Genomic DNA, 70,751 nt, shown 5'->3' with positions numbered 1-70,751 from the left:
TGCAGAGACCAAACTGTGCTGAGGTGGCTGGAGGCAGTATTCACAACCTGTGTGTGCTTCTCAACTGTGCCTTCCTCCTGTTCCCAGCCTAAGGGTCCAGCCTCTGCTGGCCTGCTGGAGTTACAGTACAGCACTGGGGAGACCAGGAATGGCCCTCTAGAGTCCCTTTGTCTCTCTTGAGACCAATGACCACCCTGACCTTTCTGAGGACCCTGCCTGCCTCTCTCTGACTGTCTGCACAGCTGTAGAACTTAAGTGACACTCTGGCATCCAGTGGGTACAGCTCAGTGTCCCAGACTACGAAGAGTGTCAGTCCCTTGGAACAGTATCTGAACTGTCCTGGAGCCTCAGATCTCAACAGCCTTCTCTGGGAAGCCCAGGCCTGCCAGCTTTGAGGGCACAGAGCCCTGAGTCCTGCTTCCTTAAAGCTGGTCACTTATGTTCAAATTGACATCCTGGGAACTAAGAGAAGGTGCCTATGTCCTTTATGGCCAGGTTCTGGGGAAAAGGAAGTGGATGCTTCTGGTGGACTCCGCTGGGCATAAGTAGGTATGTGAAGCGGGATGTGGTGGCAGCCTAACTAAAGTACACTGCTTCCTGATTCTCCATATAGACTGGCTCACTGCCTTCACTCCTGGAGGGGACCTACAGGCCACTCTCTTCCTGCTGTGTCCTGAATTTCTCCAGAGATATCTGTTCACCTGATGGAAATTTGACAGTCACATCTGAGAGCCTAGCCACCAGCCTGTGGACCTCAGAGCTTCCTAGGATCAGATGTCACAGCTGTGGGTGCCTTGTCAGGACACCTGCCAATACTAGGTGCTTGTCAGTCTGACTCCTCTGAACCAGAGGTCTTTAGTATACCTGGGCAGCGGGCACTCATTTTTAGGGCTGCTGTTGGGTGTGGCCACAGTGAGATCTGAACTGGGAAATGACCAGCATGCTGAAAGCACTGTGCACCGTCTTTGAGGAGGCTCAGCCTCCTATTACAACTGAAGGGGTCTCAGGAACCCCTGCACCTGCTGGAGAGGGAGCTGGCGTCTGCACCCACACTCCATCCAAGTGAGCTTTGGTCCCGTGGCAGTGCAGACAGTCTTCTGCCCCCCCCCCACTTCCTTCTTTCTCCTTGCCAAGGAACAGCAGCAGTAGACCAGTCTGAGCTGGAGTCAGAGTGGCTGCCAGGCCCCCTCCACACCCACCTCTCCCTGCTTATAACTAGTGGGTTTGGAGCCAATTGGTTCTGCAGCTGGCTTCCCTGGCTAAACTTCAAGACATCCCCAGGAAAGGTCTTCCCTGAGTTTCTGAAAGTGGGGGAAGAGTCTGGAATCTGAAGGGACTTGGAGATCTATGGGGAAATGGCGGCCTTCGTGTTTCTGCCTCTCCCCTCTCTTAGCCCCTTTACCTTTCCTTTCACCTCCATCTTTTTCTAGCCCCTTTATTGAATCTGTCTCCCCTCCCTGCCTCCCCATGTCTGTCTGTCTGTCTCTCTCTCTCTCATTGTCTCTTTTGTCTTTCTCTCTCATTTTCATCTTCCCTAGGAAGCATCTGTATATTAGACCCCAGGCTTAGAGACTTCAGGCTGGGCCTGCAGCCCGACAGCAGAGCACTTGCTTAGCACGCACACTGCTCTAGTGTACCACAAAGAACATGCATTTTAAAAAACGTTTAAGACTCATTTATATCTTGTCAAAAGGAAAATGCAGGTTGTGACTCGATCCACTCCATCAGACGCGAGCCTTCTCGTGGACCCTCCCCCATCTTGGGTCCACAGGTTCCGCATGCCCCGTGATGGAGGGGGCCCAGGGTGTGAATCCTGGCCCTCGGTGTAAACCGGTCTCCCTTCCCCAGCTAGTCTCCTCCTCTGAGGGAGGAGCTGGATCAAATGTTAATACTCTCCACATGTAGAATATTCCAGATAGCCTCGAGCTCATAGCGCCTTTTGAACTTGTGAACAGAAATTGATTCAAGGTGACGAATTTGTAATCAGTTTATGATTGATGGGCCGAGTTTCCAGAAAGGCAGCTCGGTGTCCCTCCTCCCTCCGGGGAAGCAAATGTGTTTCACTTTATCTCCCCCCAGCACAGGACCCCGAGGACCAGGAGAAAGAAAATAAAGTCAACTGCAAGGTTTAACTTGTGTTCGAGCAGATGCTGCTCCGTCCGTTCAGCGGGAAGGAAGCACACGAAGTGGCTTGCCACCCCTGCCTGCCCCGCCGGCTCTGGCAGATCGGATGTTAAACTATTAGCCTATTAGCGTGATTGGGTGACTGATGACTTTGCAACTAATTTCGCAGGATTGGAAAGAGAGCAGGACAGGATGAAAATAGAAACATCTGTTTGGCTAGCCTAATTTCAAAGGATAATTGCCCAGTCCCTGCGCAGTTCGCCACCCTTGCTGCCTCGCTGCCTTTCTTCTTTCTCTTTCTTCTTTCTTTTCTTCTTCTTCTATTCCTCCTCCTCTTCCTCCTCTTCCTCCTCCTCCCCCTCCTCCTCCCCCCCCCTCCTCTTCTTCTTCTGTTCTTGCTCTTCTTCTATCAACCTTTAAGTGAGTTGAATCTGGCCCTATGTTCTTCAAGAGAGCTCCTAGGCCAGGAAGTTAAGAATCCCCATCTGACAAGGGCAAAAAGAGGCCCCGAGGGCTCTGGGCAGATTGGCGGTCCTGCTGCAGGGCCAGCTGACCCTGCAAAGCTCTAGGTCAGTCCCCAAGTCAAGTGGCCTCAGTGAGTCTAACAGAAAACCTAACCACCCCTCACTGGAAAAAGCAGACACCTCACAAGTGGCTTGGGGCAGGTTCCTCAGATCTAAAATGGCACCATCTCTGGTGTCCTTTCTGCAGTCATGGACATTTTTGGCCAGGTCTGGACAGCACTGAGTTGGCAAAGTCAGCACTGCAGCTAGGGGGTGTGGAGGAAAGAGGTCCAAAAAGGAGGAAGCCTGATTCAAGATATCGGCCACGACCTCTGCTGTAAAGACTTCCATGCCCAGATCCCCTGGCTCTGCTACATTGTAACAGCTCTGATGTCACAGGGAGATGGCACCCAGCTGGATTCTTTCAGGCAATTCTGAACTGTACCATGCAGTGCCCCTCCCCAACCTTCACTGTCAGGGCTTTCCTGCCCAGGGCCTCCCTCCGCTGCCTGAGAAATGGCCCCTGCTTCTTCAAGTCACTTCCCTGTTGCAAGACCTCTTTGAGACCTCTCAGTGGTCGCTCCTGGGCTAGAGCTGAATTTTATTCTGTTCATGGCAGGCTGAAGGGATGTCGCCCTGGGGTTGCCTCCTCCTGGCAGTGCCTCTGGTTGCCAAGGCCTCTGCATGGATCCTGCTCCCCTCTTTCTCCTTCATTCATTCTTTATTCATTCCACCATCTTTGAGCCCCTAATGCAGAACAATCTGTTGAGAACCAGGGACCGCCAGGTGTCAGGACACAGGCAGCCCTGGCCTTGTAAGACTCACTGTAAACAGAAATAATGCCAAAGAACTCACCTGGGGCAGCAGCTAGAGAGAAGCATGGTCTGGAAGGGAGGGGTGGCTCAGAATCCTCGGGAACAGGAACATCCCAGAGCCTGGACTAGAACCTGGGATATGAGAAATAAGGATCTTAGGGTGTCAGAGCCACAGGTGGGGGGATGGGTGGTGTGTCCAGGCAGGGCAGAGAGCAAAAATCCCAGGGGTGGGTTCAGGTCGTTCTGAAGCCAGGCCCAAAGGAGGGGTGGGCTACCAGATGAGAGCCAGGCCACGGGAACATCTCCTTGATGGTGTCTTGGGTAGGGCAGGGATGAATTTTGTCTCCAAGATGGCAGAGTTCATAGGGGCATTGTGGAGGTGGGGAGGGGGGATCACAGCCTGACATTCAAAATCAAAGTTTATTTGAAAAGGGGACCATGCATGCCTGGTTTAGAGTCCTGGAGATATAGGGACGAACCGGTGCCCTCTGCCCTGGAAATATAACTGCTGTCTTCAGGCCACTGGATACTGTGTCTCCTGCTCTCTGCTCCCTGGTCCCTGTCTAGAGACTGGTGGGTGCAGGACTCGCGCCTCACTGGGTGCAGTCTCTGCACAATACTCTTCTGCTATTACTGCTGCCCCTCCTCGTCTGGGGTCACACACTGTCATCTACCGTCTGAATATATATTAAATGGAAAGTTCCAGAAAGAAACAGTTATGTGGTTGTGCGCAATCTATCCTGAAGGATATGAAGAGGCAGTAAAGTCAGGGGCCCAGCTCTGCTCGCCAGTTACTAGGTCACACCCACGTCAAACCAGCACCTGCCAGGGAGCTGCCATCTTGGATTCAGGCAGCCCTGGTTTTTTTTGGACAGTGGTCCCACATAGAAGACTACTGAGGCTGAGTGTGATGTGGCACTCCTATAATTTCAGCATCCAGAGGACTGAGGCAGGGGGATCACCATGGATTTGAGGACAGCCTGAGCTGCATAGTGAGTCCCAGGCCAACTTCAGAGGCAAAGGTGTGGTGGGATTGTTTGTTCAAATATGCCAAACAGAAAGCAAATGTGTGTGTGTGTGTGTGTGTGTGTGTGTGTGTAGACATGCGTGCACACATGTCTACATGCATATGTATGCTTGTTTTCACAGATTGTGGACATATGTGTCAGAGTCCATGAGACAGAAACATGGAAGAATCTCTCATGAAAGGTCCCGGTCTATAGGACATAGAATCCAGTGAAGCTGGTGGACCCAGGAAAGGGCGAGATGTCCAGAAGCCCAGGATGTGTCCATGGCCTGGCCCTACCACTACAGTATATAGATGTGTGGCCCTGCATGTCACTTCTTTCTGGGGACCCACTAAGTGGTCGCAGGGTCACTACAGTCCTTCTGGCCATTGGATGGGGACACCGTAGAAATGTGTCCACTTAGGGAATGAATAGGCTTCCAGCCCTGCTCACTGGGCATGCGCCTCCTGGAGAAGGGAACAAGCACCCTTCGGCTGCTGGGTAAGATGGGAAGCATTTGGGAGAATGAGAGGGATGAGTGGCCCAGGGTTACTTCCAATGTGCTGCAAAGCTTTTGCTTTTAAAATAGAGGGACAAGTGTATCTAGTCTGATATGAGCAGGGCCCTAGGTATACACAGCCTCCCACAGAGAGGACGACTTGCACTGGTTCCTCCCACCGCTTCCTGCCTTCCCTGGCAAGTGAAGTCTCTATTACCTGCCCCCATGGCTTTGCCAAGAAGAAAACCAGGACCTGAGGAGAGCAGGTGACCCGGGTAGTCGTGGGGCACAGGTGAAAGGAGGCTGGAGCCACAGATGCTCGGCTGGACCCCACCCTGTCAATGTGCCCTTGGCCTCCGCTTCCCAACCCCAGGTGGGGGTCAGGCCAGCATCCCATGGGAGGGGCTCCTCAACCATCCTGCCTGCCCCATGCATTCCTGGGCTGGTCCTCCAAACCTAGCCCCTTTGAAGTTGGCTCTTGAAATCTGAGGCGTCTGACCCACCTCTCCTGCTGGCCTCAAGTCTCTGCCTTAGAGGAAAGGCCCACAGCAGCCCAGTATTGAGAGCAGAATCCTGGAATCCCAGAATCCCAGAGGCTGTCTGCATCCATCCCAGGGCTCTGTTCCTTCTGGGTACCTGGCTCCTGACAGGGCATGGCTACTGCTCCTGTTCCTCTCCCCAGGCCTGCCCACACCCTCACCACTCCCCTCTCAAATACCTTACCATCACCAGAGCCCCATTGCAGCCTAGCCTCTCACCAGGACACCTGCATATTTATACCATGTTGGAGGCCATATCTTGATCCCCAGTTTCTGGTTAGTTGTCAGTGTTTGGAATAAGGTGTGGAGACAGACAGACATTAAGGCCAGGAACAAGACCCCAAACATGCTTTCAATCACAGAAGGAAACATTAAGGTGTCTTAGAAGTGGGAGGTCTGGAAGGGAGTCCACTGTGGGGAGGACACCACCTCTGCCTGGAGGCCGTGGTCCTCAGTGCACCTTGCAGGTTTTCCACTTGCTTGGTCAGGTGGCTGTGGCCTGCTGGGGCGAGCACCTTCCAGGCATGAGAAAGGTCTGGGATTCTGAGGAAATACAGCCCAGTTGTTCTGGGGTGCTCTAGGTGTCAGGGCATTTGATAGTATCTAAGTATTGCACAGAAGCAAAGACTCTTGTGTTCGTTCGACAGTGCCAACTGTCCCTGACATGCAGCTGCATGTGTGTGGCCGTGGTTAGTGGAGCCTGAACAGTAGTCCCTGAGACTGCAGGAACCTGGGGAGTGACCATGGAAAACCAGTTCAGGATCACAGGGACAGGATGGAGGATGGAGGGGAGCTGGGGTTGGCCTGTGACAGGTATGTCTCAGAACACTTGTATGATTTAGATGCTTTTTTCACTGCTACGATCAAATACTTTTTGTAAAAGATTTATTTATTTATTTATTTATTTATTTATTTATTTACTTATTTATTTATTTATTTATATACACCAGAAGAGGGCATCAGATCCCACCACAGATGGTTGTGAGCCACCATGTGGTTGCTGGGAACTGAACTCAGGACCTCTTGAAGAGCAGTTAGTTAGTGCTCTCAACCACTGAGCCATCTCTCCAGTCAGATCAAACACTTGATAGAAAGCAAATCAAAAGAAGAAGGGTTTAGCTGTCACACAGTCTGAGGGTACAGTCCATCAGGTCACACACAGTATGGCAGCAAGATGATGGGGTAGCTTAATATGCATCAGCAACCAATAGCAGAGAGGACAGAAAGTGGTGTGGGGCTACGAAATATTAAGGCCTTTCCTCTCTTCCTCTCCCAAGGCTATACCCCTTCAAGTTTCCACAACCTTCCCTGAAGCAGCATCCCCAGCTGGGGACGGAGTGTCCGAACCCATGAACCTGTGGGGACATTTCACATTGAACCTGTGGGGACATTTCACATTCGAACCACTTTTGAATAAAAAGGCTGGCAGGAGGGGACTGGGTGGGATTTGAGCTGGAGGACTGACTGCCCACTCTACAGCAGTGCTGTAATTTGCTGAGTGCTCCCCACCGAAGACCCTTATTGTAGACTGCGGCACTATTAGTCGGTAAGGGGACCTCTGGGAAGGGGGTCTAGTCAGAGGTTTTTAGGTCATTAGTGGGGAGGGTGACAATCCAGTCTCTTGCCTTATGTTCCTGTCTTGTCACAGGCCCCATGCAGCAAAGGACCCGGTTCTCTATCTCTCCAGGGACTTTGTCTTGGTGGGACTCTTCAGTGACACTGGCAGCCCTCAGGTTTCAGCAGCCTCTTTTTCCTATCCCTCCCTTGAGCACACAAAAGCGGACTGAGGAGGGCTCACCCACAACGGCAATGCTGTCTGGGAAAGGCAGGCAGCTCAGAGTCTAAATACTCTGCAGTGATTCCGAGGACAGCTTCCGGTGGCTCTCAGTTAAGCACCAGCTTCTCCCACTTCTTAGTTTTCAAAGTGCCACTGAACCTGGGGCAGGGTGATTGGCATGTGGTATGAGAAGGGAAGGAGGAGGCCAGAGCCGTGGAGGGGCAGAGCACACGAGCTGCTGGCATCTGAGAGGGTGGCTGGTGAACAGAGGGGAGTAAGTGGGGGACAAGAAGGGACCGGGTGTGCAATCAGGGAGGTTGGGGAGCTAGGGAGGGGAACTAATGCTGATCTTAGAATCCCCAGGGTAAGGACAGTGACATAGGAATGGGTACAGCTAGGGGACACACCTGGGAATCTGAGGCCAAGGATGCTTCTAGAGGGAAATGTGGTATAGTGCTTTTCTGTTCAGAGAAAGAATCCTGGTTGGGGTCAACAAGGGAGGAAGGGCCCAAGGCAGGGGAGCAGTGACCTCTGCAGTGCCATGGAGAGAACATGTCCACGAAGCAAGCTTCCAGGTGAGGTAGGGATGTCTTTGCCCCACCACGAGCTGAGGTTGGACACTGACTTGCACAGGAGAGGGATGGGGCCTCATCTCTACCATGTTCCTCTGACATTATGATCAGTACACTACAGTCTACAGCACTCTAGGCTCCAGAACTGAAGAGAGGTGCCTCATCTTATAGATGGGGAAACTGAGGCTTAAGGAAGCTGGTCAGAGTGGAGTGAAGCCCTTGAGGGGACACCCGGGTCCCAGCCTGGTGGCCTCAGAGCCTAAATATCCTCCCCTTCTCCTCATGCCCATAGCTTTGCCTGGCTTCAGACTGTTGCTCTTTCTCCCTCCCTCAATGCTGGCTCTCATCTCCAGCCAGTCTCAGGCTTCCTTGTGTGGCTGAGAAGCCCTCTTGGTTCCCCAGGGGCTTCCTGTGCCACATAGACTGCCACCTGGATCCATCTTTGCCTTGCATGTCACTGTGAACTTGTTGGAGATGAACCTACTCATCACTTCCACCCAGTACTTAGTGGGTCCACAGCAAAGGTCTTTGATGAGCAAGTCTTTGTTGCTGCTGTTGTTTTTAGATGGGATTTTTAGTGCAGACTGGTCTCTAACATATGCCATAGCTGAAAATGACCTTGAACTTCTGATTCTCCTGCCTCAGTCTCCAAAGTACTGAGGTTACAGGAGATCAGCATTACACCTGGCTTGGACTTAGATTAGCTTTTAGATAAATGAAGGCTCCTCTCCTGACTTCTGTAAATTTGGGTACACTGAGTAGGCATGCAGTCACACACACCCTCTTCTAAGTGGTACCAGTGTTTCCTTTCTGATGGGACCAGAGGGTTTGAACTCATCACCCTTAGGTTTAACTGGGGATCTGTTACCTTAAATCTGAGGCTGCGACAAAGGCAGTCCTCTTCCATGGGGATCCCAGTGAGGGGGTGCCAGCCTCTGACCCACGTCTGGGTGGCTCAGACTAGGACAGGGACTTTCCCAGGGCCCAAGAGGGTTAGGAATGTGTGTCACTGTGCCCTAGACTTCTGCCAGCCCAGTGTCCTGCTGTAAACACCCTCTCATGTGCGGTAAAGATGGAGGCGAGTATTGGAACAGAAATGCACACCTGCACCTACATTAGGTGATTTCACATAGTTAATGATGTTTTATCAGAGAAATTATGGATTGTGCTGATGGAGGCCTGAAGAGTCCTTGCAGGGAAGGAAAGATCACTGGGGAGAAGTGTGCCCCATAGTGGTAGAGAAAAGCAGTGCAGCCCACAAATGTGGTCAGACCCTGGAGGGCTTGGGATTCATCGCCATGAAGAAGTCCTGTGTGCCCGAGGTGGCCTTGGGAACTCAGATGTGTGTAGAGCAACTGTCTCTTAACAGTTCTTCTTTTGCCCCCCCATGGGTTCCTCCTGTGTTTCGGCATGTCACAGAGACACATGGAAGCTGTCTATGAGCGGAGACTCACTGGGATGTGGGGTGTGATGGAGCTGAGGTGGCCTGTGTGGACCTTCCTCTTTTTCAGCCCAGAGAGCCATTCAGTTTGGTCCCCAGTATCCCTGGAAGAGAATTAACATTGGCTCTCTGAGCCCTTACTGAGGTGTCTACCTCAGTATAACAGGGGGCAAGTGAGCCTTCCTCAAGGGACAGAGGACAGCATACAGGGTACCTGAGGGTAAGGTTGGGAAGTTGACCAGGGAGTGTGGGGTGCTTATAGTTATCACACATTACTACCTTGAGGGGAAGTCCTTGAATGTCACAGAAGCGATTGTTCTGATTGCCTTCAAAATCTAGGCCCTATGCCCTTACTGTGAGGGTGTGGTCTTAATCCTCCTTCACATGTGGGAACTTGCACAGAACTAATTCATATACACTACTGTCACCCAAAGTGGACATTAGGAGCGAGAGGTGCCTGTGTCTGCCATGTCCCCCAACTTCTCAAAGCTCCGTGCTAAGCCCAGCATGAAGTCATAATGAAAGTATAAAAAGCTATGCTGACAACATGAGAAATACCCAGCTAGTGTACAGCATCTGGTTCCACACCTCAGTGCTTTCTCTGTAGACCTGAGCAGCAAGGCCTCCATATTGCAAAGCAGACCACCCCATGATGGTGATGCCCTTATCCTCATCTGCGTGTGGGACTGAAGACTCTCAGACCCAGGAGACTGTCTGTGCCTGTTTCCCAAGCTGTGAAAGGGAAATCACACTGCAACTTCAAAATCTTCAAAATGGTATGGGGCAGTGGGCTCAGTTGTAGAATGCTTGCCCGGTGTGCAGGCAGCTCTGGGTTCCCCTGGAGCCTGTGGATCTCCCCCACAGATGGTCAGGACCCTCTGTCATTAGCAAGTGTCCCCTGTGCTTTAATCCCAGCAGGAGGCACACAGCAAGCTCTACATGTCTTTTTGGCAAACCAAGGTTTTCAGCTCTCATGCATAGCTGTCCAGCCTCATCTAAGTTCTTGCTTTCGGCATTTCACTCACAGGGTGTCACCCATAGTCTGTATATATTAAATGGAAAGTTCCAGAAAGAAACATTTGTTAGATTTTTGAGAAGTCATGCACTGTTCTAAGCAGCAAGAGCTCTCTTGCTCTCTGGCTCTGCAATACCATCCTCCCAGGCTGTGCCCATAAGAATGAAGGTCTCCAGAGCAGGGTCTAAAGGTATCAGCTAGTTGTGTGACCCTGGCCACTGCTCCTGCCCTGGATTCTGTGGGGATTGCAGTTGGTCAGCCCCAAAAGGATCATCCACGGTTGCTTAAGACAGGGCTCAAAAAGCTGCATCTTGTGAGCCAAATTCTACTGTCCTCTTAGTTTGTAAATAAAGCTTTATCAAAACACAGTCATGTCCATTCATGAATCAGCTACATCTACATTCATGTTATAGCCTCATTATCGAGAATTTGCTTTCCAAAGATGATAATACTGTCAGAGGGAAGCTACCCCTTCTGGAACTAAGGCTGGGTCAATCTATCCTATCTGGAAGAACTTGTAACCCTGTTCAGGGCAGTGAGATGGTATTTATTGGGAGCTCTGGGGATTTCTTCTTTATTGGTCAGTGAAAGGCAGGGCCCCTTGACAACAGCAGCCATCAGCCCCTGTTTCCTGAATGGTCACTGGAGGTGATGAGAAGGGGGATGGGACAGGGATATCCATCCCATCACCTACCTGGCAGAGTGAAAGTCCTGTGACGTAAGAAGGCTTTTCTTTGGACACTGCTCAGCTTGGTGTGGGCTTGTTGAGGCTGTCTCCACATCACTGGGCGTCCTTGGTGACCATGCAGCTGCCACCAAGCCCAGTCCTTGGCACATCAACTTCTGATAGCCCTCTAGCAGAAGGAGGCTGAATCTACATCCCAGTGCTTTCCACTTTGTGTGCAGAGAGACACAGGCTCAGACTGACATAAGAAATCACAGTTGAAGACACCATTAACATCTATTTGTACAGTGGAGAGGGAAAGATGCCTGAAGCCAAGGTTGTGGTCTTTGGTTTGCATTTCCCCTGGCTTGCAGAAGCTGTCTTCTCATCATGGCCTAGCTTCAGCATCTCTTCACAAGGGAAGTCCCACCAGGAGGGCCTTAGCTCAAGACTACATAAAAATCCAGGTCTTCCCACAGGCAAGCTTCCAAAACATCCCAGAGGGCTTCATTCAGGCTTAAGCACATACATTTGGGGACAGCAGTCGTGAAGAAGGACCTGAGGAGACAGGATCCCTCACCCCTGAAGCTGGCATGCTACAAACTTAGGCTTCAACCTCAGAAGCAGCTCAGACAGGATACTACTTCCTTGCTCCTGGTTTTTTTGTGACATCATATTGTCACACTATATGACCCTCGGATTATGACCTTGTTTCTCTCTTATCATCAGCCTTGAGAAGGTGGGCCATCCATGATTTAAAGGCAAAGAATGGTAGATTTCATCCATCAGCAACACCCTCACCTATCCTTCTAACCACCATCTATCCAGCCACCTGTATACCTACCCATCTGTCCATCCATCCATCCATCCACCCAATTATCTATCCATTAACTCATAGCCTACACACGTATCATCCATCTGCTTGTCCATCCACCTATGTACTTACCTGTACAATTACCCGTTTCTTCATCCACCCATGAACCTGTTCATCCATGTGTCCATCCATCTATTAATCTCACCTACGCATCAGTTTTATTCACCTGTAATCCACTCATCCACCCACCAGTCTATCTATCCACCCATCCATCCATCTGTCCATCCACCCACCCGTGGATTCATTTAACACTTGAGCAACCACTAAGGTCAAATTCTTGCCTTCCTTTACCAAGTTGATTCCTATTCTCAGATCTCCCATTTGCTGCCCATTGATGGAACAGGAGACCTCAGAGTTTTGACACTGGGTTATGCATCAGAGAACAGTTTCCATGCAGAGGTACCTTGGGAACTCCCCAGTCTAGAGTACTACTGTCTCCATCCCACAAAGACCCCACAGCTTTCCAGGACCCCTGCTTGCTCCCGGAGGCTAGAGATCCACAGAGAAGAGCTGTTGCTTCCTGCCCACAGCTCTGTCTGCTGGGGCCTGAAAACCGATCTTCCATAAAGGAGGGCCCAGCCTAACTCAAAATGGAAAACAGACTCTCGGCAGCTAAAGAACGGCTGGCCCAGACAGCCTGGATCAAAGGCAGGCTGGGCTGTCCGGGGCCTCAGCACGGTGTCTGGTTATCAAATTTGCACTTGGCAGAGTCTCTGCTGCTCACTCTTCTGGAAGGAAGAGAGGTCCAGCCAAGTACAGGTAACCCAGTACAGCATGGCTGGGCCCTGACCCCACCTCACATGACACCTGCCATGTGTGCTTTCCCTGTAGCTCTGCAGAGAGTCCCTAGTCTCAAGTGCCTGACGACTGTCTGCCCCACACTTTATCTCCAGTCAGAGGTGTGTGCAGAGCAGCCTGGTCAGCAGGTACAGGTAACAGTGTACTTCACCATAAATATCCAGTGGACTAGCCTGAGAGCTGGCATGGGAAGAGCTGGGCATAGTCCTTGGAGGCTGGCATCCTATTGGGTACTTGGTGCTTTGTTGTAGCATCTGGTGCTCTGTGTTAGGAACAAGCTAGATTCAAGAGCAGATACTGGTATTATCTGGGAGCTCTGGGGATAAAAGGACCAACACTCAAGTAGGGTTTTTCCACCAGAGAGAAACCGGGAAGGCTCTAAAAACGGGTTGTCAGGCCATCGGAGAAAGGTCTGCAGCTGGCTCGGCATCAGAAAGCCTCTGCTGGCTGGGAGACCCTGCAGTACACAACAGCAATGGTTCACTGCTCACACCGTATCAGCCTGGGGCTCTGCTCGCCATGGCCGGCCTTTGTCGAGACAGCTGAGGGCATGGGCTCTGCCCTATGTGTCTGTGTGTCCTCCAGCCAGCCAGCCTGGGCGCATGCTCACAGGGAAAGCATAGCGGATGTGTAAAATCCACCCCACCCCCAAGCCTGACACTTTCAGAAGCAGCTGTGCCACGCCTGTCTGAGCTCTTGGGGAACAGTCATAGTACTTATGGAGAGGCAAGGAGGTGCTGCCAGGACCCTAAAAAGGCTGGGGACAGAAGAATGGGCATCAGCCTTTGATGATAAACCAAGAGAATTGCCCCATCTCCTGAGGCAGAGGCCTCTGCAAAGCTCCAGGCCTGCCGCTCGTAGCTTTCCACAGAGAGACATGCTCCAACCCCGCTGCCCACTCTCCTGCAGGGTCACCATGCCATCTGTCTCCCTGCACAGGTGTTCTGGCACAGTCCCTTGCTCCCACTGTGGCTGCCACCCTTCAGGGTAGGGTGGGCACTGGCCCTTCTAACTGCTGACGACTGGCCTTGCTGAGCAGAGGGTCTGACCCTGAGGCCCCGTGGCCCAGCCCCCATGGGCTAACCGAGGCTCGGTGAGTATCTGCCGATCCAACCCAGTGACAGCTTCAGCAGCAAGAGCGATGGTGGCGCCGGGGCTTTGCCCTCCCAGGGCCGGCCTCGTCCATTATCAGCCTCAGGTTCTTGTCATCACACGCCAGGCGCAAATCGGAATCAAATGTGGCGCCTGCATGGCAAAGCCCTCCTCTTCGCCCTTGCACAAAAGCTGGGGGCTGGGGGCAGAGTCCTGCCAGGTCAACTTGAAAGGGAAGGAGAGACAGCAAGGGAGGAGCCAGGCCTGACGATTCTAGAAACTTTGGTTTTCATTTTCCCTCCTGGCTCCTTGGGCTCCAGGAGCGGACAGGGCCGAATCCCACAAGAAAGCCCGCTCCGGTCAGGCCTAAGCGAAGCCACGTGTCTTTGTAGCCCTTCAGACATTTCAAATGCTTTTCAGGCATCAGTGGGCCCCCAAAACTCCTGAATGTGTCAGTGGAGCACTCCCCCACTGGGCCCAGTAGTGTCAGTCTACACCCCAGGAGCTTCTCCATGCGTCCGGTGGGGCCAGGCTCACGTGGGCATCGTAGGGTTTGTGTTGCCTAGCAACCACCCACTTCTTTCAGCTCCTTAAATACTCTTTGGTCACTAGGAGGGCAGGAGGCCACTGTTCTGCAGAGGTGACTAGGAGGCTTCACTCGGGTCCTCCGTGACCTGGGCCTCACACAAGACACTTGTATTCACTCCTGGCTTCTAGCCTGGTTTCCTCGTTCAGTAACCTCTCTAGTCCTACTTCAACCTTACCACAGGCTGCCTTTGGCTTGCAGGACTCCACTCCTGGCATGTAAAGATGGGCTGTCCTTCTTACCCACAGACCTAGGATCCCCAACCCCTCCAGAACTTGTGTGGTCCAGGACAGCTTGAATCTGCAAGTTCTCCCCCCATCCTTCCACTTAAAAACCTGAGTGGTCTGCATGGCTGGATGATGCCTGAGGCCTGCACCTTCCTTCCTGTCAGATCTGATCTGTAGAGAGCCCCAGTGGTGGTGGGAGAGAGGGAGGGAGGAGCTAAATCAGCATCCCCAGGGAGCGGGATGTTCTTTCCCTCATTTCTCCATCTCTCACTGGGTCAAGACCAGATGGATCAGGCATACTAACCACTGCCCCACACTGCTCCACCCTCTACCCGAATCCACTCTTTCCTCCTCTATCATCTTGACTGAGCATCTGACCCTATGGGTGGCTTAAGACACCCCTTGCTGGTAGCATCTTCCATGGGTCTTCAGAGGGTCAACAAGAGGGACCAATGACTCCAGCTCTCCTCTGGGACCTGGGTGAGGACATGCTGGGAGCAGTGGTAGCTGGCCCCTGAAAAAGAACAGCCAAAGAAGGGTCCAGGAGGCAAGGTCCCAGCATCATTAGCTAAAGCCCACTAGGCGGTGGAAAGAGGTTCATGTGAGGAACCAAGGCCAACGATTAACCCTACCTAGTGCACCAAGGGAGGGTCTGGGTAGGGACTGTGTCCCTGACTCACCAGATAAGTGAGGGTTGATCTTTGAATCTGGAATGTTCCCCAGAGTCTCACATACAAAAGGCATGGTCCTCACCCGATCACTAGAAAGTGGCGATTCTTTCCCCTTTTCTTTTTCATGTATTTATTTTTATTACATGTGTGAGTTTTGTCAGCATTATGTATGTACACTGTGTGTGCACAGCATCCTGAGCAGAAGGTGCAGAGGGGGCAGAGGGGGCAGGCACTGGAGCCAGTCCTTGAAAGGAACAGAACTAGACTGTTCCTTCCGATGATGCCCGGCATCTGGTGGGCGCCACTGGGTACTTAGCAATGTAGACATGGGGCATCATCTGACTTGAGTTATAGGAGAGGTCCCTTGCTGGTGGCTGTAGAGAGCAAGGACAAGGGCTAGAGGCACAGTGGGAGTATGTGGCCATGATCCCAGGATGATCTCCACCTGGAAGAAGAGACATAAGGCTCACAGAAACCAGGCAATGCCAAGTGTGGTTCCCCACAGAACCTCTGTTAGATGCACACTGTCCTCCTAGGGTCACCTCTAGGTTGTCTAGGGATGTGACTGGCTGGCAGTCATTGCTAAGACCAGATCTGAACTGCTGGAGAGGGGTAAGGACCCTTACAAGACAGCATGTGCGTTTGCTGTGATGTGTGGGGTGCTTCCCTCTGCTCCTTCCCTGTATAGATGGGGAAACAGTACAGGGTAGCCTCGCAGGATCGGCTGCAGTGGCGGAGAAAGGCCTGTGGCCTAAGAGGGGCCAAACCCTAGAGTCACACTTTACAACATAGCCATGGGACAAGGAAAAGCTCAGTGGTTAAAGTGCTTGCCTACAAACATAAGGACCAAGGGTTTGGAACCCCAAGACCCACGTAAAAACCAGGCAGAGGCGGTGGATGCCTGTAGTTCCAGTATGTGAAGATAGATAGAGAATCCTTGGGACAAGCTGGCTAGTGGACTAGCTGGGATTTATAAGTCTCAGGTCTGCAAGAGACTCCGTCTCAATAAACAGAGTAGAAAATAATTGAGGAAGACATTTGACATCAACCCCAGGTCTACAAAACACACACAAACACACACACACACACACACACACACACACCTGCGTGTACATGTACACCTACATACATTTAGACACTCATACACATCACACACACACACACACACACACACACACCTGCGTGTACATGTACACCTACATACATTTAGACACTCATACACATCACACACATACACACACACACACACACACACCACAACAGTAGAAGACATGGTGGTACAATCTCAGCACTTGGGAATCTGAGGCAGAAAAATACTGTGAGTTGAAGGTCAACCTACCCTCCTATACCCAACCTCAAACAAATCCAGATGTCAGACAGCAAAGTCACCTTGCTCTCTCCAGTGGCACAGTGGGAAAAGCCACCCAAGACACCATGGATACAAGGAAGAAGATGGAGAGCCTGAGCTCTGAGCTCTGCCCCAGCAGTTCCTAGAGACAGGAGTTCCTGGAAGATGGGACAAATCTCATTCATTCCTACTCTTCACACGCACCATGGGTCACAGCAGCGAGTGCCTTGTGGATGAACGAGGATGGCAGCCTCAGGGAAGGGTGGAGCTAGCAGAGACCCAGCAAGAACAGGGACCACAGAGGACACAGGCCCCGTGCTGGAGACGCAGGGCCGGCTCAGCACCCAGGACAGCTCCCGACCCTCAGCGGGAGCCCATGAAGCCTGAGCGAGGCAAGGCAGTGACTCTGTGAAGCAAAGAGCCTCCTGACACAGAGGTGGCTCAGATCAGGCCCAGCAGGGCCATTAGAGACCAGTCAGGGCTCCTTCTGCCAGAGATCTGACTCTAGGAAGTCACAGCACATCTCCATACAACCCTGGCTTCCTGCAGCTGTGACCCAGTCACTTTTCCGGCTTTCCTCCCCTGGCCAGCCACCTCCCGAAGCAGATGAGATGAGGATCAAGATGGGAGACAGTAGGTTCCGCCTCTCTGAGTCAGGTTTACACAGCCACAAAAGCAAGTCCAAGCACACCCAAGTCACCCTGTCCCCACAAGGAGGTTTCAAACTACTGTCTCCCCCTCAGTTCCTCACCTCTGCCTCTCGGTTGTTATCCCAGCAGATCCCAGCAGAAGGGCAACACCTGGCTCTGTCCTCCTTGCTTATCCTAGCATGGGCCTCAGCATTTGCCCCTAGGTCTGCCATGTGGGAGGGTTTAGACCTGAACGTGTGCCCTTCTCAACCCCTTGACTGCCATGTTGTTCTTTTCCCAGAAAAGCTTCTAGGTTTAAGCAACGCCTCTTCTCAGTGACAAGCCAGGGACTGCCAGTAAGAGACATTCAGTGCATTCAGTGAGGACTCAGGTAGGAGCCAAGTGTGGCCACTCCAGCCCTCACAGTCAATTGATCACTAGCAGGTTGTTCCTGGAATTGGGGGTTGGGGGGAAAGAGTTCTTTTAAGCTAGTTCTTTGTCCGTCCCTGCCCACAGCCCACTCAGCTGCCTCCTGTTGCACCCCCCTCACACACACACACACACACACACACACACACACACACACACACAAGAGACAGAGCCAAGTCTCCATTACAGCCCACCACCATCAGCAGAAAATTTGAAGTAGAAAGCTTGTTTCTGGCCTAGCCACTCAAAATACCCACTGCCTAATGGGATCAGGATTGTGTCACATGACATTTGTATCCTCACAAAGCCCTAGGAAGATACACCACTGCTGCTGATGCCACTGAGGCTCAGGTGGGCCACTGCTGAGTCTGGCAGAGCTAGCTCATCATCCCGAGGCTCCCCAATACCCCTTCCTCTGTCTTCAGCAAACACATGTTATGTCACAGGCCTGCATAAGTCTTAGGGCTGCAGGGAGCCGTCAGAAGGGTTCACACAGGAGAGGTGTGAACCTTGACGAGTGAATGATGGCCGTGTTTCTTCCTTTGCAATATTTATGCTGCTTGTTTCTTCGTGTCTTATCTTAATGGTCAGTATCTCCATCCGAGTGAATGAGGTTGTGATGGCCAGCATCTGTCCTGACTGCATTTCACTGACTGGCCAGCATGCTATGCGATGGTTGCAAGCACAAATGTCTATCTGATTTGGTTTTGTAAATTCTCTTTGCTGGGTTATAAACATTTCATTTTAACCCTTATTGACAATGTGGTGGTATAAGGCTTAGGTTTGATTTCCAACTTGATACCTGGCTAGAGTCTCAGTGAGGGATGGTCTACACTGGGTTGTCCTGTGGGTATATCTGTGTGTGGTGGTGGTGGTGGGGGATTATCTTAACTAAGTTAACTGATGTGGGAAGACCCAGACCACAGTGGGCGGTACCATTCCCTAGGCAAGGGGGCCCACTACTGTATAAGAGTGAAGCGACTGAGCTGAACACAGGGAAGCGAGCGAGCACACATGTGTGTGTTCACTTCGCCCTGCCCTCGGCTATGGGTGTGTTGTGACCATGTCTCTCAAGCTGACACCACTGTGTTTTTCCCACAATGATGTATTATAACCTGGAATCATGAGGAGAATCAAATCCTTCCTACCCCTAGTTGTTTGTCGCAGGGATATTTCATCACGACAGTGGAAATGAAGCTGTCACCCTTGGCTTCCACTGGGTGTCCCTGGGCAAGCTGCCCACATTGGCTGACTTTCATATTAAGATGAGCTGCATCCGTTTCTTCTTTTCCCTCTCAAAACACTGTCCATGTTGTCAAAAGAGTACTGGAGTTGTTTGTTCTTTGGCTGTTTGTCTGTCTTTATCTTCGGCCACTGGCTCCTGTTTCTGGGAGGAACGGAAGTTCTGATTCCCTTTCTGCGATGCCTGTAAGACCATCGAGATTCCTACTGCATCCAAAACAGAGTGGCATTGGGCCTTTCTCTGGAAACCCACCAGCCTGCCTCTCCTTTTCAGTTTCGGACTGTGGGAGGTTCACACACTCACACACTGCTTTCAGCCCCAGCCTTGTGACATACTTCTTAGAGTCTGCTATCCCCTTCGTTCTAGCTTCCTGCATACCGCTCTCATGTGAGATCTTTCCATATCGTTCTTTCCTAACGTTCTCTAACTTTCCTAATACCTTGTCTGACTTATGAGCTAATTATCCATGCACGTCTGATGTTTTATTGATGTTAATTTACTTGCACTGTGGCTAGAGAGTGTGTGGTCTCTCTGATAGCCGCTCTTGACATTTATTGAAGTTTACGTTATTTATGGCCTGGTATGACTTTTAATACAGGCTCCGTGGGTGTTTGCAAACCGTGCAGGCCCTCCGGCCATTGAGCGTAGCTCTCTAGGCTTGCTTGTTAGGCAAAGCTTGTTAATTGTATCTGGAATGTGCTCTGTGCCAGCAGGATAATTTGTATTTTGTCTCCTTCCTCCATCAGTAACTACAAAATGTGCTTTTAAATATCCCTGCATAAGAGTTGCCCTGATCTCTCTGTGGTTCTCTTTGTAGCCTGAGAAAGTTCGCTTTATGGATTTTGAAATTGTTATTGGGTGTGAACAGTACAGTAGCCACTTCTGTTCCCATTTTTCTGCTCTCGGTCTGTGTCTAAGCCTTCCCTCAATCTCCATTCGTCACTTCAGCAACAGTGTTTGGTTTGGTTTGGTTTTAAGACAGTGTTTTCTGGGGTGTCTTCAGCACTGTTTCATGCCCTGGTTACTGTGCTACAAACCTCTTTCACAGACAATAGATATTGGGGTTTTGTTGTTTTTAAAGATTTGTTTATTTCATGTATATGAGTCTGTATATAGCTGTCTTCAGACACATCAGAGGAGGGCATTGGATCTCATTACAGATGGTTGTGAGCCATGTTGTGCTTGATGGGAATTGAACTCAGGACCTCTGAAAGAGCAGTTGGTGTTCTTAACCCCTGAGCCATCTCTCCAGCCCTAGATTTTGTTCTTAATCCCATCTCCTCTTCACTCTTGAGTCTGGGGTTTGCATTGGTCCAATCATCTCTGCCACACACCTGTCACGGTGGGCGTGTCCCACCCTGGCTCCTCTCCCTGTGTTCTGGATCACTGCTCCTGCTTGTGGCTCCCGTGAGGCTTCCTCATGTCCCGCCCCACTTCTCACTGGTTTTTTTTTTTTTTTTCTGTAGCTGCCTTGCTCTGCTGGCAAGGGTCTGAGTTTGGCTTCGACATTTTCCACATGTATAATTTAGTTCTGAGCACATGGTCAGCGTGGGTAACTCCTTCTTGAGATTTCTGTGTCATATTTCAAATCTCTAAAGCCATAAAGCATGTATATTAGTCATTAGATGACTTCTACCACCTCCATCTTTGGAGTCTAATCCCATGATTTCTAGCAATGGGCCTATAGCAAAGGTACAAGTTGCTGTAGGAGACACTTTAAGGCTACTGTTCGATAGTGACTTGGACAGGGTCTTTATCCCTGTGATTAAACACAGTGACTAAAGTCAACTTGGGTTTATCTCACCTTACAGCTTCTAGTCCACCATCCAGGGAAGTCAGGGCAGGAACTCAAGGCAGGTACCTGGAGGCAAGAAGTGAATGAGAGTCTATGAAAGAGTGCTCCTGGCTTGCTCAGTCCCCATCACTTGCTCAGCTTGCTTTCTTAAATACCCAGGACCAGCAAATGCTGAGCCCTCCCTCTCACAGCAATCAAAACAATGCCCTGCAGACTGGTCTACAGGCCAATCCTATGGATTTTATGTTGGATCCTATGGATAGCTTCTTGGATTGTATCCCTTCTTCCCAGATGACCCTAGCTTGTGCCCAGTTGACATATAACCTATCCAACATACCTATGACCTCCAACTGAACACAACTCCTCACACGGTCACTTCTAGTCTAGCTAAGGGCTCCCTGTCCATTGATGAACAAGTAGACTCGTAGGTTTTATGAGCTGTAGAGGCTGCCACCATTTCAACCCAAGGCTAAGGGAGCCAGGATGCCCACACCACTCCAGGTAGTGAAAGCTGCTGGCTCCCATGAGGCCCTGGGTGGGATGATGTCAACCTTAATCTTTGCAAGAGAAGCAAGGCCCAGACCCCTGGCAGAGTTTGCCCATCTGTTCTGATAGTGTTGCTGACTTTAAGGCCTTGAGTGGAAAGGTCTCTGTCATCTCTAAAAGGAGAAAAGGACCATAGCACTGTGGTCCCTGGAAACTAAATTATTCTCTAATTCCAGCCTTCTACTTAAAGTGATTTATTGCCTCTTGTTAAGAGTGGCTACAACTGAATGGGCATAAAGTCATGGCCAGCAGTTAAAAAGCCGACTGTAACCCCATCGAGCACAGGCGAATGCTGTAGGACAGGCTGCTCAGCCTGGAATGTCGTTTGGACATGGACGCATACAGGTGGGCAGAAAACAGGTCTTTGGACCTGTTCAGGAATTTGGACAGGGACCTATTACCAACCTTGAATGACTCCTTGAAGTTGACCTTGAGCGTGGGCTTCTGTCCTTACTACAGAAATGAGGTTCCTGCCAGGACTGGCCGGGGAGGCCGTGTGAGGTAATGTGTGTGCCCCAACCACAGAGACCACCTGTATACATCCTGCCTATTGTTAGCCTGATAGAAAATGGTAGGCGGGTGCCCGGGAACCCAAAGCTGGCTGTGGTAAGACTGCTACATCAGAGACCTGGTGGTTACCGGCCACGATTAGCACCATTAGTAAGACTGGGGCGGAAAGAGTCAAAGAACCACCGGGGCCTCCCTGCCTCCCACCAGTAGCTGCTGCAGGAGGGAGAGAAAAGCCAATGGCCCTGTGGGCCGCCGGGGCCGGCTCCAGCTTAGTTAAACTGTTTTTATCTCCCATAAATCCTCTTGAGCGGCTCTGAGGCTCGGCAGAGCCCTGGATCGCCAGTTAAGTGTTTTCTCTGCACTGCCTGCCTCTGTTAAATTGCCTGGCGTTTATGTGTCTAGACTCTGCAGTTTGGGTATCGATTTGGACAGCGCCCGAGGAGCAAGGCGGCTGTCCTGGGCAACGACGGGCATCTCTGTGATGCAGGCTGCTTTCAGGCTGTCACACAGGGTGAAGCCCACTTGGGGCTCAAGAGAACTCGCACCCTAGCTTTTTCTTCTATGTAGGTTACTGAGCTGGCCAGGTCCTTCCATGTCCCTACAGTTTGTCAGTGCTGGCTTCTTATGCCATGGTGGCCTCTTGTCTACATCCTGCAACCTTCTCAGCTTTCCAGTGATGATGGAGGAATGAAGAATCCCGGGGGCTTTCAGAACCATATGAGAATCAGCCTTATCAAGACGTAGATGGAAAGGATCATGTGACCTGCTCAAGATGACCAGCAAGCCTGACTTGCCATTGGGTGTAGGAGGAGGCTGAAGAGTTCCTGGTCCAACCTTTCCTCTCCTATGCCCTCTGTGTCCTGCCTTACACCAGGCTGTGGCAATCAGTGACTCCTGCTCCTGCACACACTACCCCAACCTCCACCACCTCCCATCCCAGGAACTTGTGTCCAGAAACCTCTGATCAATATCAGAGAATTATGAAGAGCCGTGGCTGAGAGGCTGGTGGGTCTTGGTCTGGGAGGATCAAGTGCCCCTCCTTTCCCCTTCTATTTTTGATCTCAAGCCTACTGCTTCTTACCGTCTTGTGCTTCTTTGGGAAAAATCTCAGAAGAAAAAAAAAATCTTCCCATGTTGCTGGCTCCTGGAGTCACACAGTCATGTCTTGGGATGTTTGTGGCAGAGGCAGGGTGGTCACAAGTTCTGCTGGTCTCCCATTTACCACTTGAACAAACACACACTGCTCAGATAGCCCCACAACAGTCACTCTCCCTGTGTAAACACACTGTGTTGTAAAGAACCTGCCACCATACCAGGACACACATCTAAAATCCTGTGTAAAAACTGAAGCAACAGCCAGGTGGTGGTGGCACACACCTTTAATCCCAGCACTTGGGAGGCAGAGGTAGGCAGATTTCTGAGTTTGAGGCCAGCCTTGTCTACAGAGTGAGTTCCAGGACAGCCAGGGCTAACATAGGGAGAGACCCTGTCTTAAAAAAAAAAAAAACCAACAACAAAAAACAAACAAACAAACAAACAAAAAACAAAAAAAACCCCAAACAAACAAAAACAAAAAAACCTGAAGCAGCACCTCACTGGAGTGGTGGTGTTACACTGTGTAAGCATCTTTTCATGACTCTGCCTGGCAGACAGATAGGCTCTTTCTAATTTTCTGTCACACTCCGCACAGCCGAACAAGTCAGGGTCTCTTAGTATGAGACTATGTTGTCACCTCCATGAGTGACCAGGCAGCTGACTCCGGGCGTGGCTGAGGTCAGTGGTCAGGGCTACTCTTCCCCGCCTGTTCATTTAGTTCTCTGACCACACCCACTTCGCACTCTGTGCCCCCTCCGCCCTTCCCAGACTACAGCTTTGAATTCTGCCTCTGCACCTTGCCTCCCACCCGCCCGTTTTTGTCTCGGCCTGCACATCTTTCCCACAGTTTAAACTCCGACAGACAGACCCCTGGGGATGCCTCCCGCCATTACTCCACGGTGTCCCAATTAGAAGGTTTCACAGTTGGCCTCAGATCTTGCCTTCTTGCAGCTTCAGTCTCTTCATGCAGCGTCCAGAAGTCTTCTAAAGGCTCAAACAGCGCCACCCTTCTAGTAAGTCTTGGTTTTCCACAATGGGTGCTTCAAATCAGTGGCTAGGTTAATTATTCACCTAAGATGTTATGTCTGGGCCAGGATGGGAGGGCTCACCTGTAACCACAGCATCGATGAGGCAGCGGTAGGAGGATGTGAGTTCAAGGCCTGTGTGGGCTACAAGATGATACACTGACTCAAAACCAAAGCTTTGCCTAGTGCACACGCTGCCCTTTCCTTGATGCCACGCACCCTCATGATCTGTCCCTCACAGGGGCAGCCCCTCTCTCTAGGGCAGCGGCTCTGCCTACTGCGCAGACTCCTTTCATTCGTGTATCACCATCCAGGGCACTGGGCTCTCCCAATCCTTTCTCAGAAGAAGGGCTGAGGCAGACTCAGTGTGGACTTTTAGCATACATAAGGCCCGGGGCTCAGTCGCCCAGCGCAGTGAAATTGTAATCAATCTGATGACATCGTTTTTCCTAAAAACAGACCAAGCTTTTTCTCCTAATTTTCCAACAGTAACAGAATGGAGCTGTGGGCGTTTTCTTCCACTTCCCCAGTCACTGTGGCATCCAGCGGCCCCTCCCCTCCTTTCTGATATCATTCATCCTCCACCTTCTCTCTCTTCTCAAGAGTTCTGGGTGGAGTTTGACTACGTTCAAAGAATCAGATTTAGATTTGGCCGATACCTTTCTTTTGTCTTCTTGCCCGCTGTGGTCAGACACGCCAGGCAGTAATGGCAGTTCCCGAATTATAATGGTAATAAAGGCTTAGAAGGTTTTGACTTTACAAAACGCAAAACTGACAGGGTGTTCAGGGAAGACTGCGCTTTGAGTTTGGAGTCCAGACATCTTCCCAGGCAGGAACACAGAGTAAGATCTTTCCTCTTTTTAAAAAGATTTACTTTTGACTTATTATGAATGTGGTGGTCTTACCTACCATCGAGTTCATGTGTGTGCCCATGAAGACCTGGAAACCAGAATAGGACATCAGGTTCCTTGGCACTAGAGTTGCAACAGTTGTGAGCTGTCGTGTGGGCATCGGGAATTGAACCTGGGTCCTATGCTAGAGCAGCCAGTGCCTTTAACCAGTGAGCCATCGCTCTAGTCTGCTGCAGTCTTATCTTTTGCTTCTGATCATCAAGATGAGGGAACTAGACTGTGGCTGGTCACTTTCTGGGGCACCTGCAACTTATAATAGGTCTATCAGGACCTAAACTGAGGCAACCTATAGGTAAAAACTGTTCTAGCTGTGCAACCATTGGCAGACAACTTGACCTCTCTGTGCTGGTGAGAACACTCCCATTTCACCCATCACATGAAGAGAGACATCAATGTAGGCACGGTTGCCACAACTCCAAGCGCTTAAATAAACAAATGAGCCTAAGAGAGAATGTCCTTATCTCATTGCAAGGATCCCCACTCTGGGCAAGTCGCGTGCTAGAAGCTAGCCGGCCTTCCTAACCAAGTTTGCTCTTTGGCTTCAGGCACAGGTCAGAACGCCTGCCTCGTCTCCCACCCTCCCAGGTGAGCTTGACAGGACCAGTTGCTCAGCACGAGAGAGAGTCTGTGAAGACCCAGAGCGAGACTCCAAGTTGCTCTTGGTATCAAACTGCAGAGCCTTGTTAAGACAAGTGGGAGATAAGCAGATTACAACGCTCTATCAGCAGGTTCTCGAAAGCAGGCAAGATGGCTCAGCAGGTAAAGGGGCTTGCTGCCAAGCCTAAGGATCTGAGTTCAGTCCCCAGCACCCACATGACTGAAGACTCAATCCCCATGAGTTGTCATCCTACCTTCACACACGATGCTGTTATACATGCTCTCTTCCCTCCCAACATAGGCAACGAAAAAAAATAAATGTAATTTAAAAAGAAATAAAAGCAGATTAAACTTCACAGACTGAAATTCCAATCAGCACAACAGCAACAGCAAAGTCAAAACAGCCAGAGATAAATCTCAAGACAGTCCCCATGGGAAGGGCCTGGGGAGCATGGCAGGCACCGGGAGACCCCAATAAACCTGGGGAGCAAAGCAGACCTAAGGTGCCTGTCCTCTTTAGATTGGTGGACGGCTCCCTCCACATGCACTACACAGCCCATCCCTGCAGCTTGGCACTTAATAAAATGACCCCCGGGCTGAGATATGGCTCAGGGATGGAGAGCCTGCCCAGCCCACCCGACCCTCAACTCAGCATCAGGACCAGGTAAAGTTTAACAGTGATTGCGACATGTCAGAGAGGAACAGACGCCTGAGTGACCTCAACACCCTTGAAGGCACATTGGGACAGCAGGCAATGACAAGTATACTCCCTCACTGTGCATGGCCTCTGGGCTACTCAGGAGAGGGCAGGTGCTGAGTGATACGGTCACAAGCCAATGGGCATATGCAGCCTGGAGAAGCTGCGAGAGGGCAGGAGTAGCTTCAGACTGGCTTTGCAGTGCAGAGGAGGCCCTGGGATGGGGTGCTTCTCCAAGTAGCGGCCTTTTGACACCCTGCGCCTTAGTTTCCTCATCCTTACTCAGCCTCTGCTGCTGCCTCCGGCATCTGAGTGTGGCCCTGCAAGGACTCCATCTAGGCCTAGCTCTTCCTGGGCAACCAGGATCCTGAGCCCCTGCTGTGATCCTCATGGGGTGGGGGTGGAGGAGGACTGACTGTGGGGGAGACATTGGCCCTGAACTAGTTCTCACTGATGCCTGGAAGAAGCCGGCATTGTCTGCTAGCGTGTGGAGCTTGCGAGTTGACTCACCAGGTGCTGCAAAGTGCTGTCTGTCATACAAGGATCAGCCTCTGAGACCCCCAAGGACCCCAAATCCATCCTCACAAGGAAGGAGATGGCCCTGTAAGACACCATCACCCCTGCCGGAATGCCTGCTCCTTAGGCAGCTGGGGGCACCTCTGCCTGGCCTGCAGGCTCCAGCTCATCTGTCCTCAACCCTCCCCAAGGGGCTCAGGCTGCTTTCCCAGGACATGGTCTACCCAGCAGACTTGGGTCCTGCTGATACCGCCTTCCAATAAATCTTTCCCACGCCCATAAATCTCTCCCCATAAATGCTTATTATGAGAGAGCAGGGAGACTCCTGGGTGGACCTTGTGTCTTCAGTCCATCGATCACTCTGGCTAGAGTTGGCTGTGTACTTATTCAGCAGAAGCCCTGACTGGCGTGCGTGGTGAGGTTCCGTGATAGGTTAAAGAGTGCCTTTGTGCAAGTGTGGGTAAGGCAAACGGCTGCTTCCAAACGCTATGGCTACTGTGGAGATGTGAACATCAATCAGTCTGCACAAAAAGCTCATGGAACCTGGATAGTGATGTTGGCCCACTGGGCTTTGAAGGATGTATAGAAGTTCGTTAGGGGGCCAGGCATGGTGGATGGTGGTGCACACCTGTAATCCCAGCACTTGGGAGGCAGAGGCAGGCGGATTTCTAAGTTCGAGGCCAGCCTGGTCTACAGAGTGAATTCCAGGACAACCTGGACCACACAGAGAAACCCTGTCTCAAAAACCAAACCAAAGAAGAAGAAGAAGAAGAAGAAGAAGAAGAAGAAGAAGAAGAAGAAGAAGAAGAAGAAGAAGTAGTTCATTAGACATGGCTTCTCAGAAACGTTCCCATGGCCACTGCCACAAGAAGTAGGCTCAAACAACACAGACACGGTCTCTGTAGTTCTGACCAGAGATCTGAAAGGATCTTCACAGAGCTGATAACGAGGAGTCAGAAGAGCCGGCTCCTAATGGAGACTCTGGGGACATCTATTCCTGCCTTCTTGCAGCTTCTCAGAGCTGCTGGTTTCCGATGGCTTGTGGCCGCATCCCTCAGCACCTGCCCTCCCCTAAGTGCCCCAGAGCTCATACACGCAGAAGGAAGAAGGGGCAACTACCATTACCAGCCATGGCCCATGCTTTACAAGGTGGAAACCTCACCACGCTGTGTGTGAGTCACCAAGAAGGAGACAGAAGGAGGCTGACTGCAGAAGTGGGGAAGCCCAGCTCCTCCCCACCCCCAGGCTCTGTATGGACAGCCCCCCTCCCTGCCCCGCTCCCAGATGCCCTTGCAGGAAAGGAACCAGGCGCTTCTCTGGCCCTGTCTCCTGGGAGCAACCTCTACCCCCTGCCCCCCAACTTCTTAGCTTGGAGTCCCTGATCTGGGAGAGCAGAATCTGCTTCCCATTTGGGCCCCATGAGAGGGGTCAGAAGCAGAGGGCCATTCTGGTCAGCGGGCAGGAGGTATTTGCTCAGCCCTACAGCAGATGCTTTGATGTTTCCGGGTAGGCATGAGGGCAGGCTCCAGCAGGGCAGAGACCCCAGGCCAGGATTTTGAGCATGACCCTTCGAGTGGCTACCCAGCTGTGAAGCACGCCTCTTGCCCTCACCAGCCTCTCCAGGCCAGACTCCACGACTATCTTCTACAGACAGAGCCTGGCCCATCTCCTGGGCCCACTGTCTCACCCTGGCCCTGCTCCTGGATCTCATAGCCTTCCTTCCCCAGGAGTCTGCTGGGGAAGATGGGAGAGGCCAGTGCCTGGGGCCCTGCAGCACAGAGTCCAGCTCTTGGCCAGGCTAGGCTGAGATGGATGGACACTTATCTCTGCCCCTGCTTTAGCCTCTGCGGTTGGGAGGAAGAGAAGGGGCCGGACAGGGAGGAATGCAGTGCATGAGTCCCCCATGCCTGCTGCATCTGTGAGGCTGGTGAACAGCCTGGGAAGACACAAGAGGTGCAGCTTCTTGGGTTTCCTGGGCCAGGAGATGCTTTCTTCCTTCTCGGTGCCTCTCAAGTGACAATGTACACCAGGCATTGACAAGATGGGCAAGGAGCCGTGTGTCACAGGAACACATGTCCCTGCCCTCCTTCCTCACCTCCTGCCCTAGATTCCCTGCAGACCAGGGAAGGCTGGCACTGCACACATCCTGGGCCAGCTGCATCAATATGCCCTACCTCTTTTCTGCTGCCTCCTAGGAATAGCTTGAGCAGAGCAGCAGACACAGGGCAAAGCTGGTCCAGGAAGATAAGACCAGCGTCCCATGCTCCTCCGACTAAAGCTGGGAGCCCAGACCACACAGCAAAGTCTGACCTTTCCATGGTTTTAGCAAGCCTACACGCCCTTGTTCATTGGCTTCCTGGCTGAAAAACAGGACCCCAAGGCTTGGCCATGTCCCTGGACCTAGAATGAGAACAGAGACCCAACCTGGGGTTATCTCCTGTCCTGATGCTTGACTACACTGTAGTAAGAACTAAAGCCCATCAAACCCTAACAGCTCATGCACAGCTGGGGACCCCCAAAGTACCCCGTGAGGGGTACCTGCTTAGGAGTGTAGCCCTGGGGATCCTAGTCCTCCTGGCCTACTGTTCAACCCCTTACACTCACCCCATCTCATCCCTGAGACTACAGCAGGTTGAAAGCTGGAGATGCCAGGTCAGGGCAGCTAGGGCCAGGGGGAGGGGTTTGCTGATGTTGATGGACTCAGGCAGCCGAGAGTGGCAGCTGCTTTCCTGGCCTTTCCTGAGTAATCAGTCTACCCTGGCTGTGGGGGCAGGGACCTGCTGGGAGAGGCTCAGCCAGCCCTCCACAGGCTAGTCTGGGCTGCAGACAACTGACCTTATCCCTCTGAACCTTTTCTCACACCTCAAGAGCAGACCTCTGACCTGCCAGGGACTGTGACGTAGCCCTCTGGGCTCTGTTTATCTTGCACATTAATTCTGCAGCATGGGCTTGACCCTGAGACCCTGGCCTGGCTGGGACGTCTATGACCGAAGGCTTTGTGTGCACGGAGGCTGAGCTTCAGGCCCAGAACTTTTTTTCTCTGTCCACACTATCTTCTTGGATCTCCTTGGATCGGCAAGTACAATACACTCGTGCTTATCCACTCTAGGCAAGCCTAGGGGTTCCCAGATGGAGGACAGTGCAGGACACTATCAGGTCAGGATAGTGCATGAGAAGGAGCAACACATGCCCACAAAACTCTGTCCCCAGCTACCCCCACCCATCCATGAGCCACAGCCCCTGTCCATAGCCTCACGGTCCATCCACAACCCAGGACCACACTCCCAGCACACCCTCAGCCACCTCCCAGGCCCCGGGCACACATCCTGAGGAAATATAAGGCACATAACAGACACACGCTAAATATTTGCCAAATACAGTGGTGAGGCACTACTTGCCCCGTCCACCTCTTCCCTGCTTAAGATTAGGGCATCATCTTCCCCTGTGTGATCAAGGCCCACTTCCTGTGTGCAGCAGCTGGGCTACATCACCACCCCTCAGTGTGAAGCCCAGTCCTCTCTCGAGCCTATGTGGGGCTCTGACTGGTGGTGTTGTGTGTTTTCCTGACCCTGATTTTATCTCGTGTTTCTGTTCAAATAACTATTAATTCTATCTGGCCTTGCCATAGTGTCCTTGTGAGCTGGCTCAAGCCACTGGAAATGCAAGTTCAGACATTCTTAAAAGTTCCCGAGTCCCTAGATCCCTTTGAAAATAAACCTGGGGTTGGAGTTGTCACACTCTGGCCCCAGGATGCCCCTTTCTGCCAGTGGGTGACATCAGAATCCTTTCGGCATAGCCAAGGATGGTTCTGGGGTCTCATGAATTAGAAGCCAACATCAATTGCCAGGGTTGAGGAACCCAAGGTAATTGGGCCCTAAGTAACCTCATGTAAACACCTGGTTCCCAGGCACATCCTAGGGACAAAGGCTCACTCTGTAGCACATAAGAAAGGAGAATGTGCTTTGGAGCCTTCAAACGCAGGGAGCATCCCCGCCCCCACTCTGTTCTGTGCGAGCTGTCTGCTCAGGAGGCTGGAGGGCAGTGTCCCTCCGGCCTCAGAGGCCAAGTGCCAGCGGCTCAATGGTGTGAGCATAATCTGTTTGCTTTGCGATTCTCTCCACTCAGTGGAGACAAATTGACTTAACTGTGGAAATGGGCTGCTGCTGAGAGTGTCTGGCTCCTCAGGAGCAGCTTTGTGGGGGTCCACAACAGTGGTCCTAGCAGGCGGCACAGGCCACAGCCTGAGACCCTCTCCTGCAGAGTCGGCACCATCTTCAGAGGTCTCCCGGAGCATTTCCCGTTAGGAACCTGGTGATGCTGCCCTTGGCATGAGGAAGATGGGCTAGAGTCTTGAGCAGTGGCTTCCCCGCACTCCCATGAAGAAGCAGGCCCACAAGGAAGGCCCATTAGTCACCAAGCAACATCAGAAGATAGCAAAACAAACAAACTAACAAACAAAACTCCCTCACAATTTTAACAGCAAGGACAGCACAGAACAGCCAGTCCCACCTGGGAATGTGTAGCTTTTTATCTACGCTTCTGTCACATGGTGAATGTCACATTTTGAGGATAATTTTTGTGATGACAAATGAGTCCTGGAAAACAGAAGTTGCTGCCATTAAAAAGAAGTTGGCCAGGCTTGGTGGTGCACACGTTAATCCCAAAACTTGAGAGGAAGAGGTAAGTGGATCTCTGTGATTTTGAGGCCAGCCTCTATAGAGTGAGTTTCAGGACAAGGGCTACACAGAGAAACTCTGTCTCAACATCCGCTTCCAAAAAAAAGGAAGAGGAGGAAGAGGAAGGAGGAGGAAGAAGGAGAAGAAAAAAGAGAAGGAGGAGGAGGAGGAGGAGGAGGAGGAGGAGGAGGAGGAGGAGGAGGAGGAGGAGGAGGAGAAGAAGAAGAAGAAGAAGAAGAAGAAGAAGAAGAAGAAGAAGAAGAAGAAGAAGAAGAAGAAGAAGAAGAAGAAGAAGAAGAAGAAGAAGAAGAAGAAGAAGAATAATGGTGGACACTCAGTTACCCACAGTCTCAGCCCCTCGAAGGCCCGATGCAAAAGATCCCCGCTCCTCTCTGTGGGTCACATTTGTGAGTCCTAGGGCTGGAGTTTCAGTCCATTTTTCTGAGGACATATCCCACCCCATCAAGATCCATGGGCAAGGTGGTCTGCAGGGGAGTCTCTCAGGAGCTCTGCCCATGTCACAGTATGGGGTCCTCTGACCCTCATCTCCCTGACAGGAGTAAAGTAGCTGACAGAAGCCCATTCTTCCTGCAGAAGGCCTGCCCCAAGCAGGAGAAAAGCACCCTGTGTCCACTCCCTATCTAAGGTTTTCTCCTCAGCTACAGCCCAGGAGGACAAAGAAGGAAACATAGGAGATGCCCACCCACCTGCCCACCCACCTGCCTCCCCTCCCACCTACCCGCCTGCCTGCCCTCCCGCCTACCCGCCTGCCTGCCCATAGGAGCGGAAAGCAGAGAGTAGAGAGTGGCCTGCCTAGGAACAGAAGCAGAGGGACGGTGAGAGGGGGAGCCTTTGTCGGGCCTCCCAGCACCTTCAGAATGTGCAGCTCGAAACTGAAGCTACAGTGTCACAGAATTCCAAAGAGGTGTCTCTCTCTCTCGGGTTGCCTGTGGTCCTGATGCCCAGAGTCTCTGCACAGATACTGAAGGCTGTAGTCCAGGTCTGGGCAGGCAGGGCATTGTCTAAGGCAGACCAGAGGAGCTAGGACCTGCACACTCCTGCCAGTTAGTTAATCACAGTCTCTGGGAGCCACAGAGGTGAGGCTGGGACAACTGTCAGGACAGGGTGTTAAACAGAGGCTCCTTCTGCAGAGCCAACATGGAGGCAGCCGTAGGTTCCTGAACTTGCCTTCTAAACTCTGATGTGCCGGCCTGTCTACTGTTGATGCCCCAACCTGACCTGCCCATACTGCACAGAAGTCTAGAATTAGTTACCTCAGTCAGTGGGACACAGTCCCCTAGGGCTGCAGTCACCAAGGGCCACAGATGGCACCTCAAACAAAGGACACCTGCCCCTCAAAGTGCGGCCGGCTACACAAGATCACACAGCTGACAGGTTCTGTTCCCGACCTGACTTCATTCATGATCTTCATCCTCAAGTGATGGGGACAGAAAGAGAAGGTCCTCAAGTGTATCTTTTTCTGAAACCCTAATCCCCTCTTGAGGGCCTCCATGACCTCATCTGAACCTAATCACCTCCAAAAGTTCCATGTCCACTTATCACAAGGTTATGGCATAGAAGAATGTGGTGGAGGCTCTGCTGAGCCAACGTACCCAGGCCTTGCAACTTACCTACCCATCCTTGCCTCATGAGGTAAGTTATTTAACAGCCACCGCCCATCTGTCTTTTTCCTCTGTATGCAGGAGCTGTCACCTCCCAGTCTTTGGTGAGGGGTCTTGCTGAGATGAATGTCTTTAAAAGTTCTCAGAAAGCAGAATGGTTTTCACACTCTGCCTGTGGGGAGGCCCAGGAGCCAGCTTCCTGTAGTACCTCACTGAGTGGGATCACAGTGCTCAGCCACCACAGCCTCTAGCCACTACACTCCCTAGCCCACCAGGCTGCCCAGATACCCTACTGCCCAGCCACTATGGTACCCAGCCACTCTGCTGTAGCTTGCAGGCAGATCAGCATAGAGAGGGGTCCAGCCCGAGGGCAGTAGCCTGTGCAAAGAGTAGCCTGGACTAGAAATTCTCTTTGCATCACTGCTGTCTTGGAGAAACATCTTGGGCTTGTTTCAGCCAAAGAGAGATGCAGACTGGACAAAGCCAGCTCTGATTCTCGTTATTAAATTGGACGATACTGTATTTATGGAACTCAACTTTCTGATGACAAAAAAATTATCTGTACAACCAAATAAAGACAAACGGAGCTCAGAGGCAGCTCAGGAGGCAATTTCGGCCGCTAATCCCCCTCAAGGGCAGCTTATCGTACCCTGGGATGGTGTCATCAGTAAGCCTGCGACATAAAGTGCCCTTTTGGGTTTTTCTTAAGCTAACATTAGCAAATTGTATATAAATTCAATCTCAGCTAAAAAGCCAAGACAGTCCACAGCCAAGGGCAAGGCCACCCTCTGGGGCAACTGCTGGGCTTTACGTCCAATCAGACACAGGCTAAGAGGGGAAATGTGGTTCTCTTAACTAATCAATTACATTTGAGTAATTGATCGTATATTATTATTGATGAAAGCCTGTAATATTGTGAGTTAGAATGAGTTAGAAGGGAGTGGGCTCTCAAAAGATTAGATTTGTATACGAAAATGGAAGGGAAAAAAATGACCTTCATAAAGTCTTTGGAGAGTGGTTCATGATCTAGTACCAGGGCAGAGGGAGGCCGTGCGGTTGCTGTTCTCTGACTGTACATTGTCTATTGGGGTACAGGGGACATGGACTTCTGCAGATCAAGTGGGGTCACAGAATCAGCCCAGGATGGCAAAAGGTTAGGAGGGGCAAGGGCTTCCCCTCAGAGGGAAGCATTCCACAGTCAAGTAACAGTCGTGTTGTCATGACCCCACATGACACGAGGAGAAGAGAGATACCTACCAGCCGAGCAGAGAAAATCCAGCCCTTCTAGGACTAGGCTGTGATAAACTACTATTGTTAAAATTCCCAATTTGACTATGCTATGTGGTACTAGTAGCTAGAGCCTCTTAGGCTATTAGAACTCCCAATCTGGTAAATCCCAGGTCTTATGAAGCCCTCATAGTGAGAGAGATGATGAAGAAAGACCACCTATGGGGCCATGGAAGGTCTCTGGATCTAAGCTGGTAGTGACATAAGAATGAAGGAAGAACAAGGAGACTGGCCCCAGAATCAGACCCCATGGGTTCTGTGAGTCCCACAAAGGCAGAGTTTAATCAAGCTGCGGGGATTCTGGTGCTAACTCTTCTGCCTTTGAGGCCTTGATCCAGCCTTGGAGTCACCTCTGTGTCTCCCTACGCTTCCCATCCAGATGAGTCCTGACCACTTAACCTGCAGCAACAGATCAGAGCTCAGCCTTCAAGTCCTCATGGTCTGGGAAAGGACAGCAGTCCTGTGGGCCTTGCCCTGATAGCTCCAGTACTACTACTGGGGGCAGGAAGACACCACCTAGGGTCTTTTTCACTAGGACCAGTCTGAGTTGCCCTCAGTAGACAAGGACTCAATTCCTCCCCTCTTTGCACAGAGCCTTTCGTCACAGTGGGTGGACATGCTTTAATAAGAGGCTGTGTGTGATGTCTGTGGCTGGCAGACTCCAGACAGAAGCCCAGGCTGTGGAGGTGGACATGGAGGCCCGGGCCTGAGAGGGGCGCTAGTACTTGAGCAGCCAGCGTGGCTTGTACGGGCTCAGTGATGATAAGTAAGCCCACCACCACGGCTTGCCCCCGCTAGCTGGCTGCCTACGCGCCCTGGGGGGCTCAAAATCCAGCTGTGCAGGCTCTTGCTGTGGATCCTGGGACTGAGGTAAAACTCTTGAAGGTCCAGGAAGAAAGTTCTTAGGCCCCGTCCCCAGAGGCTGGAGGATGAAGTCCACACGGCCGGCCCTCTTCATGCGCAAGGGAATGGTGACTCTCTTCATTACCTTGGAGTAGCCGGGGGCCTGAGCAATGACAATGTGGGAGCCCGGGGGAAGGAGTCTCCAATAGTCTCCGTCAGGCGCTTCAAAGAGAACAGAAACAATCCTCAGAGGGCTCCAGGCTGAGGCAGAAGTATGACAGACAGGGGTTTCCATGACACATGGGGGTAGATGGGCCTTAGAGCAGGATGGGCGGGGCATTTGCCTCCCATGTTCTCCACCCTCTTCATCAGACTCCTATTCTTTCCTCAAAGCCCTACCTTGGTGCCACCTCTTCCTGGCAGGCTTCACTCTGCCCCCAGGCTTGCAATTTACAAGTTTACCCTCTGCCAGACAATGGTGCTGCCAAGTCTCACATTATAGGTATCTAGTTTCAAAATTGCTTTTAAAATATTTTATTTTTATTTTATGCAGTTGAATCTTTCGCCTGCATGTATGTATTTGCACCACATGCATGCACAGGGCCCTCGGAGGTCAGAAGAGGGCATTGAATCCTCTGGGACTAGAGTTACAGATGGCTATGAATCATCAGATGTGCTGGGAATTTAACCTGGGTCCTATGCAAGAGGGAAAGAAAGGCTTCAGGACAGTCAAAGCCCACAAAATCAACTTTCAGAGTGTTGTGGCCAACTGTGAAGTGTCCCCCAACATGATCATGTGTTTGAACAATTGATGCTCGGTCGGTGGGGCCATTTTGGAAGGTTGTGGAACCTTTAGGAGGTAGAGCCTACTACTGTGTCCTCTCTACTAGGATGGACGGTGAGACTAAATGGGCCCTTCCTTCCTTAGGTTGCTTCTTGTCTCAACCACAAGCAAAATAACTAAGTATCCTACACACAGTGTCCCAGTGTGGACCTTGGGTCCTGAATGAATAGGATGCAAGAGGGAGGTGGCTCTAGGCTGCCACCAAGCTGGCTGAGAATGGACAGAGAACCTGGTGAAATGGGAGCCCTGCATCGGCCTCACCCACAGATGGCTGCAGGCTGTTGCTCACCTGTGGTGACGTCATGGCGGATGCCTTTCACTAGAATCCGTGCGTTCTTGACTGGCTTTCCGTATTTATCTGTCACCACGCCCTTGATGCCTCGGTGTACCTAAAGGCACCAGAGAGAAGGTACAGAGGTAATGTCTAACCCCAATATCACTCTCACCAGTGCCCCCATGCTCCTCTGAGTTGGGATTCTGCTTGTATAATGGAGGAAGTCAATCTGGGGACCTTGTTTCCTGTTTAAGGTATCTCTGGCAATCTGTCTCTACATTCTGGGTTGTTTGACTGGCACTGAAGCTCTGCCTAAGGGTCGTGTTCACTTCCTTCCTGACCCCAGACACTGAGGACGACCTCCGCTGTCTACCGTTAGGTGCATTTGAGCATCAGTACCTTCCTGGCCTAGGCAGCTATTCATGGTTCCTTCTGAGCAGAGATTCTAGAAGGAAGCCCAGTGAGGACACAGACCAGAGGCTCGAATCCCCAACCCACTAGTTATATTTGCATATGTCTGTCTACACACCAGCGGGTATCCCCAGAGTAAAGCCCAGGACCCATGGAGGACAGCCACGGAGCTGGGCAGACTCAGCCCTACTATGAACCAGCCCTTCCGCTTCCCACCCACACCCCGTGCCTTCTGCACACGAGGAGGCCTCCTGACCCCAGCAAACCATTCGCTTCTTCACACTCAGCTCCCTCAGTGACAGCATGGGTCTAAGTGGGGCCGGACCTGCCAATAACACCTAGAGCTCACAGTGCCTCTAAGATCAGCAAAGTCGGAACCCAATAATCCCAGAAGTCCCCACTGCTCGGAGCCAGTGGCTCTCAGTGGCTGCCACCCTCCCTCCTGACCCCCAGCGGCACTGGGGCAGACATAACAATCCAGTCACTTCTCTCCTACAGTTTTGAAAAAAACAAAACAAAACAGTGTTGAAGGTTCGGGAAAAGGGGGTGCGTAGATATGGCTGGCACGGGTTGGGAGCTTGACTCTCATGACATGAGCATGTAAGTGGTAGGCGGCTGCCCCTGGACAGGTGACCACCGCCTGGGCGCTCTTGAGCATGGATTGCTGTCCTGTGGAGCTGAAACCAGAAACACTATCGTGTGGAGTGTGAGGAGAAGTTGACTGAGGAAAACTGATGATGCGGAGGCCATGGTGCCAACCCAGTTTCCCCCATTGCTCCTCCTCAGTCACGGAAAGGCACTGAATCCTACAGGTCAGTGGTCACGGCTAACCTCTGGCTCCCCTGCCCATGTAACCTCTGCCCCTACACACACACACACACACACACACACACACACACACACACACACCTTTGCCCTCTTAGAATGCTCTAGCTGTCAACACTGACTGACCCCTTCTCCCACGCCCAGATACCCTCACTCCTCAGCCTCTGGGATGTCATTCCTGATGGCCCCATAGCCCAGCTTCTCTCTCCCTGCTGGGCTTTACTGAGTGGACATTCGTGTCCCCTCTGTCCTTCAAGAGAACAGGGCCTGTCCGTGGGAGCCCCTCCCTTCAGTTGGCAAGTCTCTGATCTGTACTTCAACTGGGGTCCTCTTCTGCCTCCCTGGGGCCTGAAGCTGTGCAGCAGGAAGAATTGTCTTGCCTCTTCCACACCTCCCCACCCCTGGGCCTGCTCAGGATCACTGTGAAAGTGGCCTCGATTGGCCCTGACAGACCTGATCCTTATCAGGATCCAAGCCCGTTTTCCTGGGGGTCATCTGTCTCGGAGTTAGCCAAGTGCTGCCCGACTGGCCACCACTCGCTTGCCATTAAATCTTCATGCACTGAGACTTCATGTGCAATATCCACGGAGCGATCCCAGTCCCACCAAAGCCCCTTCTAACTCATTTTCCCCAGATGACCACAGAATGGCCTAAGCACCTAGCTCTGCCCCAAGCCCCGCCTATGGATGAGACACACCCTGCCTAAATGACATGCCAGTTATCACAGAAAGCACATGGAGACATACTTCACTACCTGGGCTTGTCTTCTCCCCGTCACTGCTGCTGTAGCAAGGCTCACCTGTCCTTACCTCGTGGAAAGTTCCTGATCTCTCCAGAAAATAAACAGGGCTCAAGGACCAAACTTGGGGACACAAAGTCTAGACTTAAACTCCAGGCAGCTGCCAGGCCACATTGCATGGCCGGTCCTTTTGCTCTGTGTCCCCCTCTGTCATAGTCATGTGCCTCTGTGGACACAGTGATCATTCTCTCAAGCCCCATGATCTAGGGGTGGGGCTGCCTAGGACAGGGACATCTAGGGATAGGACCAACTATGGGCCACTGTGCACTTGCCACGGCCTCCCTGCATCTGAATCTGCTGACTTCCTAGGGAAGTGTTATCTTCCTATAGCTCTCTGAGCCTCCTCATAATCCTATAGCACTCGTGGGGGCTGTGCCGGGTGAAGCATTGGCTCAGGCACCTGTTTCCTCTGACCCAGCAGACTCTCGCTCCAGGATCCAATAGAGGGCTCTAAGGATGTGTTTTTAGCCACCCCATCACTGCCTGCCCACCTACCCTACGTCCAGATGCCCTCCATGCAGACAGGCAGGTACAGTCAGTCTACTCTTCAGCCTGGAGGCCTCTGATATGTGAACAAGCTGTATCCCAGAACCATCACCTCTGAGACACTCCCCATTCATCCCGCCCTCTTCACTCCTACAGCTACCCTAACTCCAGAAGGGACGCTGTAGGTCTCAAGTGCCTCACCAAGTCGCCTACTGCACACCCTCTGCCCAGAGAGTGCCCCCTGCTCCTGCCTGGTTTTTCTTCCATCAAGATTCAATTTGATTCGCTTGCTGCTTCTTGATGGCCCCCAGGGCTTGGAGGCTGGCCAGCCAGCACCCCCTTCCAGGCTTCCAGCACCCCCAAAAGACGGTCAGCACCCCCATGCTCCTGTCGGCCATCTTGCTTGTCAGGATTCTTACCCAATGGGCCTCTACCCGGCATCCCCCAGGGTGTATGGGAAGAGATATGGTTGGGAAACCCCAGTCTTGAATGGATGGTTAGAGAAGCCACCAGCAGATGCTTCCACCGAACCCCGGACACAGCCAGAAGGTGGGAGCCTAAGGGCGGAGCTGGACTCCATCCCCACCATGGGAAGCTTCCAGTGGGCGGGGCTCACCATCTCCAGGAAGTTCAGTAGGGGCTCCTTGTTGTGTTGCCACAGGCCATAGAGTGCCTCCTCTGGTGGGAACTTGACACAGCCCAGTTCCACAGTGATCTCAAAGCAGTTGGTGTGTAGGTAGTTGAAGTCAGACATACCTGTGGGGTGGACAGCTGAGCATCAGGGGCAGAGAGCCTGCGGCAGGCACAAGACTCGGCCCAGCCCCACTTTGCACATAGAGATGACTTTACCCAGCAACTGTTTTTCCATGCACAACCGAGAACAGGAATAGAAGGTCCTGACCTGACCACAGAGGTAAACTTTGGTTTCACACGGTTGGGTGGCAGAGTGCACGGGATTAGGATCTTGCTCTCCCGGAGAAACTAGCCAGTGTACCACATGGGCCTCTGTGTCCCAGCTGTTGGGCCTAGAGCCCCAAGGAGTCTAACAATGACCACAGCACACAATTGCCCAGAGTTAGCAGAGACCTGATCGTTTCCCAGGAGAGCAAGTCAGAGGGACTCCATCCCTCAGCTCCAAGGACTTTTGTGTTTCTGGGCTCTGCTGATGCAGCTCCCACTGCCACAGTGCTCATGGCTGCCACGGCCCATCTGCCCTGTGGCCCTGCCAGCTGCTGGAAGGAAGCCTACGGGTCTCTCCATTCAGCCTCAACAGTAGGACCTTGTCTGGCCTCTGGGAAGCCAATGTACCTGAAGCCTTGGAAGAAGGGGTGCTCTCATGCCCCAGAGGATGGCATGTGCTGGTCCCTGGCAGTATGAAAGCCCCAACGGTAGCTTCGGGACGCATGAGGAAGGCGGCTGTCGGCCGCCTGGGTAGGTTTGGCGGGAGGCAGTGTGGCAGGGGGAGCAAGCCCCGGCCTTGCTAACGCAGGCCTTGAGAACCTGTCTCTTGCCCTCTTGCCCATTGCAGAAGACTCCAAGTGTGCTGGGGTACAGCAGGAACCAGACTAAGGGTGGCTGTGGCTGTGTGTGGGCCCTTCAATGAGTGCTCCAGGGTGTGCGTGACATGTGTCTCCCACAGTACACTTGTGACACCAGCACATGGCGGCCAGTGAGGACTCAGTGAGCTCAGGAGAACCCAGAAGTGTTACAGTACAAGCAGCCCGCTATCTTACACAGTAAATATACCCCAACCATTAGGCCCTGAGATGTCAGCTTCTCCGGGGCTCTCTGCCACTGCACCCAGCAGCTCCTGGTCAACCCCTAACAAGCAGCAAGGGTTGGGTCATGAGTGGAATCACACCAGATAGCTGATTATAAAAGAAATCCAACAGTAGCTGCCAAAGTCACAGGGCCAGCTCATCCCCGTGCCCCTTCTCCGGGAAGATGGTGACTAAACCTCAAACCAGACTCTGCTAAGAGTGCCAGGGCTCTGCTGAGGGAGGCCCCGCCCACCCGCCTGCTCAGGCCGCACCTCCAGTGAAGCTGTACCAGTCCGCCCCGTTGATGATGCTCCCCCGCTTCAGGAAGTTGCCCCCACACCTGTTCTCCGACCTGTCCATCATCATGGGGTGGACATCAGCATAGGCTCTGGCCAACAGCTTGAACATCTGGAGATGGAGATGGAGAAGGAAGGTGGGCGTTCCGCCACCCTCCCCCATCTATCTAAACACGGGCTTGGCTCCAAGGTTAGACCCAGTACCTGGACTGTCTGACCCCTCCCCCCACCGCTCTTCTTCCCCATCCCTGCCTTGGGGGCTATCATCCCATGATCCTCCGTGGTCCTGTGGGTGGGAGCTGGAAGGCAGCTATAGCCATCGTCCCCAAAATCCTGGGCACTTGAGCCTCAGGCCTGGCTTAGAACAAGGGTGTGCAGAGCTGTGGCTGTCTGCAGGCTCTGTGAGCACGCGGTGGGGGCGGGGGTGCAGACATGAGGAGTGTAGATGGAGTATGTCATCCGGAGCCAGGCATGGTGGTACACGCTTTTAATCCCAGCATCCGGGAGGCAGAGGCAGGTGGATCTCAGAGTTTGAAGCCAGCCTGGTCTACAGAATAAGTTCAGGGCAGCCAGGGTTACATAGAGAAACTGTGTCTCAAAAAAAAAGGAAAGGAGAGAAGGAAGATGGGGGAAGGAAAGGGGCAGAGCAACTACAAAGACCCAGGAAAGCAGGTCACTGGGCACGGCACCCTGACCTCTCAGCAGCTGCCCGGTAAGTGTCATGGTGAGCTGCAGCTGTGCCAACATCTATGGCTGCGGCCAGTAGGAAGGGCTGCGGGCTGTGAATGTGGCCCCAGGACTCTCCCTGGCAGGATGGAGCACTGGTAAAGATGTCTCTTGGGACACCCAGCCAGCTCCTTCCCTCACGCACTCTCCCCACCTCTCCTGAGACTGTGGTTTCCACAGAGCCTGCCACTGGCTGCAGGCTGCACCATTATTGATTGAGGATTGATGTCTGGGGAGCAGGCTTATTTCTTCTGACTCTAGTGGGACCCATTGAGGTGAACCTCCCCGCTCCAGACATCCCCAGGCACTGAGGCCGAAGAGGCTGGACATGGAGGGGCTCCTGCTGGTCAGGACACACCTGCCCACCCAGGGGGTGCACTCGCTCTAAGGAGGGACACGATCTGAGACCCCACACTGAATGAGTGTGCAAGCGTATGTATAAACGAGTGAATGAATAACTGAGTGAAAGATTGAATGAATGAAGAAGAGGGGGAGAGAGTGGGTGCATGAATGAATGAATGAATGAATGAGTAAATGAATGACTGAATGAGCGAGTGAGTGAGTGAGTTGCTGGGCAGTTCGGGGCTGAGAAGCCAGAGGATATGGACCTCGCTGGCTCAGCCCTTGCAGCTCACAGGTGCCTTTATGAGCCTGGTCTGGCTACAGAGAGGTCTCTGAGAGCCCCTGCCTGAATCGTCCTTCCATACTTTGGAATGCTTGCCCTTGTGTTCTAGTAGGAAAGCAGCAACCCGAGAGAAATGAAGGCCTAAGTCTAGGCTAGGCTGAGGGTCCTCTCCGGACACACATGAGAACACGAGGATATACATGTGCTCCCAATGGTACGCAAACACGAACGTGAATGTAAATCGCCCGTGTTCACACATGTTCACACGTGTTCACACATGTCTGCCTGCACTTTGCCCCAGCCTCTGGGACTCTTCGTGGAGGCTGACTGACTATCCTGTCCTAGCTTGTTTTGCTTTTGTTTGTTTGTTTTGGCCTCCTCCATGGACAGAGTAGGAGGGGGAAGTTCCCTTTGCCATTGTGACCAAGAAGCATGGAAGGTTCTAGGTAAGACCAATTTGATATCCAAGTATCCAGCAGGGCTCAGGGGCAGCTGTTCCCCTGGACAGGTTGCTCAGAGATCGGGGAGCCTGGTGTATGGCCCTTGTCCGTCCTGATGGCCCCTACTTCCAGGTCCCTTCCCCTAGGCTGGAAATGAAAAGTGCCCTTGAAGGTACACCAGGCTCCCCTCACCTATCTGACTCCCCAGGAGACCTGACTAGAAACCAGGCCTAGCTCAGACCTGCACAGGCCCCACCTGGGACAGGAGCTTGCAGCCTCCAGTAATACAACAGGGAATGGAGGTTTGGCCCCAGACCTGGGGGACACCAGGAACTGCTGAGCCCTCCACTCCCCTCCCTCTGCCAGCTTTCTCATCCATAAGAGGGAAGGAATAAGCTTCCTGTCCTGTTGTGACAAACTTAGGGCTGGGTGGCACAACAAGACAGCTTTAAGGGCTGGAAGTGTCCCAATGTTACTCAGTCGCACATACCGTGAAGAGAACAGTCCTAAGAAATCAGGGTCCTTACCCAAGGGCATGGTAAACAGTGGCAGGAACAGAGCCCCGCCCCTAACCTCTGCACCCAAGCCAGAGCCCAAGCGGAGAACCCAGGTCACAGCCTAAAGGGCAGCATGCATGTGGTTGCACTGCCCCCTGCTGGTGCAATCTGGAACAACATAAAAAACACAACACAAGGCCTAAGGGCTCTCTGCTTGACAGAGCATCTCCTGGATGTGAGGGAAGCAAGCCAGGGGGGTCCTGGGGGTTCAGCAACGCCTATGACCTAGAACAGAAATGACCTTGCCAGCAGACCTGCTCAGCCTCAGCACAGCGGCCGTCTCTCACCTTCTCATCTGGCGTGGGAGAAAACATCTTCTCCTCATGGGGGTGCTTGGAGAAGTCGAAGGGGTAGGATACCACCAGGTCGCCCCCATGCAGGCTGGCTGAGAGGACGAAGGGAATGGTCTGTATCCACTTCATGATGGCCTTGGTCTCGGGGGCCACCTGCCGGGGTTGGATCACTGCTCTCAAGACTCTGCCTTCTCTGCTGGCCACCATGACTGCCTTTCCCACCCCCACCCCATCCTGTCCAGCCACTACAGTTCCCCCTGGCCACTGCAGAATGTGTGCTGGCCTTTCAACCTGGAGCCCACTTTACCCCTCCTGGTCAGGTCACATCTTCTGGAAGCTGAGGAGCACCCCACCCCTGCAGCTCCTCACCGTCCAGTGCCCGCGTTAAGTAGACCCCACTAACTTCAGCAGGGCTACTGACATAGCAGGTTACACTAGCCACAGAGGAGCTACAGAGAACCTGCCAAGCTCATTCTTGAGAGAGAACTCAGGGCTACTGGGAGAGTGTCTGGGCCCTGAGTGCTCCGGCAGGCTCACATCATCTGCGCGCGCTCAACACTCAACAGTGGCTTTCAGTGAAGTTACTGGTCGGTGCCCTAGGGAGGGGCCACACAGCTCCTACCTTACCCCACCAGTAGTACTGTGAGATGGAGATGTGGTCTGTGCGCACACCGCGAGTGGAGGCTAGCCGGTAGTACTCTGACGTGAGGTCAGGGAAGTTGCGGTTCAGATCCAGGTTCTGCGCATTCTGCCTCCCACTGGTCCAGCCGTTGTAGCCAGCACCCTAGACACAAGGGCCCAGTAAAGGCTCAGCGTCTCCCACCCCATGTCTCCCAGCCCAGGCTTCAGGTGGACTGAGGTTCGAGTGGGACTGTGGCTTCTGTGGCTTCAGGAGATGAGCCCGGGATGAAGGACCTTTGCCCTTCCTCCCATCTCCTGTGCCTCCACATAGCCTTCCCTCACCCCTAGCATCATGGCCTGGGAGTGTTCTCTGTGCATGGAGCACCTCTGCCCCTCCATAACCCTCTCTGCCTCTGTTGGCTCTTGCCCACTCTGTCCCTCCCGCTGAGCGTCCCTAATCCTCCATCGGCACTCTCTTTCCCTGGGACTCTTTTTCTTATCTTGTATGCTTGGCAAGTCTTCTACCACTGAGCTACATCCTCAGCCCTGTCCTAAAACAAGACACCATCCAACAGGCAGAATGTTGCAGGGCGACTGCTTGCTCAGCCCTGGTCCCCTAGAGAGATGGCTGCAAACAGACCCTCAACAATAATGAATCAAGTTAAGAGAGCCCGAGGACCCAGCCCTTCTGCAGGCAGCGAGAGCCCCCACCTCTGCAGCTGCCACCTCGTAGCCATCAGGGTTCATGGAGGGCAGCAGGTGGATGCGGGTGGTGTTCAGCAGGCGCTGGATGCGGGTGTTTCCTAGCAGGTACTCCGAGCACAGGTACTGGGCCAGGTAGATGAGCATCTCCCGTCCTGCTACCTCATTGCCATGGATGTTCCCAATGAGCTTCACCTCAGGCTCCACTGCAGGGAGAGACTGTGATGTGGGGTGTTGTCTTGCAGACAGGGTTGAGCAAGGGTGCACCGGGTGTACTGGGACCGATTGCTACTTGTTTCGACTCAAGAGTCTCTAGGCATAATGAGCTATCTAGACACTCACTTCTTAAGCTCATTTCTTGTGTTTAGCCACAATTGTTAGCATAAGTAAAGAATGCTATGATGATATATGGTATTATTGGTTTGTGTTACTTCTATTGACATCTACTACCCATGTTTGGGCAGCAAGTCAAACACATTGGAGTTTAATAGGTAAAACAGTTGGTCCTGGAAGGGAAGAATGAATAGATGCATGAATGAGCAGATGAGTGGGTAAACAGATGGACGGATGGATGGATGGATGGATGGATGGATGCATGGATGCATGGATGCATGGGTGGATGGACGGATGAATTAGTGGATGGATAAGTGGATGGATGGATGAATAGATGGATGGGCAGATGAGTAGATGGACAGATGGATGAGTGTATGGATAGATGTTTGAGTGGATAGATGGATGGATGGATGAGTGAATGGATAGATGGATGACTAGATAGATTGATAGACTGATAGATGATAGATTGATAGATAGATGAGCAAATAGATGGATGAATGGATAGATGAATGGGTGGATGGATAGATGAATGGATTATAGATGGATGGATTATGAATGGATGAATGGATGGATGGATGAGTGAATGGATCGATGGATGACTGGATGGATGGATAGATAGACTGACTGACAATAGATGAGCAAATAGATGGATAAGTGGATGGATGGATGGATGGATGGATGGGTGGGTGGATGGATGGAAGGATGGATGGATGGGTGGATGGATGGATGGATGGATGGATGTGTTTATGGGTTGGTGGTTAAATAAACAGAAGATAGAAGAACAAATAAATAGATAAATGGATGGAAGATTAAATAGATGAGTTGGTTGATGGATAGATGGGTTGGTGAATGGATAGCTGGGTGGAAGAACAAATGACTGAATGGATAAATGAATGAATAAAATGAATGATGGCCAGAGGAAAGGGCAGGTGTGGATGAGTAGTGGATGGGTTAATGAGCAAAAGGGTGGATGAAGGTTGTTTCACAGAAACACTCTCGACTATGCCTGGTAGCCTTCTTCAGTGTGGCCCTGGGAAAGTCACCCCTACTTGCTGAATCTAACATTGATCATTGGAAAACAGAATCTCCTACCCACTCCATCTGGCCCAGCAACCTTCAGCTGTCAGTGTGAATATCCATGCCCGTCAGACTTCACATCTCAGGGCATAAATGACAAGGAAATGTCCATGTCTATGGAGGAGGCCAGATGTGACCTGATGACCTCTGGCCCCATGAGAGACAGGCCTTTGAGCCTGTGATGTCCACATTGCTCAGTCCAACAAGGTGAAAGCTGGGTCGAGGTGGACATCCCAGCAGAGTCCTAAGTCCACACACTTAGAGACTTCTGGAACTGGAGGAAGGATGGGCCTTATTATACCAACATGTCAATGGGGTAATGGACTGGGGGATGGGACCAAGGGAGGGCCCAGCCTTAGTGATGTTCTCAGTGCTGGGAATAGGAACTTTCAGTGTCATCATGTCCTATTCACACAGGAGATGAAGGTCCAAGCCAAGTCTCTATGCGAACATTCTAGAACCCTAGATACAGTCAGCTTGGTGTCTCTTCTCCAGTTCAGAACCACTAGCAATTACTGTAACAAAATTTGATTCCCAATTTGTACCATAGCAAGGAAGTCTTGAAGGATCTGAGCCATCTAGCATTTTCCAAAACTTAAAGCATGCCGCATGCCTCCACACCTAACGTCACTGGACCTTGATGTGAAAAACCCGCTGTGTCCACACCACCAGCTTAGCAAACTGTGCTTCAGAAGAGGAGTAGAGCAGAAGGGAAAGGAACCAGGACCCAGACCTGCACAGGCCCAGGACTCACAAGCCTGAAGGGCCACCGTGGTGGTGATGGTGACATATTCCACATTAAAAATCTAAGACTGAAGCTGTGGCAGCCACTGCCCATTGACCCAGTGTCCCCTCCAGGATCTGCCCTAGTCCCTCCAGTCTCCAACCTCTCAAAAAACTTTGCCCTCTCCCTGAAGACAGAGTCTCCACACTGTCATCTGTTTAGGTAACTTATTCTCTTGCTATTACTCAGTCTCCTCAGACAAGTGTCTGTTGGGATGAGACCAACTCATATCCATGCTCCCAAACTCAAGTGACATGGCTTTTCTGGAGAAATCCTTTTTCCCCCTGAGATAGGGTCTCTACGTATTCTTGGCTGTCCCGGAATTCATTATGTAGACAAGGCTGGCCTCAAACTCACAGAGATCCCCCTGCCTTTGCCTCCCAAGCGCAGGGATTAAAGGTGTATGCCACCATGCCCAGCTTGGAGAAATCCTTTTTAATACTGTCCTTGTGGGCAGGTGATCATGGGTGGGTGAGTAGAGGGGGCACCAGACAGTCACCCCCAGCTTGTGCACCCCAAGGCTAAGTGGGGTCTTCACCCTGTTCCCAGGGGCGGAAATCACACCTGGGTCTCCCATGGTCACTCACTCAGTTCGTGCTGGCCTGGGCGGCTCGAGAACTCGATGACTACCAGGTCCTTGCCTTCGAAGCTGCGCCCAATGCTGTACATCTTGGCTACCTGGGAACAGCGGGCAGCTGTCCTCTTCAGCACCCGGACCATCTGAGCATAGGAGTGGTGAGCGAAGCGGATGAAGGTGGGCGGTAGGTCTGAGGGCAGCGCCTCCTCCACGTCCAGCTCTCCTGGGGAAGGAATTAGAACTGGGGCTGGGGTGTGCATTGAATGCTTGCTCGTGGCGCAGACAGCTCGCCAACCTGGCCCAGCACACTCACGCCCAGTCCCACTGGAGTGTGAGGATGACACATAGGCCTCCTGGATGGCACTGCCGTAAGCCAGCCAGAGATGGCGCCCAGGAGATGCATGTGGACCAGGCATGTCTCCACTGCAGTGTAAAATGCCAGCGAGATGTGGGTGCCTGCCTGGGAGCTTTCAAATATGAAAAGCAGAGTTCAGTCAGGCGGTGGTGGCACACGCCTGTAATCCCAGCACTTGGGAGGCAGAGGCAGGTGGATTTCTGAGTTCAAGGGCAGCCTGGTCTACAGAGAAACCCTGTCTCGAAAAACAAAAACAACAAAAAACAAACAAAAATAAAAACGAAAAGCAGAGTTCAAGAGAAGGTGCTCCTAGGAAACCTTGAGAGGCCGTCACCTGCCTCTAAGCCGCGGTTGTCTGACATAACCCTGCCGTGGGGGCCCTGACACGGCTCTGCCTCCCTCTCTACTTACTGGCACCATGGCCTATGCTGTGTCAACACTCACATGAGGGCGGGGGGCAGCGTGGCTAAGAGTGGTTCCCCACAGCCCGTAGTCTGCTAAGATTGAAGGGGGAGGTCTACCAGGAAGAAGAGGTGTCTGGGACAGTGTTGGTCAGAGTGTAACCTCCGTCACACCTGACCCCCCCCCACCACACGCACACACACACACACACACACACACACACACACACACACACCATTTCCCTGTTCCTCTCTACAGAAGAAGCCCAGTGGCTAGTAACCTAGGGGTCGTCCTCAGCCCTAATGGCAGAAGAAACTTGAGGCAGATCCCTGCAGGCCGCCCGGGGCCACAAAGAGTTAATGTTGTCTCTACTTGTGGTTTTCTTTTTGCTCAAAATGGTTGCTGAGGAGAAAGAGCAGATGAACCCAGCAATTTGGTGGCTTCAAAATAATCCCTCTCCAGTGCCTGGGCTCTCCTGGGGTAACAGGCTCAGCCAGAGCAGGTCGGCTTCCTCTCTCCTCACCAGCCTTGCTTGTCGCCTCTACGTCTTAGCTCACTGTGGACACAACTGCTGCCGGCCAACACCCACTGCGCCTGCACATGAACCCAGCCTGCCCCCTCCAGGACAGGCCCAGGCTCCAAGACCCGGCTCATCCTGGTACACCTGCTGGCGGCCGCTCACACATGCTTTGCTAGGTCTGTGCCCTCCCGACAGCCTTTGCGTCTCGGTACACAGTATGCACGCAGTGGCGGTACAAACAAACCCATTCACCAATGGCTGTCCAAGGTGACTCCAGTGGAAGCCCCTATTCTATCTCCTTTCCCGGGCCTCCATTTTAACAGAAAACTAAGGGCTTGCAAAGCAAGAAGAAAGCGTGCTTGGTGACTCCTGCCTGGGGCAGTATGGAGGGCCTTGTCTGTCCCTCAGAAAATTCCATGGGCCAGCATGGCACGGTGGGTGCTGATCCCCAGAGGGTCGCCTTTCTCACCACTCAGGTGAAAGGGTGCGGATGGGAACAGACAGAGCTGTGCTCGCTAAGGCACTGCGCCAAGCAGCCCTCTGTGACCCGCACACCTCCTGAGGAGCCGCTCACTAGCATTCCTGGAGCCCATTCCTCTGTCACAGGCTGGCGCTGGAGACAAGCAGGCCCTCCACTCCGCAGCTTACATCATTTGACTCAGATCACCCTTCAGGCTCAGCTCTGGCCAGAAAGTCTGCTGAGAAGTTCCCCGCCCAGGGACATGCCAGTGCGATGCGCTCCTGAAGGCGCTGTAACTGGTCACTCTGTCTACCCCGTTCATGTCCCATTTGTCTGCTAGGCACAGGCCTCTCCATGGGTAGGATGCTTCATGGGCCTGGATGGGCCACTTTGCCCTCTTGATAAGCTGCCCTTTATCCCAAGGCCCCTCCCTCCAAGTCTGTAGATCAGGTAAGCCTTTGCTTCCTCAGCAGTGAGATAACCCTCTATAGGACACCAGGATGTGACTGTTAGCAGACCCCTGACACCTGCCCTGCCCAAAGAGTAACTCTCAGAGCTAATATGTAGCCCGGAGTACGCCCAAAGCCTTGCCTTACCCCGGAGCTGTTCCAAAGGGTCATAGCAGCCTTCCTCCTCTGGTGCGAAGTATCGGGCACAATCTAGGAAGTAGGGCCAGGCCATGTCGATGGCGTCAAAGGCCGGCTGGCAGGCCTCCCGCAGGCCCTCACAGACATGCCGGCAGGGCCTTTGTGTGTGACCTCCCTCACATCTGGGCGCCAACACAGAGCACCCTAGCAGCCGCAGGTCAGGGTTGCACTGGCCCTCCAGGAGAAAGTGCAGCACACCCAACAGCATGTACTCAGGACTGGACTCCACTGCCTCCCATGACCGGTGCTCCAGGGGTGTGGGGAACGATGTGTGGTTATAGGCCGCGTCCGCACAGGTCCTGAGATGCAGGTCCACGCAGGTGGCTGGAGAAGGAGAGTCAGCAGGTCACATGATGACCCATGCCCAAGTAGATGCCACCTAAGACCAGGGCCTGCAATGATGGAGCACCCAGTCTGTGGGGACAGACAAGGCCAGGGCTGCTGTGGAGGAAGCAGGGCTCATAGGAGACACAACAAGGAGTTCTGAAGTAACTGCACCCAGTTACCTACCAGAAAATGGGGCCAGGATAGCAAAGGCACGAGCAGAATGGGAGCAGGCAGCCTGCCCTGCCTGAGGTGCATGATGAGGCCAGTGGATTGGCAAAAGCAGGAGGCCAGCCTCATACAGGCCCAAAGGAGAGATGTTCACAAGAACGCATGCAATGTGGAATATCCCATCCTCAGCACAAGGTTACGTCCTCTCAAATGGACCCGGCTGGCCTGACTCTGATCCCCCCCTTGTTACAAGGACATTGTAAGCGCAGGCCAAAAGAGGCCATCTCCTCTGGTATTCGAGCTTTGTGCTGGGCCAGCATGCGTGTCCTCTGCCTACCTCCGGCACCACCATTTGCCGGGCCTTCTAGACTGCTAAACACCTCTAAACAGGAGGCTGCTGGGCACAGAGTTGTGGCCCTCACTCTAGTCTCTCCCTCTGCTGCCTGCCACCTGCTACCTGCCACCGGCTCCTGCTCGCCCCAGCAGAGACATTATGTGGTGCTGACCCGAGATCCTTGGCCAGTTTCCCGTGTCATTGTGTGGGAAGGACACGACTGCTCGTGTCCAGCTTCTTTCTGCTCAAAGCGTTTCAGATGTGTTGATTTTTGTCTTATTTTCTGGCCTTTTGGAGTTTTGGATTTTTTCCTTTGGGTTTGGCTTTTGTTGTTTGTTTGTTTGTTTGTTTGAGTTTCTCTGTGTAACAGCCCTGACTGTCCTAGAACTTGCTTTGTAGACCAGGCTGGCCTTGAACTCTCATCGATCTGCCTGACTCTGCCTCCTGAGTGCTGGGATTAAAGGCATGCACCACCTGGCCTTGATTTTTTTGTTTTGTTTTGTTTTGTTTTGTTTTGTTTTGTTTTGTTTTGTTTTAAGATTTCATTTACTTATAGGTGGTTCACTCCACAGCAGGAGCATGGACCTCAAAGGACAACTTGCAGAAGTCAGTTCTTTTCTTCAACCATGTGGACCCCAGAGATTTAATTCAGATGGTAAATCTTGGCAGAAGGAACCTCTACCCCCTGAGCCACCTTGTCAGCAGGTCCTTGTTTGTTTTGTTGTTGTTTTTTTGGGGGGGGTTGGGGTTTTTTTTTGTTTTTGTTTTTGTTTTGAGACAGCCTTCACTCTGTAGCCTAGGCTGGCCTAGAACTTCTACGTAGCCCAAGTTGTCTCTAAACTCATGGCAATCCCCTACCTTAGCCTACTAAATGCTGAGATGACAGACATGAACCACCTAGCTCCGCCATGATGCTGGTTGTCCCACGGAGGAAATGCTCCCCTGTTCTGTAGATCTCTGTATAGAATATACCAGATGTGCACAGCTGGTGGGAGAGAGGCGTGTCCTCAGCCCTGTCCTGAGAGTTTTGAATCATAGCTTTCAAGTCACTAATCAAGATGCTCTACCTCTCCTCTTCTCAGGAAGGACACGTCCATGTTTACAAGTCCAACTGGGCCTGCAGGGCCAGAAGCCAAGGATGGCTTCTCTGTCACGGGGTGTGGATTAGACACACAGCCTGTGATTAGCATGCAGGAGGCACTGGGCTCTATCCTGAGCATAACATCTCCCTTCCAAGGAAAGGAAAAGAATGTTATATCAAGAGACAAATGCAGGGCTGGCCTGGGAGGGACCCCTAGCATTGTCCCCCAGGCAGAGCTGGGCAGGCAGAGCAGGCAGAGCAGGCTACTCTCTTGCTTAGCCTCACTTCACTGGATCTTCTGAGCCTGCCCTGCTATTCACATCCGAAGTCAGCATCTCTGCTTTGACAGCATGGGGGTCAGGGGAACGTAGAGTTCCTACAAGACAAATCAGGGGTGGGGTGGTACCTACCACTGTGTGTGGAGACCAGCCTCTGGCATTTACCTGGGAAGAGACAACCCTGATTAACAACAGATACAGGTGCACATCGCTCCCTTCCCAGCCTTTGCTGGGTGTCTACTGATGACAGGCTCTGTTCTATTCCCTGTTACCCTCACCCCCCTGATTTGCACTGCTGACCTCTGGCTCAAAGCAGCAGAATCTGACAAACCATAGTGCTTGCCTAAGAAAGTAGGTGCATTGGCCCTGCTCCAGCCCAGCCTGGAACCAACCTGGAGAGCCCTGTGCCCACATGCCCATAGCCAGCCATGCATCAGCTCCCACAGCGTCCTGAGACATCAGCCTCAGACTGTGTCCATGGCTCCCACCACCGCAGTACTCAAGACTGAACATCCTTCAGGAGCCATCCACGCAGACTACCTAGTCCCAAGAACACTGAAAGACATGGGGCCTCAGTGCTGTGTGAGTTTGGGACCCCCTTTCCAGCAAAAATTAACACACAAAACTATCCTTGCAACTGTGGGGTCTCAAGGACCTCCCGAGGGCCGGGCTTCACGGACTCCACAGTAAGCTCCAGGAGGGGTCGTAAAACCCCCATGGACACCAGCAGCCATGTTCAGGCAAGTGCCTACTGGGCATCCTGTGCACGAGGAGAAGGAGCCAAGGAGGAAACTTTGCATCAGGTCTAAACTGGACCAGCTCTGGCGTAGGGTCAGGAAGCACTCCACTGCCTCGTGCAGGGAAGGGGCAGACGTGTGGTAGAAAGACCATGGCCAAAAGAGGATTCCCTTGGGACAGGTGTGCCTGCGTGGGATGGGAGATGGACTGCTGGGCTAGCACAGGGACCACAGCAAATGCCTGTGCTCCGTCCTGTGCAGACGGAACCTGGCAGTGACCAGGAGCCAGGCAGGGGCACAGCACCCATAGGCTTCTCTCAAGATCTAAAGTCATGCAGCAAGTGGACACAGGAGTGAGCCACCTATGCCTGCCACCTATAGAGAAAACAGCAAAAACTCAACCCACCCCCGGTTACCAAAACCTACTGTGCTCAGTGAACCTACTATGTGCTGGGCTGCTTCAATTTGGATCATACGTCCAGGCTCTCATGAGACAGTCAGCATTTGAGACACCATATACCTGTCTGTCACTCACCTCGCATAGCTGAGGTTTTTAATACCTTTGAGTTGGGGGTGGGGGTGGTTTTGGTGGTTTTTGAGACAGGGTCCCACGTAGCTCAGGTGATCTTGTATGCTCCATGTAGCTGAAGATGATCTTAAACCCTGACCTTCCTCCCCCTCTCAACGCATGGTGGGATTACAGGAGTGCACGGCATGAGCATCTCCCTGATGCTCAACTATCAGGGAGAGATTCACACAGACTCTTATGGTGTAGATCTGGGAGTGTACTCAGGCCACAAGAAGCCCCTGGTACTCCAGCACATCTTCCTCCTCCTCCTCCTCTTCCTCCTCCTCCTCCTCCTCCTCCCCCTTCCCATGCTGTAAAGAGTCCTGACCATGAGTCAGTGCAGTGGAGAACAGAGGATCCCAGCCTCTGTCCTGGATGGCTCTGGGTTCACCCACGCACACAATGGGACCCCGGACGAGTCGCACTTTACTATTCTTATGGGTTTTTTATATGAGGCTTATAATAATTACTTTAGGGATATATTATGAAAGTTCTAGAAGATGACTCACATCTAACAATGATGTGGCCCAAGGACAACATCCCACAGACAGTAATATCTGTTCTCACTGTCCCTGCTTCAGGCCAAACTAACACAATAGGTCAAGTCTTGTGAATGTCCTTAGCAGGAACCACTGGGGAGGTCCACAGCCTTTACCCCGATATAAAAGATTGCAGGTGCCTACCCCCCAAAACAAACCCACTACAACACGTGTGGATTGAGCACAAGCGGGGGGGGGGGGCTTGAGACCCCCTGCTGCACATGCAAATGCCCTGAGGCTCTGCTCTCTTCATGCAGGGATCCCGAAGCACCTGTCTGACCCTGCTCAGAAGATTGCTAAGACACGTGTCTCGCCGCCCACGGCAGAGGAGGACCCAGGGTGTCAACACTGTTGAGAACAGTGAAGAGAAACATCTGACCTCTGCCCAGAGCGTGATACCATCATCTGCTGTCAGTGAAGCAAAGACAATCTGCAATGCTAGGACAGGAGGAGGGATCCCATGAGGGACCTGGTGTGACTTCCACCCCTGTGCAGGGCCCTGTGAACCACTATAACCAGAGACTCCATTCCGGGACTCACAGTCTGGGTGCTGCTTGTTCTACGCTGACTTTGGACCAAGATGGATGCTGGAGGGAAGCCAGTTAACTCAAGGGGATGCTTTCAGTCACCTCCCCTTGCTCCTGCAGCCCCAGGCTCACACAGTGCCCGTCAAGGCTCACTCTGTAGGAGCCTAGGTGTTCAGTGGGACTGTGATGAGGAGTGAATAGATAAATCAACTTGAACTTGGCCCTGGGTCCTCTGCCGGCCTCAGGGAAACTTAAGCCAAGGCTGCCAGGTACTGGCTGTACCCAAGCTATTCTGCAAAGTCACTGGCCTGATGGCTTCATAGCCCTTCCATTCTCTCTGGCTCACAGATGAGGAAACACATTCAAAGATTCACAGGCCCCGTGCCCCTATGTCCTTGTTGAATATGAAGAGAAAAATGGTAATGCTGTCAGTGTGTAAGCATGACATAGCTCGGGCACACAATGTGTAGAAGGAGGTACTGACCACAGTGACCTCAGGCAACTGCACTTGATCAGGGCTCAAAGAGGTGGCCAGGAGCAAGCAAACACCAAGTTAATCCCCAACTATGTCCAGGCCTCCACCATTACAAAGATGGCAGACCTGTCTGTAGAACTGCCATGACAAAGCGTCACAGACTAAGTGGGTTACAGTGGTGGAAATTCTCCCCACCAAAGCTCTGGATGCTGCAGTCAGAAGCAAAGTGTGACCAGCAGGCACCTGCTCAGGGCCCTCAGAGGACTCTTCATCTTGTCTAGCTCCTGAGGATCCCAGTGTCCTTGATTTATGGCTGCCTCGCTCCAATCTGTGCCTGGTGTCCCACTTTACCTCTTAAAGTGCTCACTATCAGGCTTAGGTCATCTGCAAAGACCCTGTCCCTAGCGAGATCCATGCACAGCTCCTGGGCTTAGAACTTGAGATCTCTTCTGGTCATGGTAAAGTTGAACTGGGACAGAGGAGGGACCCAGGGTAAGGCCATGTGCCTGGGGGTTCCACAGACATCTACAGAATGAAATTGCACCTCTTCCAGCTGGGTGAGTCTCTCCAGGCCTTTGGATTTCATGCACAAAGCAAAAGACAGAGCCGCTTACCAATGGATGGCACTCGGTCTTGCCATCCGTTGTGTCATAGCCATAGAACCTGTGAATCGTCACCCTGCCTGTTCCCCTCCTGCCACCCACAACACATACTGAGACACTCCAGACGCCTGAACCTACTGCTCCTTAGAACGTTGGGGGCCTGTTGCGGACTCTACATCCACTCCGTCCTGTCTCATAGCCACACACGGAGTGTGCGCGTCCAGGGCCTGAGACCAGCAAGTGGAAACCAACCACTACCGTAAGTGGTAAGATCCACCGCAAAATTCAGACTTAGTGTTCTAAAAGAAGGTGATGTGTTCTGCGCTGTTATGTTTTGTTTTGATGATCAGATTTACACAAGCTGGAGTCACCTGGGAAGAGGGAACCCCATCAGATTGCTGTAGGCAAGTCTGTGGGGTATTTTCTTGGTCAGTGATTGATGTGGAGGTTTTGGTAACTGTTGGGTGGTGCCACCCCTGTTGTGTATAATAAATAAGCTGAGCAGGCTATGGGAAGCAAGCCAGGAGGCTGCCCCTCTGTGGTCTCTGCACCAGCTCCTGCTTCCAGGTTCCTGCCTTGACGTTCCTCATTTTGGTCATGGTGTTTTGTCACAGCAATAGAAAACAACATAGAAGGGTCTGGAGAGATGGCTCAGCTGTTAAGAGCACTGACTGCTCTTCCAAAGGTCCTGAGTTCAAATCCCAGCAACCACATGGTGGCTCACAACCATCTGTAACGAGATCTGACTCCCTCTTCTGCAGTGTCTGAGACAGTTACAGTGTACTTACATATAATAAAATAAATCTTTTTTAAAAAAGAAAGCAACCTAGAACATAATCCAGTCATAATTGTATGCCAATGAGGAAATATTGAAGCGGTATTCCAGATAATTGGATTTTTATTCTCTTTCCTTCTTAGCAGCCCACATGGCTTACCTCCGTCGACCACAAGGTGGCAGCATTTCTTCAAGGCAGGGACAGAAGCTGCCCTCAGTGCAACATTTCTCTTTCCAACTGCCCATCTGGCTCTTGGCTAGAGCCCATCTAGCAGAGCAGCTGTCAGTGCCCCGGCCCCAGGATGACAGACAGAGCAGGATGCCTGTCCCCAGCCACAGCAGAGTAAAGGGGTCAGGCTGTGAACCCAAACTCAGGCTCAATGAAGGACCAGAGTCCTCCATCAAAGAAAAGACTGAGCAGAGAGGTGTACGCCAGACTTGCTCCTAGCCCCTGGGACATAGAGAGAGATAGGGAGAGGATGGGGGTGTCCACCCTTAGATGTGCAGCCTAGGTGGAAGCCGCCAGGCTGACACAGAAGTTTCCAGATCTGAAAGCCTTTTAAACTTCCATGCATGTCCCTGTAGAGGGAGACTGGACCCAAAGACATTGTCCCTCCCTCCAGAAATATCTCCTGATGTGTTGTGGTGGTTCTCGGCACAGACAGGGACAGTGCTCACCTGCATGTCCTATCTCAGTGAGGAAGTGGGTGTCTGTAAGGCAGCCTTGGTCTGGGGCTAGCACTCCTGGTACAAAGCAGACCAGGAAAACCTTCCTGTAGCAGGTTTGGATTCTGTGCATTTTCTGGGATACCCAACGTTCAGAGAAAAGCCTTCTACTGCAAGTTTTAGCAGTGCTACACAGCCGTGGTATGCACACAGGTCCACACATACTGCGCATGTACACACTTGACCAACTGGCCTGTATGGTCTAATCTGCAGCGAGATGGAAAGAGAGGGGTAGGGAGGAAACCCCAGGCTGAGGACAAAGAAAGGGGTCATTGTGTTCCCAGCATCAACCTGGCTAGAGCAGGCAGGCTCTCAGGTGACCACAAATCTTAGCTCTTAAAATTCTACATCTGATCCCATGGGGTCTGAAGAGCCTAGGGGCTCCAGCGAGACTCAGGTGGCTGCTGTTGATAAGGACATAAGGAATGTGAACTAGATGTATTCCCACCCAATGGGCAGAGGCACCAGAACAGAGTCCAGGACTCCAGACCCATCCCCAGGACCCTCAATTGTGAACCCTGGGGATAACTCCTGCTCCCTGTACTATCTCTGCCGAAACATTCCATCCTTCTTTGGACCACTTCCTGAAATAAAAATTTATCCACATTGCAGCCGGGAGCCTTGAAGGACGGGTCAGGAGTCTGCTGTGGCCAGCACCTCCCCATTCCTGGAAGGACAGGGGACTCAGCCCGCCTTGTCCCGCAGTCCTGGCACCTGCTCACTCTGACCTACTTTCGGATCCCACCGGTCCAGGTGCCTGCTCTGCAGTGGCTGGTGTTGGATGCCTGCCAGCACTGCTGTCTCCCCCAAGGGTCTCTGGCTTGGAACCTGAGAAAGCCCGACGCCCCAGCAAAGTTTTCTCTACTGGCTAAGGGTCACAATGTGGTACCCTCGGGACATTCTACCCAGGCGGTAGTTCTGTGATTCACAAGAAGAGAAAAGTTCCCAGGTGGGTGGAGGGAGGGCTATCTAAATCTACCTAGAGGGGCGGCTGGGACCCTACCGGAGGGGTCGGGTCCAGGCGAGCAGCTGGGGTGAGCGGCAAAGGCCAGCGCGGCCATTGCAGCCAGCGCGGCGAGCAGCAGCGGCATCGTAGGCACGGTGGGCACGGATGCACGGATGCGCGGGAGGGCGCAGTGATGTGGCACTCGGGGAGCACGAGTGGCGCTGCTGGGCCCTGCGGCTGGGGGGCGGGTGAGGAGCCGCGCAGGAGTCGGGTTACAACCAGCAACGCCAGACACTGGAGAAGGGATTCTAAGGGGGAGGAGGAAAGGCAGATAAAAGCCAACCTGCCCCCTAACCCTCCAAGAACCCCGCCTCCTAAAGAAAGGGACTTGCCCTCTTGTGGGAGGCTCTGGGGAGCTAATCATCAAGTGCTTGCTGATTTGGACTGAAAACCTTGATTTGTGGGGGGTCGAGACAGCGCCAGAAGTGGAGATGGGTCCTGGCCCAGAGCTGACCCCAGCTGGAAGTGAGCCAGGCCTGGGTCAGAGTCAGCTAAATGAGGCTGGCCGGGTCGCCCACGCCTGTCCCCTGTGTGGATTCTCTCCAAGGGGAGCAGTTTGTGGAGCATCCCAGCACCCCTGCCTGGATGCAGACAATGCTCTGACCCTCTGTGTTGACTGTGTTCCAGACAAGTCCCCCCGAACTCTGATTCCACCCCTTGCAGGACCCAGCAGGGACCTAGCCCAGACCTAGGCCTTCCTGGAGGATAGTGTATCTACCCCAGAAGGTGACCTGAAGGCAATGTCATGAGGTGGGGAAGTAGCAGCCCACTGGTGACCGAACTCCGGGTTATACCTAGGGGAATGGTAGCGCCTTCCTATGCAGCCAATCCCCGGCCCTCGCCTTCCCCACTTAGAACTTACTGGGTAGATCACTAAGGCTGCCAGCACCCAAGTAAGGAAAGATGGCCTGGGGCCCTGTGTGCTCTCCTTCCGGGACTCAGCATTTGGTGCAGGGCAGACCCTGACACAGCCGTCTAGCTATATGCACGTCTGCCTGCCTGCTGTCCCCTTCTTCCTGCCCCTCTTCTACGGTCCAGTCAGTGTGCACACATCACAAGCTTGGGGACAGAACCTGTGGGACACTAAGGTAGCACTTAGTAGAAGTATTTGGCCCAGATGACTTTTAGGGGTCACATGCCTTCATGGGCATCCTTTATCAACTGTCCTGGATAGCTGGAGGCTGCGGGCAAGCCGCTTGGCTTTGTGTGAGAGGCTATAGTCTCTCTCTGAAGCAGACCCACTCCCAAGGGGCACAGGCCTTTTCCTCAGCTTTTCAAGTCAAAGCCCTTCAAGGCAGCACAGCCACACCCACCTGGGCTCAGCCTTTCCCTTCTGAGGGTACTCATGTCTGCCCACCGGCCTCCCAAGCCCCTACCTTTGACCTTCCCTTTGGAGGCTCCTGGCTCAACCCCTCATGTCTGAGTCCAGCTGGCAGCATGCAGGCTACACGCTGTGGGAACTGTGGGTCTGCTGCTGTCCCTTCTGCCAGCAAGTCTGATTCTCATGCATGCAAAGCATGCAGCTATGGGACCTACTGTGCAACCCTCAGTGGGGGCTTGGCCTTCATCCTCAGCAGTGCATAGGAATCCATGCAGCTCAGAGACCACAGCCCTTCAGACTTGATAAAGTAGGCTCCACGGAGCTACCATCATCACCCTTTAGACCCCAGATGTCCAGGGGCCAGGCTCTCCCCTCTAATCTAACATTGGCTCATCAGCCGAGACAACGCAATCCCCCCATTAAACTATTCTTCAAGAGGAAGCCACAGACAGGGCTACACTTTCCCAATGGAGAAGGGACTGCCTCCTCTCCATCTGCCAGGAGCTCTAGGAGAGCAGTCAGTCAGGCGGCCAGAGGCCTCAGGATGCAGAGCAGCTTCTGCACGGCCAGGATTGAGCTGAGTGACCAGCAGGGGCAGCTAGAGGGTGTCTACCCGAGACTCAAAGCCTGGAGCAGGAAGAGAGGCTCCACAGGCTCCCACAGAGAGCACAGGCACCGTCCTCCCAGCCATGAAGGGACACGCCCCTCCTCCAGCTTGCCAGCCTGGGCACTCTCCACTGACAATGGCATCAGTGGCCTTCTCTGGCTTAAAGTGATGGGCACAGCAGGTAGTAGGCACACACAGGTGGGGTGTGTCACTCCCCGGCCCCCGATGATGCTGGATGTGAGGCTTCCAGAGTACTCATAACAGGGTAGGTACCAAGCAAAGCCCTAAGGGCTGCGAGGCCTCAAACAACAGCCACCAGGGAGCAAGGAGGGTGCTGGGGTATAGGAGTCCATGCCATTGCTGGCAACCTAGGCTAAGGGCTCTGAGTGGGGTTAGCTGGAGGCATTGGGAGGAGCTTGCTACACACAGGAAGTAGGAGGTGGCTTCTTCAAGGAAGGCTAGAGTCAGAGCCCCTGGGGTGGATAAAAAGCCTGAGCATGGAGCTTTGGAGAAAGGCCAGGTTGGGAGTGGGCAACCGTCCGTCACAACACAGCTCTCACCCCCAAGAGAGATTACACTTGAGACAAACTTAAGTGACTGCAGCCCAGACAACACTCCTAACTAGAAACAGTTCTTATGGTGTTTTTGCAGTTACAGAGACTCACCAATCAAGGTCCTGACCACGGGCCTTGGTAGTGAGCGGGGAAGTCTCTGCTGTAGGTCTCAGCTGTTGTCTGATGACATTATTAGCCCATGGGTTGGTGGAAGCTAGTGGTCTGTCAAGACATCCTATATGGCTTCAGTGGTTGTCACAAGATTGCTAGGTCAGACACAGTGGGGCAGCAAACAGCCATCAAGGGAGATAAAGATAGCCCAAGATAATTTGGCTGTATACCTACAACAGTTCAACTTTCTAAAATCACTAAATTTTAATCAGGAAACCAACCTTGAATCCTTAACCTTTAGCTGTTAACACAGATGTGTTTTCCCCCCTGGGAACTTCAGTTCACCAGGCAAAGTAGAAGGGCTTTCAGGCTGGGCAATGGAGGATACCGGGCTAAGCTCGAAGGTTTCCAGGCCAGCCTACACTAGCGAGTATCTACGGAGGTCACCCAGGGCCATCCACAAAAACCCCAGATGAGGCCCAAGGAATGCTGGAGTGAGGCACACAAGGAGACAGGACAGGGTGTGCTTGACATGGGCCCTAACAGCATGGGAGACTTAGAGACAGGGCGTTACAATCTCAAAAGGCAGAGACAGGCTGCACAGGAAGTGTCTGGCCCCTTGGTCCTCCTGCCCCTGATAGGAAGATTCAGTGACAACGTCTAAACCCTGAATAACTGAGCAAGGAGCCCTATGACACCTTCCTCTTACACCATATCAACCCAGCCTCTGAAGGCTGAGGCCCACCAGCTTTCCCTGGAGTCATTCCTGCTAGGTAGCCTTCAGATGTGGCCAGATATAAGGAAACGAAGGGGCCTGGCTGCTGTCTGGTCACAAGCGAGAACCCCAAGAATCCTACATGGCCACATGAGACAACAGCACAAGTGGGCACTTCACACAGGCTTGTCTCCAGCACCTGTCGCTCACCTGAAAGGTGTGCAGGCCAAGGGCTCCAGGGAAGGAGGCCAGGAAGCAAAGATGGTGTTTCCCTAAAAGTGGCTTGTCTCTGCCCTCCCTCCACCCACAGCCCCCAGTGTGTGTTGGGAGATGCGGCCTTGGAAGCATGGCTAGCCCCCCATTGCCTGGTTGACTCTAGAAGCACCCTGCCTTGGAAAGGACCAAGTGCTTGTTCACACAGACTACCCAGACCTATGCTCGGAGCCACTTCTCTGGACAGGGAAGTTTGTAATTCATGAGACTGGATTTGGGGCTGGCAACAGTTCTGTCCTGTAACAGGATACATACAAGACAATGTCCTTGGCATCTCAGACATGGAGACGGGCCCGTGGATGTTAGCTTACTTCCATATCCTTGGATGGGAGACCCCCAAGGCCTGTCATCTGAGGCTGAGCCGTCTGCTTCCCTGAGGGTTCCCAGAACACGGACCTTTCTGTGGGACTCACTAGGTCACAATGTAGAGGTGAAGGAAATGATGAATGGCCCCATAGAGGGCCTGGTCTTCCTGTTGCTGGTTGGTGGCGTCTCTTCTATTCACTTCCAGTCACACCATGGCTGTAAGCTGCATGGACAAGCATGGTCAGCGGTCAGGGTGATGGGGGTGGGCGAGGCACAGCCTGATCTCAGAGCCCAGAGACAGGGAGATGAAGAGCCAGGGAAGCTGCCCAGACTGAGCCTGAGGATGGCAGGGCCCAGTGTGAGAGGAGGCACGGTGGAAAGGAAGCACCAGCTCTCTTCTTGTCACAGGTGTAACCCAGGGAAGGCTGGCTCCGCCTCTTCTCCACGCTGGCCAGCCCGCCCCACTCCTTTTCCACGCTGGCCAGCTCCCCCACTCCTCTCCGATCCACCGCTAACTCCTAACTCCTCCTTTCATGTTTGTGCAGAGAGACACATCCCCTGGGAGGGAGAAACCACCCAAGATTACTCCCTGGGTGGGGCGCCGGGCAGCACACACCCAAGGACAGAACTGGGAACAACAGTGACACCTGCTGGACAATCCGTAAGACAGGACATGACAAGCAGTGAGCAGATCTCCCCCACAGACCCTCCCACGGCTTGCCCCCTAAAGTTGTCAATGCCAGTGGATGAACGGTGGGCAGCCATGATGGGTATTCAGACCCACACCTACAGGTACCAGGAAAGGAATAGCTGACTGAGCCCACCGGGGAGGACTCCTGCTAAAGCTCCCCACATCATATACTCCAAGAGGCAACGCAGATACTGAGCACTTGCCTGCCAGGTATATGGCCTCAAGCAGAGACCAGGAAAGGGTCAGCACGGAAGTTCAAAGTGGCTGAACGACCGGAGAATGGAAACACTGCGGAACAGTGCCTACCATCTCGCTAGGACCGGCCAGGAGGGCTCAGTGCACAGGCACAGTCCCCAGAGTGACGGGCCACCTGCTACCTCGGGTGCTGGTCCATGAGTTGTATCAGCAATGACTGCCACACCACGGTGACAATACTGATGTGCCTGGCAGTGGGCGTGCCCGACTCACCACACTGTGAGTGTAAGGAAGCAGAGCAAGACCTGGGGTGACACAAATCGGGTGACAATAAGCACACCAGCAAGGATAGGAAAGCAAGGGGCTCGGCTCCAACAGCAAGCAGGGCAGGATCAGGAGAGTGGGGGACTGCAAAGGACAGAGACTGCCCCCATGCATAGTACAGCGATAGACAACTATCAGCACTGTGACAAGTCCACAGTCAGCTCCCCAATGCTCAGCACGGTGTTGGTCGCCACTCATGTGTCCAGAAAGCCAATGGTCAGGCATGCAGGGCTGCCAGTGAACACGGCCCGCCCATTACTGTGAAGGGAACGTCCAATCCCGACAGCAGCCAGTGGTCCAGAGGCAGCCTCTCCTGAAGCTCAGCTCTGTGGACCCAGCAGAACAGCACTAGGGCACTGGACAGCAGCAGCAGCAGCACCTGCACCCCTGCGCCAGGAGCCCGGCAGGCGGTAGTGGGACTGTGCTCCTGGCTGAGATCCAGGCGCTGCCCAGGGAGAGCTTGCTGTGGTGTGGACACTGCAGCTTCCCATAGACTCAGAGCCTGGCAGCATCCAGCACAGCTCAAGGAAAGCAGGCATGGGGTCTAAGCACCCAGACAGGGTGTTAGGTACACTGTGCGGTGCTGGGTAACTGGCACTGCTGGGAACAGCCCCAGGTGGCGGTGCTGTCCTCGGTGCTGAATGCGATTGCCCATCTCTTTGCCTGAGGCACTGCCCCAAAGCAAAAGCCAGTGAGGAGACAAAGGGGACCGCAGAAGGAAAGTCTCTTTGCTTTCAGACCTTTTGACCACCTGTCTTTTTGACCCTTTTGAGAGCCCTGGGAAGAGAACTCTGTGTCCCTCTACTGCCCATCAGGCTGTCCCCTGAGGGAGTCCCACCTTCCCTGTCCTTGAGTTTGCTGGGTTCTGAACCACATGCAGTTGAGATGTAAGCTGGTAGGAATCGCAGTCGGATACACCGTTCCTTCTCATCCCACACCTTGCCTTTCACCAGCTGGCACCAAACTCCAGTGACCAAGTATTTAATGTCCCAGTGATGAGTTGTCTAGTGGTTAGTGGCCCAGTGGTTGGAGAGAGAGTGAAGGGAGGGATTTGGGAGGGACACTTTCAAAGGGATACCACATGGGGACAACCTCAGGTCATGCCCTTGAGTGTGCGAGAGTCTGCGTCTCTCCAGCCCACTGTGCGTGCTCTCCCTGTGTCTGAACATAGTCATGTGTGGGACTTTTTTTGACTCCCGGTAGCCAAGTGACAGGCACAGAATAAAATGAAGACACCTGGAAGCCATTGTTTGCGAGGGCTTCTTGAAGCTTCTAGCATCTCCTCCCTCGTGTGGCCCTTTCCACACCCAGTCTGGCTGAAAGCTCTTGTGTGCCTTTCTCTTCCTTAGGGGAAGAGGGGCTCAGCTTCTGGGGGGAGGGGGGAGTCCCTGTGCCGATTCCTGAGGGCTGGGCAGAAGAGAGAGGGCCCTGGAGAATGACAAGCTGGGTTATCTGATCTCCCCATCCCTAGTTGTGTGGCTTTGAGCATATTGGTATCTTGAGGGTAGAGATACAGGAAGCCCAAGATGTCATCTGATCTGTCCCAGTTTCCCAATAGCAAGACATTTTGGAAGGAGATGAATTAGACCTAGAGAGGCCAGAAGAGGTAATTAAATAAGAAGGATGGGGTGGGTGGAACAAATCTCCAGGCTGTGCTGTTCCTGGAGCAGGCCCAACCATACCCCAGCTATGATACACCAGGAACTGGATCAGGTCCCAGGAGCTCTGGAGTGTGATAGGCATCTGGCTCTCAAGGGCTAGCAAGGGTGGTATGGGTCCTAGCACAGTGGGTCCTCCCTCTTCAGATGTAGCCCCAGCAAGGAAGCTCAGACCTCAGGTAACACGCCCTGCTGGCTTCTATAGTAAGAGACTGGGGGAAGTCTGGAGGCCTCAATTGGGTGGGAGCTGGATAGGAGGCCCCCGGTATTGACTCTTCAGTCAGGGACTGCTGGCAGGGAATTTCAAGGAAGGGTGCTGGAAGGTTCTGGCATGAGTTCACTATGCAGGCTTTGCCGTCCTCAACCCCACTGTCCTCTGTTAAATCAGTGGTCCTAAACCTGTGGGGCGGGGGATTACAACACTTTCACAGGGGGTTCCTGAGACCATCAGTAAACACAGATATTCACAACTCATGACTAGAAAAATTACAGTTGTGAAGGAGCAATACAAATGAATTCACGGTCAGGGGTCACCACAAGAGGAACTGTATAGGAAGGTTAAGAGCCACCGTATTAAATGAAATTATGGTGATCTTCCTATAAGATTGGCAAGAGAAAAAAAGAAAACCAAAAATCAAAAGATTGACTAGAGGCTTAAATGAGGTGATGAGTTTCAGGACCTGTCTCAAGACTGTCACCCATGGGCAATAAGGTCACACAGACAGACAGACAGACAGACAGACAGACAGACAGACAGACAGACAATGGCCAAGCCCCTTCGGCAGAATGTCTTCAGGCACCCCAGGTAATGGCATCCCCTGCTTCTGACACAGGAATCAGAAGAGAGAACCGGAAGTGAGGTGAGACTATAAACTCTCAAAGCCCATCCTCAGCTCCATCTCCTAAGGGTTCCATAACCTCTCCAAACAGCGCCACCTATTGGTGATGGAGTGTTAAATGTATGCATTTATGAGAGGTGGGGAGGGCATTTCTCATTCACACCACCACAGGGATCCCTGCTTCTGGTTTGTCCACCCTTCTCTGCTGCTGTCTTGCTACATATCACATTGTTTATCATCCCAGAAGCCAGGAAGATGGGACTCCACCTGCCCAGGCCCCGCCCAGGCCTAGGAGATATTACCATCTGATGCCTGCAGATGCTCTCAGAGATAATCTTAGCCCAGAGACAACACAGTGGCTCCTTCCTATCCTTCACCCAATAACCCGTCTTCCCTAATTATGCCTGTCCCCTGAGGTGCCAGTGAAGGCCATGAACTCAGGTCTCTGTTGAGTTCTGAGCCTTTTTAGAGTCTGCACAGGATACACACTGGACCAAAAAGCATTCGTAAGGCATTCTCACCGAATCCTGACAATCACAGCTCTGCACCCGTCCTTTCTTCACCTAAGGTGAGGGGTTCTCACTATGCTCGCGGTTCAGCTAGAAACACAGAACTGAGGTTAATTGAGGGGTCTACTGCCAGGTAGTCGCTTAGATTACACGATAATTGGTGTCTGGGGTTGCAGTTGACTGTGGGAAGCATCCTGGGGCTAATTTAAATGAAGGCTGTGACCTGGGTGGCTGAAGAAGCTAACCTCAGACTATTCCATCCACTCTTGAGGCCTCATCAAAGACCGCTCCCCACATGGCCCAGAGTGACCTCTTTAACTTGAAGCTGGTTATTTGTAGACCTTAATCACACCCATGCGTGGACACGTGTGATGGAACCTACAAGCACACTGCTGGGTGACAAGCACCTGCCTAAGGTGATACAGCAAGCCACCATCACAGCAACCACTGTGTGCAGCCAGTGATAGTGTTACTGACATTTTATAGGACAAGTGTGACACCTGTCTGGCTGTCAGACATATGTCCTTCCCATTTTCCTGGACTTAATGAAGTGCCAGGGCATAGCTGCCTCAGAACACATGGGCTGGTGGCTCCTTTCTGAATCCCTGAACCTTCATCTAGCAAGGACTGAGGACTCCGGCTTGACTGACCTTGACCCATCCGTCTAAGGTGACCATCAGCATCTCTCCTCCTGGCCTTCACCAAGGCAGTCTGACCTTCAGGCCAGTCCTGGCTCTGCCCTTGCTTGAGAGCTACAGTGAGCTGCTCCTTGGTGCCCTGTGCACCTTCCCAGAGGTTCAGGACCTGGACCAGCAGAAGGTATAGATGACTAGCTTCAGGCAGAGCTGTCTGGCCAGGGTGACTCTCAGTGCTCTCCTCTCTGACAGACCCACAGACTACCCTATTTAGGTTTTGTTCAACATGCCATGAACCTGTCAGATGCTGCCTTTGTGCAGAGAATTCTCATCCCTGCCCTTCAGCCCGGCAGTGGTCAGAGCCTGGACTGTACTGCAGTGTTCTCTAAGCTGAGAAGCTCATGACCAAGTGCAGCCAGTGCCCACTGGGTCAGCTCCATCCCCTTAGGTCAAAGTCTGGGTGGGACTCAGCCAGCTCCAGGCTCAGGACTCCAGGTCAGAGAGGGCCAGTTGTGGTCTGGTTGTCTTCCAGGGTCCCAGGGCTATGCACAGGGTTTGGTTTCTCAAGTTAGTTGCCCAGAACTTAACCTCAGCAACAAAAGCTCTTCCAGATCCTGGCCTTGGGCCCAATCCATCCTCAGAGCTGGGTACAGAGAATACCCCTCGGATACATCTATTTTGGGGCAGGAGCCTGGGTTCTTTAGTGAAATGACTGATTAGGCCAGACCCACCCAGCATGGACCCTCATCTTTCTTAAAGTCACTGTAGTACCAGACACGTCCTGGCTGGAATCCCCAGATCCATGGGTCCCACGCACAGTCCAAGGGAGTTGGTAATCCCAGATACACACTAGGGAACAGAAACTTGAGATCATCTAGGAATTCTCCCTATTACAATCTATATCTTGCTAGCACCACTCTGAATCCCAGTCAGCTGCCACCCAAAGCACTTAGCACATTGGCTCTGGGACCTGTCTGCGTTTGCTGTCATGTGGCCATGGCTTGCAGGGCTGTGGCCAGGACTCTAGAGTCACCTTGGCTGGTCCCAGGCCTCTGATACCCAGCTGCTGCACAGCTGCCCATGAGGTTTCTTCCTGCCAAGATACCAGCTGTTGCCAGTACTGAGCCTGCCCAAGCCTGCCAGTGCCCAGAGTGGGGTCCCAGGAAACCAGAAAGCCATGGGGAGGCCAAACAACTGCTGAGAGGACTTTCCCCGATCCTTACTTCCTACCATCTGTAGTCCATGGCCATAATAGCTGCTGGGCCAGGCCGGGAACTCCCTCCCACCCCAGGAGCTGGGTGCTTTCCCAGTGGGAGGGAGAGTAGCAGTCAGCACAGGAAGCAGCTATTCTGGAGACTCAGTCATGCTGGGCACAGGGGCATGCCACATAGGCAGCCTGGCCTCAACTCCAGACAGTTGTTCAATCCACTACCAAACTCCACACCCCTGCCCTGCAACCCAGAGTTAGACAATGCCCAGCTCTACAGTCCTGTCATGGAGAGGAGAAGCATTACAGACAGGAAAACTGGGTCCTATATTTCTGATTTCACATGCATTTTCTCACATGGTCCTCGGGAGGTCCTCCCCCTCCCCCACACTCACTTGCTTGCTTGGTGCATGTGACGTGAATGAGTGCCTTATGCTTGTGTGTATAGATGCACATGCGTGTGTGTTTCTAGTGGTCAGAGATAATCTTGGGGTTCATTCCTCAGGAATCATGGACCCTTTTCTTTTGAGACAGGCCTCACTGATCTAGAGTTTTCCAAGCGGACTGGGCTAACTGAGCAATAAGCCTTAGAGGTCTGTCTACCTATCTCTGCCTCGGTGTTGGGGTAACAGGCACATGCTACAATGCCACATATAGTCCTATCCATAAGGACACATGCAGGCAGGGGACCAACGTACATAAAATAAAAATAAACAAATCACTAAAAAAAAAAAACATTTTAAACCTAGATGTTTGGTACCGGTGCTAACAGAAGGACCACTAGCTTGAGTGCCAGCCTCTCAGGCCGGGCCTGCTTAGGGGGCTCAGCGTCAGCTATGCATGCTATTTTGGTGGCTCTCAAGGTACATCTCAAAAAGTTGCTAAGAAATGTCTTTCTTTGGCTGGAGAGATGGCTCAGTGATTTAGAGCACTGACTGCTCTTCTGAAAGTCCCGAGTTCAAATCCCAGCAACCACATGGTGGCTCACAACCATCCATAATGAGATCTGACCCCTTCTTCTGGTGTGTCTGAAAACAGCCACAATGTTCTTACATGTAACAATAAATAAACCTTTGGGCTGGAGTGAGGAGTGAGCAGGCCCAGAGTGAGCAGAGGTCCTGAGTTCAATTCCCAGCAACCACATGATGGCTCACAACCACCTATACAGCTCCAGTGTACTCGTGTACATAAAATAAATAAATAAACCTTAAAAAAAAAAGAGATGTCTCTCTTTTCCTTTTCCTTCTTCTTGACAAGTGGCTCTGGGGTGTCTTAGAGGGAACTGCAATCTGATAAGATGATAGACACCATGGGCCACCAGAGCCCACAGGGACTTGGGACTCATCTTTTTCTGTAAATGGGCTGGCTGGTGTGACTCCAGGGAAAAGCCATGCGACTCAGGCTGCGGGCCCCACCCATCGCCGTTTTACATTCTTAGAAAACAGACTGGGTTGGCAGCCCTCACAGCAGTTGATGCTGCTGCTGCCTGTCTTGATGCCCAGCCACTGACAGACGTCAGCCCGACTCGGGGATGAGGGCTCTCTTCTTTCTCCTGCCCCCACCCAATTTCCCATGTCTATTCACCCTACTTCCCATTAGCAGCCAAGAGAATGCCTCGTGGCGATTAGAACACCTTGGGTGGGAGAGTAAGATGGCTCAGAGGGGAAACGTGTTGGCTGCCAAGCTTGACAACGTGAGTTCGATCCCTCGGACTCTCCCAGTAGTAGGAGAGAACTAACTCCTGCGGGTTGTCCTCTGACTTGCACCACATACTGAGGCATTTGTGCACATGTCTGTAGTGGGACTCGTGCAAATAAATAAATAAATGTTAAATAAAGTAAAACGCCTTTGGCAATACTATGATTCGGCCCTTGGAGTAGGGGACACTCACAGACGGCCACAGTAACATCAGCAGCAGTTTCTCTGCTTCTGTGGGATAGAAACAAGAAAACATCTGAGAGGAACAGAGTCTGGAGTTCAAGGATAATCATGAAGCAGGGAGCTTCCCCAAGACTGTGCTAGTCCAGGGGGCTGAAGAGATGGCTCAGTGGTTAAGAGCACTGACTGCTCTCCCAGAGGTCCTGAGTTCAATTCCCAGCAACCACATGGTGGTTCACAACCATCTGCTATGGGATCTGATGTCCTCTTCTGGTGAGTCTGAAGACAGTGACTGTGTACTAAAATAAATAAATCTTATTAAGAAAGAGAGAGAGAGAGAGAGAGAGAGAGAGAGACTGACTGCTGGTCCCAAGGACAAAGATGAATGAATGTGTCCTCGAGTGCCTGTCCCAACCACCTAAGAGACTGGTGGACCCCCTAAGCCCAGCACGTGGTTCTTGGGAGGTGGAGGAGGTTCAGGGCCAGGAGGCGCCTTCAGCCTCACTGATGGTCTCCATGTGGTGCTCCGCATCCCTGACCTGCCTGCCTGATTTGCAGCGTCTGGATGCTGCAGACTGCCCCACTGCCTTTCATCCTGAACCTCATAGGAATTCAGCCCAGACTAGCAACTCAGAGGCTTCCAGCTGCTGGCTCAGAAGGCCAAATCCGCATTCCTCACTCTGGAATGTTTTGGATTCCACCAGGCACCCTTGAACTTCATAGAAAATAACTTCCTACCCAGCACATTCTTAAACCTCCTTTGAAATGCATCTTTCCCGCTGTCCTGAGTTCTCTCTGCACAGGAGGGCCTCTGAGCTGGGCCCCTGGGACACTCCAGGGACACTGGAAGTGGAGAAAGTCTCCATGAGGAAGAATCCTAAAGCCTGCCACCTCAGCATATCCCTCATGGAATCTCCATCCCAGCCAGCTGGCCTGGGCCAGTGCCTTCCTCACCCCTCATGCCCATATCCTATCTCCACACCCAACCCTGGCCCTCT

At 52.5% G+C, this 70,751-nt stretch overlaps 1 protein-coding gene across 2 annotated transcripts; it reads right to left on the bottom strand.

The window, feature by feature from the left end:
- Positions 1–34,433: 34,433 nt before the first annotated feature.
- Cpz (carboxypeptidase Z) lies at positions 34,434–58,155 on the bottom strand. 2 transcript variants are annotated; one of them, XM_052199219.1, is made up of 11 exons: positions 57,928–58,155; positions 52,108–52,140; positions 49,737–50,111; positions 47,414–47,626; positions 44,642–44,838; positions 43,932–44,093; positions 43,304–43,462; positions 40,645–40,780; positions 39,229–39,368; positions 36,107–36,206; positions 34,434–35,195 (listed from the first exon to the last, which is right to left on the bottom strand). In XM_052199219.1, exons 1-11 carry the CDS (start codon positions 58,013–58,015, stop codon positions 34,849–34,851), a joined length of 1,950 nt encoding a protein of 649 aa, XP_052055179.1. In that variant the 5' UTR covers positions 58,016–58,155; the 3' UTR covers positions 34,434–34,848. The 2 variants fall into 2 exon arrangements, with proteins under 2 accessions (XP_052055179.1, XP_052055178.1); XM_052199218.1 differs by lacking the exon at positions 52,108–52,140 and having other exon boundaries at positions 57,928–58,103.
- Between the last annotated feature and the right edge of the window lie 12,596 nt (positions 58,156–70,751).

The sequence above is a fragment of the Apodemus sylvaticus genome, chromosome 11 (assembly GCF_947179515.1).
Source record: "Apodemus sylvaticus chromosome 11, mApoSyl1.1, whole genome shotgun sequence".
In the NCBI taxonomy this organism is placed as follows: Eukaryota; Metazoa; Chordata; class Mammalia; order Rodentia; family Muridae; genus Apodemus; species Apodemus sylvaticus.
The sequence above is the reverse complement of the archived record's forward strand: the minus strand, read 5'-3'. Positions and strand labels throughout refer to the sequence as shown.

Bases quoted from the DNA above. Each gene is read 5' to 3' on its own strand.
- Cpz (XM_052199219.1), bottom strand. From the start codon at position 58,015: ATGCCGCTGCTGCTCGCCGCGCTGGCTGCAATGGCCGCGCTGGCCTTT. The intron at 52,141-57,927 runs GTAGGGTCCCAG...GTCTCTTCCCAG, and splicing joins GCCTGGACCCGACCCCTCCG to GTAAATGCCAGAGGCTGGTC. The intron at 44,094-44,641 runs GTGGGGGCTCTC...CCTTGTGTCTAG, and splicing joins ACGAGGTGGCAGCTGCAGAG to GGTGCTGGCTACAACGGCTG.